At 44.2% G+C, this 72,089-nt stretch overlaps 1 protein-coding gene across 1 annotated transcript; it reads left to right on the forward strand.

Moving 5' to 3' along the window:
* Window positions 1-28,102: 28,102 nt before the first annotated feature.
* ISCA1 (iron-sulfur cluster assembly 1) lies at window positions 28,103-48,588 on the forward strand. Its single transcript, XM_040417005.1, has 4 exons — window positions 28,103-28,279; window positions 36,463-36,516; window positions 45,994-46,099; window positions 47,434-48,588. Exons 1-4 carry the CDS (start codon window positions 28,196-28,198, stop codon window positions 47,580-47,582), a joined length of 393 nt encoding a protein of 130 aa, XP_040272939.1. The 5' UTR covers window positions 28,103-28,195; the 3' UTR covers window positions 47,583-48,588.
* Window positions 48,589-72,089: the final 23,501 nt, after the last annotated feature.

Here is a 72,089-nt window from a genome sequence, read left to right on the forward strand (position 1 = left end):
TGAGTAAGAACCTGGCTGGTTTAAAACATGTTAACCGAGCGGTGGAGGGAGATCATGTCTGTTTAATTGGATTGTAACCGAAGTTTAATAAAGAAGTTGGCAACATTTTATCCTGATGCTGGAACTTTTTCTTCTGTGTATAGGACAATACAAGGACTTGTCTGGTCTGTTCCGTGCAGAGGGAATTTTATGGTGAGCTGTATTACATTTCTTTATTTGGCTGAATCTGTGCCTGTTTAGCAGGCTTGGCTGCTTTTGAGTATATGCCTGGCTGGCTGGTTACCTCTTTGGGTCCATGCCTAAAAAATTATGGCTGCCTGGGAGCCTGGGCCTTTCTGGTTCACTGCCTTGAGCCTGTGATAATAAAAAATTTAAAAAAGCAGTCTTTGTGGCAGGGTGACTATTTTCGTGGCCTTGTGTTCCTATGGAGCTGATTGCTTCTATATTATGCTTGCCTGGGATGACTGCTCCTCCAGCTTTGCATTGTAGCTGGCTGCTTCTGTTGCTGGGCGTATCTAGTGCAGCTGTGTTTGTTCAGCTGTTTACTTTGCATGGGCCGTGTCTGCATGGTTGGCGGATTTAAGGTATAATGTTGAAATTCCTAGATTAGCTTGTTTATTGTTCCCACTTTTGGGGGTCTTCATAACTTAAAGGGGTTCTGCACTTTGTTTTAACTGATGATCTATCTAGCTGTTTGAGAAGGCAGCGGCGCTCCAGGAGCGCCGCGGCCTTCTCACTGTTTACCGCTGGCCCAGTGACTTCACGACTAGTATCAACTAGCGTGGGCGAGGCTAAGCTCTGTTCACTTGAATGGAGCTTAGCCCCGCCCACGCTAGTTGATACTGGTCGTGACGTCAGTGGGCCGGCGGTAAACAGTGAGAAGGCCACGGCGCTACTGGAGCGCCGCTGCCTTCTCAAACAGCTGATCGGCGGGGGTCCCGGGTTTTGGACCTCTGCCGATCAGAAGCTGATGATCTATACAGAGGATAGATCATCAGTTAAAACAAAGTGCAGAACCCCTTAAGATTACTTTTCAAGCACGTCCCTCCCGAGGGGTGTTTTTTTATCTCTGGTATTTGATCTCTCTATGGTGCTGTCATGGGTGAAGGGAATAATGATAATTACACTTACCGGTAATTGGATTTTCCAGAACCCATGACAGCACCCCTCTAATTCCCTCCCTGGTGCTTATGGTTGATGAGAACTGTTCTGTCTTTCAAGTAAAAAGAAAAAGGAAGAATGAGGTTATAGGAATTCTATTTTGTACGCCTCCTACTGATCTACTCTGGAATCAACACTGAGGAAGGAAGTGGGTGTTCCCTTTTTGATTGCTCTGGGGCTTCCTGTCCAATTGTGGGGGCGGAGGGAGTAAGGCAGGCTCTAATAGTCTACTTATAAAGTACATGGCAGATTTCCTTTGCATCCTGGTTCCTGTAGAACAGGACTAGCTCTGAGAGAATCTCCTATGGTTTCTTTTGCCTCATCAGGGGACTTGTCTGCATCGATTCGGTCTCTGAGCAGAACACCAGGCTGTCTTCCATCATACAGTAGTATCTGGGTGGTCAGAGACAAATGTCCACTGGGGGTCGCCTCCTCCGGGCTTTCTGTGAGCTGGCGTCCCATGATTGGTTCCCCCCTTTAGTGAATCCTTTGTGGAACCCCTCTGGTTGTACTTCCACTGTGGTACGCCAGTTTGCTGACTCTCCAGTGTGTATTGGTGCCCTCGCCAGGCCATTAGCACGCCGGCGCGCCTGTGTGGTGTACCAGGTACGTACGCCTTCCCCCTCTGGGGGTGGATTTCCTACCGATTCTAGATGTATCAGTGTGGCCTGGCATCAGGCTGCTCCTTGCAGACCTTTCTGGTTGCTAGTTTTCCATTTTCAGCCAGGGTGACTGCACTATCACAGGGGCTCTATTCGCAGTTCCTGTCGCCACTACACCATCCCAGGTCTAGTGTGTACCACATAGCTGTTTCTCTCCCTCATCAAGTGAGTTTTTCCTACCTTCTCCAGCCCTGTGCCCTGTTTTACAAACTGTGGTCGATCAACCCTTGCACGGCTCTTTCTGGGCTTTCTGTGGGCTGGTGTCGGGCTGCTCCTTCTTCTAGGTACCATCACCCATCCTTCCTGGTCCCAGCATGCTCCTGGAAACCTATTTCTATCCCACTCCAGTGGTGTACTTGTACCATCTATGGGTATTGTTGTTCAATCTCTTTTTATTAAGGACAAGAATAGGTTGTGAATGCAAAGGTATACAACCACAAGACATAGCAATATACCAATTCTGGAATTTACAGTACAAGGATACTGAAAATGGTTGTGTGTATAGCAAATATAGGCGGTCCAACAGTAAAGTGACACAATTCGCAAATAGATATACACCTACTCTAGAAGAGAGCAAGAACACCGGGGAACATATACACAAACAGACAGAAACAAAGGGGAAGAGAAGGGGAAGTGCCTAAACCCATCAGAATAAGTAGTATTATGCATTGCTAGAAATGCTGCCCAACCACGTATGATAAGACTGGGAAACCTTTTAAAGCGCAACCAAGGAGACCAAATCTTAAGATATTTAGCCTCCTGACCCCCATCCTCAGCAATGAGCTCCTCCATTCTATGTATCTTTTCAAATGTGTTAAGCCACTCCTCAAAGCGCAGTGTCTCTGTAGATTTCCAGTGTCTAGGGATAACCAGGCGAGCTGCCTGTACGAAAAATGTCAGGAGACCCACCTTCAGGGATGAGATGGAGCCAGGGAACATGGACAATAATGCGCCCTCCGGTGTCCACCTTGCGGTGTTACCGCTGACTAGACAGCTCATTAATTTTCCCCCAAAATGGGGATATGCCACCAAACGTTTTCCATAGTACCTTTCTCTCTCTCTCACAACGCCAACAGATATCTGGGCATGTGGGGTAGAAAGAATGCAACAGAACAGGGGTTCTGTACCATCTGGAGAGAATCTTAAAGTTCTTTTCTTGCAAGCTACAACTGACAGACGATTTGTGAGACAGTGTGAGCGCCCTCTCCCATTGGTCGGAAGAGAAGGATTTACCTAACTCTCTCTCCCATGCCCCCACATATGGCAGGGACGAGAGAGGTCCCCCCCTCTCCTGGAGTAGCCCGTAAACCAGAGACACTAAATGTGTGGGTGGTGTATTCTGGATGCAAAGAGACTCGAAGGCGGTAAGATCCCTAGATAAGTTTTCTAAGGGGCCTAGTGTTTGTAGGAACTTCTTTATGCTGTGATATTGTAACCACGCCCCCTCCGTAGGCTGGGTCAACAAGTGAATCTAAAGGTCTAATGGCCCCACCAGCTATTAACTGTCTAACCTGTGGGTTATCCTCTTTTCGGAGCCCTAGCACCCTCTGGGTGCCCTCCCCCAAGGGGAATCCTGGATTGTTAAATATGGGAATCGGCGGCCCCGGAAAAGTGGTAAGCCCTAGAGCCACCGCGTGCTTATCCCAGACTTTCAGAACGCCTGCCGTTATGAAGGTGAGCTTCGAAGGCCTAAGGGTTCTGGCCAGCCAGATCAAATTTTGGGTTGGAAATCCCATTTCCATCCGTTCGAGCTGAACCCACCTCTTAGAAGAGCCACTATTGAACCAGTCTAAGATGTACGAGAAAATTGCAGCTTTGTGGTAGTTGGAGAGATCAGGGACCCCCATTCCCCCTTTAAGCTTATGACGAACCAGAAAGCGCATACCTAATCTAGGGGAGGAACCCGCCCAAATAAATTTAGGAACAGTGATCTGAAGGTCTTAAAGAAACCACAAGGTAAGGGCATCGGTATGGTGCGAAATAGATATAGAATCCGAGGGAGGATGTTCATTTTGATCGCATGAATTCTCCCAAACCACGACAACGGTAGTTGCCTCCAAGCCTTCAGATCCCTTCGGACCTCCTCTAACAAGGGAGTGAAATTAAGTGGAAAAACATCTGTCAAGCGTGAGGGGATAGACGTACCTAGGTATGTGAGGTGACTGGAGGACCATCTAAATGGAAATGAGGACTGTAGGTCGCGTACCAGGGACTCAGGAAGGTTGATGTTTAGCATCGCAGACTTATGTAGGTTGACCTTAAAACTGAGGTCTCCAAAGAGTGCAAACTCTTTCAAAACGTTAGGAAGACTGACCCTCGGGTCTAAGCAGAAGATTAGAAGGTCGTCCGCATATACGGCGATCTTGGATATCCATCTATGGGTATTGTATCTGTCAACCATCCCAGTTACGGTATCCTGGGCATGGTTTTTTTCTCGGTGGCATGCTGCATTATTTAACAAGACCTCTTGGCCTTGATATGCTCCAGGCAACCACATTTCCTCCACCTTGGGCTATTGTCAGCTATTATACTAGGTGTGTTCTTTGACATCCCTAGGGTGTACCCCATTTGTTGTTGGGGTATTCGCACTGTTGTTGCTATCTTTCGGTCGCGTCCCCCAATCCTGGGGGAGTATCTGGATTATCTTCGGATGCTCTACACGACAGGGGTTCGCCGGGATGCGAGCACCAGTTGCTGCTGCAGTTCTCAGGTCATCAATGGACGTCCTCTCTGACAGGGTAGTGGAATGACTAGGTGCGGTGAGCTTTCCACTGATGACTCCCGTATCGTGTTTAGGCCCTTTGTTTTTTCCATATTCAGGCATCCTCTGTACTCCCTTATGTTTTCAGAGTAGTTGACATTCCTTTTACTTGGCTTTGCATTTCTTGTAATTCCCGGCCAAATCCCTTTTCCCCTCCGGGGGGGTTTTCGCTGAGTTCGGCCGTTAGCTGGTTTCTACATGTCAGTGTAGCCCCTTCCGGCTTCCGCTGGCAAATCGAACATCCTTTTCTGCTTATGGGTGTCCGCAATTCTTGACGACAGCCAGGATATGGTACAGTCTCCACACTTAGCATAGTTAGTTAACCATGGCTGACATTCTTTTTCTATAGTTCCTTCCTGTCATATATCTTCTATATGAAAAAGAATCTTCATATAAAAGAGAGGATAAAAAAATATAAAAATATATTATCCTTCAGGCGGACATAAAAAAACGCCTCTAAGTTCTTTTATCAAGTATCTTAATTTGATTTGTGCAAGCAGTGAAACAAAGGAACAATTGTATGTGCAAAAATATATTGTGCAAGCAGTGAAACAAAGGAACAATTGTATGTGCAAAAATATATTTGTTTATTATAAAAACAAAGAATATAAAACAATACAACTGCAAAACAAATGATGAAGTTACAACGTAACATCCGAAATGTACCACACGGTGGTGTTAACACACCCCTATCTGATCAGCACAGTATGATTTATTGATACATGACAACCAGTGTCATACTTTTAACAAACGGACTCATGGTCCAAGAATCCAGACAGATCCTGATGCACCCCCTGTCTTTGTCAAACAATACCGACTTCCGCTGGCGGCTTACGAGTCCCTATCGGAAATCGTCAAAAACCTGGAGAAGAGGGGCATCATCCGTCCTATACATAGCTCGTTCAACCATCCTATACTTGGAGTCCTCAAACCCAACGGTCAATTTCATCTTTGCTCGGACCTAAGACAATTAAACAAACGTGTTTACATGTCCGGATGGCCCGTGCCATACATTGACCAGTGTTTGGCGCAAATTCAAGGATCCAAAATTTTCACCGCCCTTGACTGTGCACAAGGATATTGGACGATTAAAGTGGACGAAAGGGATCAGTACAAACTGGCCTTTACATTTGGAAAGACACAATATGCATGGACCCGACTGCCCTTCGGGTACATAAATGCGGGCCATGAATTTGCTGTGTTCATGCATAAGGCAATGCCTGATGCCACTGAATGAGGTACCTTATCCTATGTGGATGACATCCTAATCAAAAGCACAACTTTTGAGGAACACATTGTAGAACTGAAGCATGTACTAACCCAACTTAGAAAAGCTGGTGTGAAACTTTCTTTGCAGAAGGCTCAATGGTGTCGTGCCAAGGTAAATTTCTTAGGTCATGAAATCACTGCTGATGGAATCAACCCACAGAAGAAGGTGGAAGCAGTGATCAACACCAAATCACCTACCAATCTCAAGGAGTTGAGATCCTTCTTGGGCATGATGAACTATTCCCGTAAGTTTATAGATAATTATGCCGAAATTACGAAACCTCTTTTGCAGTTGCTGAAGAAAGGAGTGAAATGGGAATGGAGTGAGCGTCATGAGCAAGCTGTGAATGAACTCAAGGCCAAGCTTGTCCAGGCCCCATGCCTTGCATATCCAGAGGGTGGAAAACCTTTCTTCGTGGAAACAGGTTTTACTGACAAAAGCATGAGTGCAGTCCTTTTCCAGAAAAAGGAAAACCTGAACAAGATCATCGCCTATGCCAGCAAATCCTTATCACCGGTTGAGGTAAAATTCAACAGTTGTGAGAAAGCATTACTGTCAACTGTGTGGGCTTTACAATATTTCAGGAGCTTCATTCAAGGTGAAAAGATCATTGTGGAAACTGCACATCAACCACTGCAATATTTGCAAAGTGACAGGATCAAGGATGGAAATCTGTCAAACAGCAGGATAACCGCCTGGACGATGTCCTTAATGGGATGGCCATTGGAGATCAGGTATAAACAAAATAATAAGAACCCAGTTGCTCAAGGATTAGCTGAACTACATGAATTGTTCCAATGCAGAACAGGGAGGTAAGTCACCAGAAAATGATTTCTTGGAGGAACAATCATCGTCCCCATATAAATCTTATGAAGAGGAGTACTGCAAATCATTACCATATGTATATGTAGACGGCTGTTCTTTCCATACGGATGTAGGAAATGAGCGTACATTGGTTGCAGGTGTCTGAATTGCATGGAATAATATATTCCCGGACATATCCGTCGGATACAAAATTGGCCCCAAAAGTAGCAAAGTCGCAGAACTCACTGCTGTGTATAAAGCCGTACAAATGGCTATCGAATATGATATTAAAGAGTTTTCCATAATCACAGATTCTGATTATATTCGTAATAGCTTTGTGGAGTATTTCCCCGGATGGAAAAGATCCAACATGATGAGAAGTAATAACAAGCCAGTCAAGCATGGTAAGATGTTTTGTAAAATCGATGAGATGGTTATTACCCACAGTCTTACAATTTACTGGAAGAAGGTAAAGGGTCATTCAAAATATCCAGGTATGGACAAGGAAGGAAATGACCTAGCAGACTCCCTCGCTAAACAAGCAGCCATCAATGGAGAAGTTTTGGATGTGGATGATCTCATGGGAACTATTCAAGTGGATGCAACAACAAGAAGTCAGGCCCAAAAAGGAACTTAAGCCAATGTTTTGCAATGGAGTCAAGAGTCCCCTAGTGAGGATCTCATCATGAGCCAAAAGGGGGATCCAATTATTGGTGTTTTTTATAAACACATTGAAGATCCACAGAATTGTCCCATAAATACGGAAGATTGCGATGGCAAAGAGGAGCTGCGGATTTTGATGAAGGGTAAGTGCCAATTCTCGTTGCAGGATGGATTGTTAATTAGGACCTCGAAGAATGGTATCGCGCAATGGGTAGTGCCCGCAACATACCGAGGTTTGATGCTACAACACGCCTATGATGCCCCGACAGCTGGTCACCGAGGTGAGAAGTTGACATACGAATTGTTACGGGACTACGCTTATTGGCCACATATGTTGCAAGATGTTCGCACGTATTGTCAAGGATGTCTAATCTGTCCTCAATTCCAGCCACAGACACCCACTCATCGAGCGCCGCTGATGAAAAGGGGGATGTCCATGCCATGGTCAGACATCCAAATTGATTTCATTGGACCAGTAACAACCTCGTCAAGAGGCAACAGATACATGTTAACCGTGACTTGCTTGTTCACAAAATGGGTGGAATGTTTGCCTTGTAAAACATGCAGTTGAAGCGTATGTGCATCTCTTCTCATTAACCACGTATTTTCCAGGTTTGGTCTTCCCCAACGCATCGAGTCCGATCGTGGAAGTCATTTCACTAGTGAGGTGATGACAAAGATGTGGGAGATACTGGGGGTAAAAAGGAAGCTACATATAGCTTATCGGCCAGCCTCTAGTGGTGGAGTGGAACGCTACAACCAATCCATTGTAAACATTCTAAAAAAGTTTGTCAATGAATCCGGTAAGGACTGGGATGTCAAATTGCCTTTGGTTCTTATGGCCATCAGAGCCACCCCAAGCGCAGCAACCAAACTTTCTCCCTTCGAAATGATCACAGGCAGGAGGATGGTGTTACCCCAACATTTGCTATACCGGACGACAGACCACAATCTAATAAATGCTACAACATCTCATCAATATGTGGAAAATCTACGCAAGCACCTTCAGCATGCTTTTGCATTCGCCCAGAAGAATATAGAGAAAGCCGCAATAAGTGCTAAGACGTACTACGATCTGAAGACTACACAGAAGGAATATCAAATTTCCGATCAGGTTTATCTCTATAACTTTGCTCGGGATCAAGTGAAGGAGAGAAAGTTCTTACCTTCCTGGAAAGGACCTTATGTCATCACTGACAAGTTGTCACCCGTGGTCTACAAGATAAAAATCCCTAAGGGGGATGAATTTGGAGAAAAATGGGTGCACATTAACCAGTTACGTGTTTGTCATCCTAGCTCACGACTTCGCGAGATAGAAGGAGTTGGATGAAGAGAGGTGAAAAGATTTTACGGTTCCAGCTAAAGACGGAAACCAGGATTGGTATTGTATGAACAAACATGTATACTAACCATCCTCATGTGTGTTTCCTTCATAACAAAACATCTCTTAACTTCTCTCTAAAAAAAACCTGAGAACTTGTTCTGTTCAAGAAAAGAACCTATGCCAATCAAAGATACATGATAGCATTAACTCTTTTCTTGCAGGATAAAAAGTGAAAGATGTATGTATTCATATGTGTCGTACAATTTTATAGGTACAAGATGCCGACTAAGATGATCGCCATCGTTTATATCATCCTAATCTTGGGAAAGGAGTTCCACGCTGAGCCGATTGCTGTGCCAGGCCCTTCATCCGGGATCATGCTGCAGGATACCGCAGGATTCATATTGACGAACAAGAGGATCCTATCCCAAAAGATCTACATCAGTCTGGATCCACGCGTATTCGTTGAAAGACAATTCAACGTGTCCGAGATCATGTCGCCGGAAATCCAAGCCTGGTACCAGACGCACATCGGATATTCCCAAGAACGGATTACGCAAATCCTGGAGCAAGCAAGAAAGACCTTGACCAGAGAGCCGTTTTCTACAAACCAGAGACCAAAGCGATTCATTTCTGCAATCGTAGCCGCTATAATTTTTAGCGTAATAGGCGCTGTCATTGCCACAGGTGTAACAGTTGCCAATTCCATCTCTATCAAAACATTGGAACTTGAAATTGGTTCATTGAAAAGGAACCTAATAAACATTCATGCGGAGATGGAGAAGCAGAACAAACATTTATCAAACTTATATACTGTTTTGCAGGATCCTGGGACGGTTGAATTTATTGACCATCCAAGTGGTGCGTTGGATAAGATTCTTCAAAAAGATTTTGGCCAAGTTATGGTACAAAAAAGGTTCACGCACCCAACCTTTAGAAGAAGACATATGAAAAGCCCTTTTATGCATTCCAAACACATTCACACGTTATGGAACATTTTGGAATGAAGGGGGATTTGTTGTGCATTTTTATACCGATACAATATTATCTAATGACATTATAATCAAAATAAATGCTCATCTCATTGCCTTTAAGAATAAGATCAGCCTGAACCAAAGTTATACTATGTGGCTGAGGAAGCCAAGATAAGTTCATGGCAAGTTCAGTTTATATGAAAAAATAATAATTGTTGAACATAAATGGACATTGTATTTAAAAAGTTATTACTAAAGATATGAGACCATCTGGTAAGGAGTATGCCAACTCCCTACAACATGTCTGTCTGGAGGGAACATGGTTACTTGATAAGGACTCATGTCCTTGGAGCACACCTGCTGTATGAGGTTCAATTTATATATTTATAATTATATTATATATATCTTTGCATGGTATATTTAGTTTACCACATATGTTAATCAATAATTCATATAATGTGTTATCTATGTGTAACAATGTATCGAATTATATATATGTCATACTATGTATTTACCATTTAGAAGGTATTATAGAAGATACAAAAACAAGTAAGTTTAAGTTAATTGGATTCCAAAACAGTAGTTATTCATGGATGTAGATAAATGAAATGTACAAGTTCCGATGCCAAGCATCAACCTATATTTCAAAAAGATAGGAGAAGACAGTCAACTCCAACAAGTCCAGGATATAGGTAATTAAAAGTGTAAGGAAAAGACCTTCCTCAGTGATTTATATGGAAAGGTCAAAGAGGTCCTGAGAACGTATTATTAGATATTTAATTTTAATGCTTAAAAGTTGTGATGTTCACCTACAGTACCGCAGTGCCATCTGGAGGCAGATGGGCAACATTATATTATTTCATTATTTGCTCTATACCATTTTAGGAGTTGAGATAACGTCATGAGGTTATTAGCATGCGAATACACCCACCCTACCTGATTGGGAATCCATAATCTAAAGGGGATGATTCTTAGATAAGGGGGGGAATAATTACTCGTGTGCGGAGTAGCATGAGGGGTTAGCAAGAGAAAAAAAAAAGAGCTAGAGAAAAAGATCCATATATCCATTGATCCATCCATTCATTCAATAAAAAAGAAAAACTTTACCAGAAGAAACTTGGATTATTCTTTTTGGATTACTAGGAAAGTTCCTCAGAACTGGTCCCATCTGAACTCTGTCTACCTTTGACCCGGTAACGTATATTTTGCCTACTACTCGTGATATTAATAGGATATTTCTCTCGGTATATAGCCAAGAGTTCCCATACTGTGGGAATATATAGTGTTAGGTGCCTCCATAATGCTGATTATTCTCTTAGCAAAGATGCATATTGTTAATGGAAGATCTGACATTATTTGAAAAAGAGGACTAAAACCTTGGAAAGTTATTTTCCTTAGTCTGGTTGCCGAGTTGAATATTATATCATATTAATATCATATATTTTTGATTGGTCATAGGAAAACAGAGTCAAGGGATAACAGTTAATTTTCCTGTAAATCCGTGTTTTATTGTTATAGCCTGTTTTGATAACAGAAGATCCTAAGTTTCTCTTGGTACATGAGTCCGTTTGTTAAAAGTATGACACTGGTTGTCATGTATCAATAAATCATACTGTGCTGATCAGATAGGGGTGTGTTAACACCACCGTGTGGTACATTTCGGATGTTACGTTGTAACTTCATCATTTGTTTTGCAGTTGTATTGTTTTATATTCTTTGTTTTTATAATAAACAAATATATTTTTGCACATACAATTGTTCCTTTGTTTCACTGCTTGCACAAATCAAATTAAGATACTTGATAAAAGAACTTAGAGGCGTTTTTTTATGTCCGCCTGAAGGATAATATATTTTTATATTTTTTTATCCTCTTTTATATGAAGATTCTTTTTCATATAGAAGATATATGACATTCCGCGGGCCCCTTTCGGGGTTTGCTCCTGCTTGGGGTCCCTGCTACGATTGTCGCTGGTCCATCTAGCTTCATGTCATTTTGACAGCCAGCTATTGTTCTGTGGGCCCTCCCGTGGGCCACTCTTGGGTTTCTTCTGAGTTATTTTACTTGGGATCCCTGCTCCTATGATCGCAGGTCCGTCTGCTGGCCGATTCCCTCTGGGGAAGCTACTCTTGGCATCTCTATATGCTCTGTATAGGAGCCGTTTCTTTGGACCCAGTTTAATTCTTTTTCTCTCCTGTGTCCCTATAGGCTTCTTTCCTTCTTGGGTTTCTAGCCTCTCCTTCTATCCTCAGTTTCAGGTCCCAGTTCTTCTCCTCTACTCCAATAGCCTTCTGGCGAGTATGCCTCTACTCGTATTTCCAGCGCTTGTGACTAGTCGCGTTTTTCCTGGCCCTTCTTGTGGTCAGGGTTCCCTCTGGCCTTATATTCCTGTTTTCCTGGGGATTGATTCTCCTCTCATTTTTTTTCTGAAAGCATGCCTTCATGTGCCCTAGTCTTAGCCATTGTCATGTTTTTTCCTCCTTCCCAAGGGGGTGGCTGCATTCTGGGTGGGATAGGGTCCCACCTTCCCCTTCTCATCGGGTGTTTCTCTCCTCTCACCTGTTTCAGGTGTAAGCAGGCTTGTTCTCTTCCTATGGTGACTGTTGCGATTTCCTTCTTCGGAGCATTCAGCCACTTGTGCTTCCATCCTGGCATCTGCTTCTGAGCCTTCCCTCTGCATTTGCCATGGCAGGGCATGTCCTTGGTCTGTGACCATTCGGAGCGGTTTTCCTTGCCAAGCCCTTTTTTCTGGCTGAGTTCCTTTGGTTTCTCGGCCTTCCGGAATTGACTTCCCTTTCTACTGGGTGTTCATCAGGGCCTTCCTTTTGCTTGCCCTCAAGGAGGTTGTTTTCCTTGGGTGAGGACTTCTGTCTTTTCCCAGTTATTTTCTCCTCAGACAGGTTCCCTGGCTTGCCCTTGCGGACCATCATATCTTCTTGCTGGATCTGTTTTCTTCTAGATCCTCCTCCTGGAGCTGTGGTGGCTGGCCTCCAGCGTTCCGGCTGTGGTGGGGCTGTGGCTCCTGGGGTCAGGGCCGTCTTTACCAAGGGGCAAAAGGGGCAGCTGCCCCGGGCCCAGTTGCTCCTGGGGGGCCCAAGGCAGCTGCCTCTTGAGCCCTGCTAGCCACTGCCCCGGGTGTCAGGCTGTCAGCTCTACCAGGATTCCAGGCATCATGATCGTACTGTGATTTAGGACCTTAATGACATCATCACCATGTGACCAGTAACCTAGCAATTACTGGTCACATGGCTATGAGGTCATCACAGGTCCTGTGGAGTGTTGCAGAAGTTAACTGTGGAGCTTTTTTGTGTGAACATTACATCAGAAAAAGGTGACCGGGGCTGTTATGTTAATCTACTGTATAGTGGGGTGCTGTATACTGTGTGGTGGGCTGTATACTGTGTGGTGGGCTGTATACTGTGTGGTGGGCTGTATACTGTGTGGGGGGCCTGTATACTGTGTGGGGGGCCTGTATACTGTGTGGGGGGCCTGTATACTGTGTGGGGGGCCTGTATACTGTGTGGGGGCCTGTATACTGTGTGGTGGCCTGTATACTGTGTGGTGGCCTGTATACTGTGGGGGGGGCTGTATACTGTGTGGGGGGGGGCTGTATACTGTGGGGGGGGGTGTATACTGGGGGGGGGGTGTATACTGTGGGGGGGGGGGTGTATACTGTGGGGGGGGGGGGTGTATACTGTGGGGGGGGGCTGTATACTGTGGGGGGGGGGGCTGTATACTGGGTGGGGGGCTGTATACTGTGGGGGGTGGGGGCCTGTATACTGTGGGGGGCTGTATAGTGTGGGGGGGCCTGTATAGTGTGGGGGGGGGGCTATACTGCTGTGCTGTATACTGTGGGGGTCTGTATAATGTATACTGAGGGTGCGGTATAGTGTGGAGTGCTATACTGCTGTACTGTATAGTGTGGGGGGCTGTATCGTGTATTGTTTGGGGTGCTGTATACTGTGAGGTGTTGTATACTGTGGGGTGCTGTATACTGTGGGCTGCTATACTGCTCTACTATATACTAGTGTGGGGGGCTGTATCGTGTATTGTTTGGGGTGCTGTATACTGTGAGGTGTTGTATACTGTGGGGTGCTGTATACTGTGGGCTGCTATACTGCTCTACTATATACTGAGGGTGCGGTATAGTGTGGAGTGCTATACTGCTGTACTGTATAGTGTGGGGGGCTGTATACTATAGGGTGCTATACTGCATACTGTGGGTTGCTGTATACTATAGGGTGCTATACTGCATACTGTGGGGTGCTGGGGTGCACTGGAACACTAGGGTGAGCCGAGCCCTGGTCTCCTTCCTGCAGAGCGGTGCCTACTTCCAGCTGCCCAGAGCACTGACTCTGAGCCGCTGGAGTCTTCAGAACTGGAAGTATTTACAGTCATTCACTGGACTCTATCAGGTGTGTGGATTTTTTGTGTGTGTGTTGTGGTGGAGGGCGTGATTGCCTGCTAAGGTGTGGGAAAGCGGGATCCAGGGGGCCCAAGTAAATTTTTGCCCAGGGTCCAATCAATATTAAAGACGGCCCTGCCTGGGGTGCACACTTGCTTGGCTGTCTCTGAACTCACAGGAAATGGGTGGGGCATGCTGGGGGTCGCGGTTTTGCCGCAGCTGGTGTGTCGGGGGTTGGTCATCACCGTCCTTGGGCATATTTCTATATCTAGTCTGGCTAGGTCCCTGCCAACGATTGCTTTCCGGTGGTGATGTGCTCCTGTTTACCAATAGGAACAGGGTATCTTCTAGTTCCTCCCTCTGGCTCTCCAGTGGGCAGTTGTTCACCTCTGTTTCGCCGCAGGACATCTGCCCTGCTTCCTCTCCTTCAGGTTTTTCTTTTTCCCTAGCCTGGGTGTTTTCCCCTTGCCTTTTCTTTCATTTGGGATTTTCTCCCAGTCATTTTGTCCTGGGATTCTGGCAGGCTTCCACTGCGTATTCCTTGGGTTTTTTCCTGGTCCTGGAGCCTTTTGGCCCATTCCTTGTTTTCCTATCTCCTGTTGGGTCACATGGTTCTCTTGCACCTGTACACCCAACCGGTTGCATGGCTGTTCTTTTCCCACCCTCGGAAACTGCTTTAGGACATCCCATGGTGCTGTGTCCCCAAATGCCATTAACGAGAAAATTGGATTTTTGTACTTACTGTAAAATCCGTTTCTCGTTCAATGCATTGGGGACACAGATCCCACCCTCTGTTTTTACTTTCTCTCTCTGTCACCAGGCTATTCTCTTGTTCTTCCCCAGTTCAGGGCTTGTTGATTCTTTTGTTTCTATTTCTCTCTCCTACTGCTTTTGGTACAAACTGATTAGCCTAGTGGCTGTGGAGAGGGTATAGCCCACCTGCGTGGAGCCAACACTTTTCTTTTGCTAGTGTCAGCTGGGCATATACCCATGGTGCTGTGCAGGGCCGGTACAAGGCAGGGGCCGAAGGAGCGGGTGCCCTGGGCGCTACCATTTGCGGACAGGAGGGGGGCGCAGGTGAAGTGCCAGCAGCAGTGGCGTCGCCAGGGGGGGGCCAGAGGGGGCCACGGCGGCGGCCCCCCCTACATCATGCTGTGCCCCCCCAACTAAAATGACCCCCCCCCCAAGTGAGCAGCCGCCGCCGGGCACAGGGAGATGAGCGCTTCCATTGCGCTCATCTCCATTGTAAACTGTCTGTGCCAGTGGAGGTGCAGGGGAGGGAGAGGCGTGTCCCTTCCCTTTCCTCTGATAGGCTGCAGGCAGGCACCGAAGTGGAGGAGAGGCCCCGCCCCCTAATTACTCCTGTTTACCTTTCTAAAGCTAAAGGACCTTTGATGATGTCATCACAGGTCCTGTAAGGGAACTGCACAGTGTAAAGTGTAGTTCCCAGGTTAGAACAGTGCATCTGCCAGGACCTGTGATGACATCATCTTCAACATCACAGGTCCTGCAGAATCTAGCAAAGGAACTGCACCAAAAATGGTGTAGTTCCTAGGTTTCAAAGGTACATCTGCCAGGACCTGTGATGACATCATCACAGGTCCTTCAACCCCTAACAGCAAGTATTAAAAGTTCACAAGCAGCTCTGTATTGATCCATACAGACTGGAATGGAGAGGTAAGAGGAGGTCCTCCACTTTTCATCATTTACCCCCCCCCCCCCTCCATGCCCTGTTTTTACTCATTGCTCACTCATGTATACTACTTCAGACAGTTACCACTACCTCATGTACCTCACAGTGACTATAATGCATAACTGACCACATATTTCTATAAACACTGCATCTACAGTATTATACCTTCTATGTGTCACATCAATACACTGCTCTGTATATATATATATATATATATATATATATACACACACATACATGCACACACACTGCATATATTACACAGTATTATACATGCAATATGTACAGATATATAGTATATACCGCAGTGCACTGATATGTGAGGTATGAGGTATAATAGATGCTGTGTGTACAGATATCAGTACACTTCTGTATATACTATATATGTGAGGTACGAGGTATAATAGATGCAGTGTGTACAGATATATAGTATATACAGCAGTGTACTGATATGTGAGGTACGAGGTGTCAATACACTGCTGTATTTACTATATACCTGTACACACTGCATCTATTATACCTCGTACCTCACATATTACACTACTGTATATACTGTATACACTGCATATATTATACCCCGTACCTCACATATCAGTACACTGCTGTATATACTATATACCTGTACACACTGCATCTATTATACCCTGTACCTCACATATCAGAACACTAGGGAATATACTATATACCTGTACACACTGCATCTATTATACCGCGTACCTCACATAACTGTACACTGCTGTATATAATATACATCTGCATCTATTATACCTCTTTTGTGTGCCAGGGCTGTTTTGTAATCCCATTCCGGCCCTGATGGCATAAATTATAAAACGCAGCAGCAAGAATAGTTCATGGAACAAAGGGAGGGGCTATAAAAGGGGAATGGGGGCCCAATTTAGATTCCTGCTATGGGGCCCAGTGATTTTTATGTACGCCCCTGGCTGCAGGCACTAGGCCGGCAGCCTATCAGAGGCCGGCGCAATGACGTCATCGTGCCGCCTGAGCCTTACATTACAGCGTGGGACACAGGAAGAGGCTGCATCGCATCGCTGACACTTAGGTAAGTATAAGTGTTTTTTTTTTGGTTTTTTTTACAATAGTGTTACTGGCACATTGGGGGGGCTTATTACAAAACTGGCACATGATGATGGGGGGGACTTTATACTGGCACATGATGATGGGGGGGAACTTTATAGTGTCTGTGACTTTCAAAGTCCCACAGTCCTTTGTTCTATTGCTTTAAGTATATTCTTGTTTTGAAACAACATTGATTCTTTCTTAAAAACGGGGGGGGGGGGGGGGGGGGGGGGGGGGGGGGGGGGGGGGGGCGCAGTTTGCCATCTTCGCCCTGGGCACCAAATGGCCTTGTCCCAGCCCTGGTGCTGTGTCTCCCAATGCATTGAACAAGAAATGGATTTTACGGTAAGTACAAAAATCTATAAAAAAAAAAAATCTTCAGTTTTACCCCCAATTTTATTTTATTTTTTTACTGTTTTCCAATACAAGACATGGTAAAATAAATGGTGCCATTAAAAAATGCATATTGTATGGCTATGTAAATGAAAAATTAAAAATGTTATGGTTATTGGAATGTGGGAGGAGAAAATAGGCCCAATCTTAAAACCAGAATACCTCTAAGGCCTTATTCACACGTCCGTTGTTTCTTTCCTGATCTGTTCTGTTTTTTGCGGAACAGATCTGGACCCATTCATTTTCAATGGGTCCTGAAAAAAATCAGACAGCTCAATGTCTGATTTTTTTTTTCAGGACCCATTGAAAATGAATGGGTCCAGATCTGTTCCGCAAAAAACGGAACAGATCAGGAAAGAAACAACGGACGTGTGAATGGACCCTAAGGGTCCATTCACACGTCCGTAATTTGGGTCCGCATTCGTTCCGCAATTTGCGGACCCATTCACTTTCAATGGGGCTGGAACGGATGCAAATCCACATTTCCTGGATCCGCATCCGTTTTTTCGGGATCCGCATCAGTTTTTTCGGGATCAGTTTTTTCGGGATCCGCAATTTCATTCCTGGAAAAAATAGAACATGTCCTATTCTTGTCCACAATTGCGGACCAGAAAAGGCATTTTCTATTAGTGTCTGTGATGTGCGGATCCGCAAATTGCGGATCGCACATTGCAGGTGTCCGTGTTTTGCGGATCCGCAAAACACTTACGGACGTGTGAATGGACCCTAAGTCTGTATTCAGACATCACAGCCTTGGTGTGGCTTTTTGCGCTAGTTTTCTGTAATCGTAGAAATTCCACACCATTTTTGCTATGGTTTCAGAAAAACATGGCCAAACTGTATGAAGGAGACTTAAAAGGAAAAGCCCAGCAGCTCGCTTCTAAATTAGTGTAGGCCCTAAAGGGGGTCCAAACATATTAAAGATGACATGCTCAGACATGCATGTAATGTATGTTTCTAAACTTTTGAGAATGTATCTCTAGTAAAATGGAAAAAAACTACCCAACTGACCAGTTTACAGGCATCCCTACTGCCAGTATGGCCCCCAGAATTTCCAAAATGGTCTCAGGTGCTGCTATGAACAGAGTCTTTTCTAAGCTCCAGAAATGTAGTTTTTTTGTTTTTTGTTTTTTAATCAAGCAAACTGAAAATTGCATATTTCCTTTTGTCAGTTCTGTAAGGCCTCTTTCACACTTGCGTTGTCCGGATCCGGCGTGTACTCCACTTGCCGGAATTACACTCCGGATCCGGAAAAACGCAAGTGTACTGAAAGCATTTGAAGACGGAACCGTCTTCCAAATGCTTTCAGTGTTACTATGGCACCCAGGACGCTATTAAAGTCCTGGCTGCCATAGTAGGAGCGGGGAGCGGGGGAGCGGTATACTTACAGTCCGTGCGGCTCCCGGGGCGCTCCAGAATGACGTCAGAGCGCCCCATGCGCATGGATGACGTGATTACATGGATCACATGATCCATGCGCTTGGGGCGCCCTGACGTCACTCTGGAGCGCCCGGGGAGCCGCACGGACGGTAAGTACACTGCTCCCCCGCTCCCCGCTACACTTACCATGGCTGTCAGGACTTTAGCGTCCCGGCAGCCATGGTAACCACTCTGAAAAAGCTAAATGTCGGCTCCGGCAATGCGCCGAAACGACGTTTAGCTTAAGGCCGGATCCGGATCAATGCCTTCCAATGGGCATTAATTCCGGATCCGGCCTTGCGGCAAGTGTTCCGGATTTTTGGCCGGAGCAAAAAGCGCAGCATGCTGCGGTATTTTCTCCGGCCAACAAACGTTCCGTACCGGAACTGAAGACATCCTGATGCATCCTGAACGGATTACTCTCCATTCAGAATGCATTAGGATAATCCTGATCAGGATTCTTCCGGCATAGAGCCCCGACGACGGAACTCTATGCCGGAAGACAATAACGCAGGTGTGAAAGAGCCCTTAGAGCATCAATAAATGTGTGTGTGTGCGCCCAAAATAGAGAACAAAATGATTTTTCCAGCACTCCTAAAAATCTATGAAGTTTTTTCAGCACAATGTTAAAAGCATCTCCAAAAATTCACATGTAGCAGTAAAAAGACTTCTACGCATTTCGAACAAAAGGATAATCCTTCTTAGGTTTCTATGGTATACAGCTATTCAAAAGCAAACCACTACCACATCTGTTACAGATAATTAACGCTACCTATGCCAAAGAAGCTGGTATGGATCTAATTGACATTGATTCACGTGGTATAACAACATATAAGATGCTATTTGGAAAAAATTCACATAAATATATTAAATAACAAAAATATTGACAAAATATATCATCCATACATAATAGATACAAGTACAACAAAAGGGTAATCAGAGAAATTACATAAAAATTCTCAGAAGATCCGTCCTCGACCGCATGCCACAAGGAGACCTTGATTCTAACCTACTGTGTCCTTCTCCCATACCATGTAGATTGTAAGCCCTCAGGGGCAGCGCCCTCTCTCCTTCTGTACCAGTTTGTAACTCGTCTTGTTTATGATTAGTGCAATTGTCTGTATTATGTATGTATTCATCTTCTCATATGTACAGCGCTATGGGATGAATGGCGCTTTAATAATAAATAATAATAATTCCAAAAGGCCTAATTTACATTCCCAATTGGAGCCACATTTCAATAGAGCGATTCCTCCCACTACAGAACAAACTAGGCAATAAATCCTCTACCAGCATGCTGTGCGGCCTGTTAGGATATATGGCAAGCAGGCCTAGGCCTTGATTAGGCTTCAGACTGCTGTGCACAGGCATCGGCACCCAGGGATTTCATTTGCTGGGTGCTGATAGGAGGCAGAGTCTGGTTCTGCTGTATACCACTTAGATGCCATGGTCACTATTGGACATGGCATTTAAGGGGTTATATGGCCCAGATCGGCGCTTTTGTCAGTATAGGCTGCTAGAACAGTAGAGTGGCTCTAATGTGAGACTCGTGCAGCACTTAGATTGGGCTGCTGTTAAAAAGCAGAGGACCAGCCTAAGGTCTCTTGGTGATCCCACTGGGGGACCCCGCCGATCATGAAAATGGGGGCCCTGTGTCCCACCATTTGCATGGAGCTGCTGTCATGCTTGCATGAAGCCACTCCATTCAACTCTACAGTGTTTGTATGCAGCTATCTCCAGCAGTCCCAAGAGTTGAATGGAGTGGCAGCACTCTAATGTCTACCACTCCTTTTAAACACAGGACTCCTGTTCTTGTGATCGGCGGAGGCCCCTGCGAATGGACCTCTACCGATCAGGCAATTTTGACCTATTTTGTGGACAGGTGATATTGCATTAACCCTACACTGTATCTGTTAAGCTGCTGCTTGCAGCCTTACCTTTCAGTCCAACTTAGTGTCTCTAGGGACTTTACATGTGTTGTGGTGGAGGTATATTTCGTTCCAGGCTGACCTTAATTTTTCCTGTGGTTTCTTCAATATTCAAGGTATTGATGAAAAGCAAGACCAGGCCGCAGTCATGGCCATTATACCATTCCCTTAAAAATTTTCTGGACAACTGAACAAAAAAAATCATACAGCCCAAAAGTTTTATGGACATACACCCCACCCCTTTTAGAGACCATGCCCCCATTCCACACCCTTAACAGGTTGCCGACCTAGGATGCGAATGCTCGTCCTAACTGGCCGGTACTTAACGCCTTAGGATAAGCATTCTCGTCCTAGGGTTAACCGGCTGCCCCACACGCGCTGCCGCAATCAGCATCAGGGGCCCGGCTGTATCTGTTTTTACCGATGTCTGCGTATTAACCCCCTGTATGCCACGGTCACGCTGACCGCAGCATACAGGAGGTTTGCGGCAGCTTATGCATCCCCATCGGGGACCCGATGGTTGCTATGGCAGCCCTGTTGCCTTGCACAGGCATCGGGACTGCCAGCTACGGAAGCCCAAGAGATCCAGCCCCAGGGCTGGGTCTGCCAGGCAACTGTCAGCGTCTTACAGTGGAAGGCACTTGACCGTTCAATACAGCACAATACAGATGTATTGTGCTTTATTGAAACAGGGATCAGACCCTGAAATGTTGAGGTCCCATAGTGGGACAAAAATAAATAATAATAAAAGTGTTTTTAACAGTAAAAAAAAAATTCAGTTTCAATAAAAAAAAAGCCCCTTCCCCATAAAAAGTGGAATACCAAGCGATCAAAAAGTCATATGTACCCAAAAATAATACTAATCAAACCGTCATCTCATCCCGCAAAAAATCCCTACATAAGACTATCAGCCAAAAAATAAAAAAGATATAGCTTTCAGAAAAAGGAGTCATAAAAACATAATAAAAATAAATGCTTTTATTGTTTAAAACCAAAATAAATGTAAAAAAACTAACATATTAGGTTTCGCCACATCCGTAACAACCTGCTGTATGAAAATATCACATGAGCTAACCCGTCTGAACACCGTAAAAAAAAAGTGCCCAAAAGTTTGTCACCATACATCACAAAAAGTGTAATACCAAACGATCAAAAAGTACATACCCCAAAATAGTACCAAACGGTCATCTCACAAAAAATGAGACCCTAACTAAGACAATCGCCCAAAAAGTAAAAAAGATTTGGCTTTCTGAAAATGGTGATTGTTTTTCTTTCAAAAATTGTGCGCTCTGCCGTGTTCCAGTACAGCAGTTTACGACCAGATATGGGGTGTTTCTGTAAACTGCAGAATGAGGGTAATAAATATTGAGTTTTATTTGGCTGTTAACCCTTAATGTGTTACAGGAAAAAATGAAATAAAATGGAGAATCTGCCAAAAAAGAGAAATTTTAAAATGTCATCTCCTTTTTCCTTTCTTGTGGAACACCTAAAGGGTTAAAAAAAAGTTTGTAAAATCAGTTTTGAATAACTTGAGGGGTGTAGTTTCTACAATGGGGTCATTTATGGGTGTTTTCCACTATGTAAGCCCCTAAAAAAAAGTGGGTTTCCGAAATTTTCTTAAAAATGTGCTTCTAAAATTTCTAAGCCTTATAAGATCCTAAAAAATAAAATTACATTTACAAAATGATGCAAACATGAAAGTGGACATATGGGGAATGTAAGGTAATAACTCTCTTATGATGTATCCCTATCTGCCTTAAAAGCAGAGAAATTCTCATTTGGAAAATTGCAAATTTTTCAAAATTTTCTGTAAACTTTGGATTTTTTAAATAAATTAAGGTGAATTATATCTACAAAAATGTTTCATTATCATGAAGTACAATGTGTCGCGAGAAAACAGTGTTAGGGTACTTTCACACTTGCGTTTTTCTTTTCCGGCATAGAGTTCCGTCATAGGGGCTCTATACCGGAAGAGAACTGATCAGGCATATCCCCATGCATTCTGAATGGAGAGTAATCTGTTCAGGATGCATCAGGATGTCTTCAGTTCAGTCGTTTTGACTGATCAGGCAAAAGAGAAAACCGCAGCATGCTACGGTTTTATCTCCGGCGAAAAGAACCGAAGACTTGCGATCCGGCATTTTTTCCCATAGGAATGTATTAGTGCCGGATCCGGCATTCGGAATGCGGCATTTACTTTTTTCACCTTTTTTTTTCAGTTTGCGCATGAGCAGACTGAAAAAAGTAAATGCCGGATCCGTTTTTGCCGGATGACACCGGAAAGACGGATCCGGCATTTCAATGCATTTTTTCGACTGATCAGGCATTTTTAAGACTTATCAGGATCCTGATCAGTCTTACTAATGCCATCAGTTGGCATACGTTTTGCCTGATCCGGCATGCAGTTCCGGCGACGGAACTGCTTGCCGGATCTCTCTGCCGCAAGTGTGAAACTACCCTTAGAATGGCTTGCGTAAGTAAAAGCATTCCGAAGTTATCACCACATAAAGTGATGCATGTCAAGTTTCCAAAAAACTGCCTGGTCCTTAAGGTGTTAAAAATGTTCTAAACATAAAACCCTTGAATCACAAACACCTGACAAGTGGTTATCCAGTAGTGAAACATTGTAAGATAATTATCAGGCTGTGTAGAGCGGCGCCCCTGGGATCTCACTGCACTTACTATTATCCCTGGGTGCCGCTCTGTTCTCCCGCTATGTCCCCCGGTATATTCGCTAAATTGGTTCTACTAGGCGGAGTCTGCCCTGTTTCTCCCTGGGCGTTCCTTCTCGCTGGCTGTAGCGCTGTCCAATCGCAGTGCAGAGCTCACAGCCTGGGGGGGCACAGGCAGGAGCAGCAATATGCGCGCCTGCCCATACTCCCTGCGCTGCGTCCCCATTGAGAAAATGTGTTCGCCGTACACCGCTAACTAGTCATTGGTGTACAGAGAAGTAGATTTTAAGCTCACAGTGAAATGTGCGCTATGGGGGGGAGGTAAAGTGTATTAAAAATACAGAAAACATTAATAAACTATATTACAAAAACTGTTATTAGGGACAGGTTAACAAAAGAGAGAGGAGAGACTGTCTCTGTTTGCACTGTGCACTTCTGTCCAAGGCTTTTAAATTGAACATTGAGTAGTTGGATCCTACATTGCCCTGAATTTTGTAGGCCTAGACCCAGGAGAGGAAAGTCTGATGGTGCAGGTTCCCATCTGTAGAAGCCACCTTGCCATTGGTAGATGGGCCTGACACCATTTTTATTGGAAATGTGTGCAAAGACCTTCTAATTTTCATGTATAGGTAGTATAGCAGTGATGCACTTCATATAGGGTGGTGGCCACTGGTTTTCACCTAATAATCTGGACATTGTAGGCCACGTTCACTCCCCCTAGGCCATGCCCTCCAGAACTGTTAGTCCACGCCCCACATTGCTGGCAAAAGAGGAGGAAAAAAGGAACTGGAAGACCGTCATGTGAGCTGCGGGCAGGCAGCAAGGGAGTGCTTCTTTTACCCGCCGTCAGTCACTGAGTGACATGTCCCCCAGCTGTATTGGGGATGAAAGAAGGTTCAGTCAGTTTGTGGCTGCAGCTCATGTACAGACAGTGTCTCCATGCTCAGCAGCATTGCACTAAAAAGCAGGATATGCCAGCGTCCGTCCAGGCCCTGCCCCGGACGGAGGACAGGGAACCAGAAAACTGGACGTCTGGCCACCCTAACTTCAGATTAGGGCCTCATGCACACGACCGTTGTTTTGGTCCGCATCCGAGCCGCAGTGTTTGCGGCTTGGATGTGGACCCATTAACTTCAATGGGGCCACAAAAGATGCGGACAGCACTCTGTGTGCTTTCCACATCCATTGCTCTGTTCCGTGGTATATGAATAAAAATTTTACCTTTCCTATTCTTGTCCGTTTTGCAGACAAGAATAGGCAGTTATATTAATGGCTGTCCGCACCGTTCCGCAAATTGCGGAACGCACACGGACACCATCCGCAAAACACGACAGTCGTGTGCATGAGGCCTAACCCATGTTTCCAGTGTGTGTATATGTGCCTTTGTGCATGGAGCAGAGCTCCGAGACGTTTGTTTGCTTTTAACCCCTTAGTGACCAAGCCTGTTTGGGCCTTTATGACCAAGCATTTTTCTTCCTTTTTTTTATGGTCTCGTTCCAAGAGCTATAACTTTTTTATTTTTTCGTCTATATAGCTTTATGAGGGCTTGTTTTTTACGGGACAAGTTGTAGTTTTTAATGGCACCATTTTGGGGTACACATAACTTTCTGATTAACTTTTATTAACTCTTTCTGGGAGGGAGATGGGGAAAAATAGCAATACTGCCACTGCGTTCTTACATTATACATTTTTTGGCGTTCATTTTTCGGTGCAAATAACATAATATCTTTATTCTCTGGGTCAGTACGATTACAGTGATACTAAATACTTATAATTTTGTTTACGTTTTACTACTTTTTTTTGCAATAAAACACCTTTTATTAACCCAAAAAATTATTTTGCATTGCCACTTCACAAGACCCATAACTTTTTTTAATTTTTTTATATGGAATTGTGTGAGGGCTTGATTTTTGAAAGACGACTTGTATTTTTCATGGGTATGATTTTGGAGTAAATGCCGCTTTTTGATCGCTTGTTATTACGTTTTTTTTCGGTGGAAACTAAGAATAAATTAGAAATTCTGTCTTTTTTTATTTTTTATGGCGTTCACCATAGGGGATAATTTATGTAATATTTATGTAGTCCCGGTCGTTACGGACGCGGCAATACCAAACATATGGGGGATATTTTCTTTTTGCAATTTTTTCATTGAAAAGCGTATTTTCAATGGAAAAAAAGGCATATTTTTTTATTTTATGGAATTTTTTTTATTTAATAAATGTGTATTTTTTTTCTATTTTTTTTACTACTTAATAGTCCCACAAGGGGACTATAATATACAGTATTTTGATTGCTTTTAAAATGTAATGCATTATCTCTATAATGCATTGCATTTCAATAGCAATGCTATTCGAACATTGACCAGCAGGCTGCGCCAGAGAGGCACAGCCTGCTGGAAGTAACTGAAGACAGGCTCGGGACCTCATCGGAAGCAAGGTAAGCTTCCCAGCACATCAGCACCCCGCGATCGCATTTTCGGGGTGCTGATGGGAGACAGAGGGAGTCCGCTCCCTCTGTCACCACTTTACATGCAGCGGGCGCCATTGCGCCCGGCATGTAAAGGGTTAAACAGCTCGGATCGGCACTCCTGCCGTTCCGGGCTGTTAGAGCAGGGACCCGGCTCTCATGTGAGAGCCAAGTCCGCGCTCCCCGCTGCACGGGGGAGCCGCGCGGCGCTTAAACTGTGCCGCCGTAAAAACGCGGCGGCCCAGCCTAAGGCCCCTTAGTGACCGCCGTAAAAACACGTATGGGTGGTCACTAAGGGGTTAAAAGAACAGTTCCAGAAAGCCCAGTTTTGCTGAATGTGTATGGACAGTTTTTACAACTATAATGGCCAATATTATTATTTATTATTAAAGCGCCATTCATTCCATAGCGCTGTACATATGAGAAGAGGTATACATACATAATACAGACAATTGCATAAACAAGACGAGTTACAAACTGGTACAGAAGGAGACAGGGCCCTGCCCCTGAGGGCCTACAATCTACATGCTATGGGAGAAGGACACAGTAGGTGAGGGTGAAGTTGGTCGTGGCAGTATAGAGGCAGCAGGGTCAATGGTTGTAGGCTCGTCTGAAGAGGTGGGTTTTTAGGTTTCTTTTGAAGGATTCCACTGTAGGTGAGAGTCTGATATGTTGGGGTAGCGAGTTCCAGAGTGTGGGGGATGCAAAGGAGAAATCTTGGAGGCGATTGTGGGAAGAGGTGATAAGAGGAGAGGAGAGAAGGAGGTCTTGTAAGGATCGGAGATTGTGTGTGTGTGGGGATGTATCGGGAAAGTAGCTCAGAGATGTAGGGAGGGGACAGGTTGTGGACGGCCTTGTATGTATTTGTTATTATTTTTAACTGAATTCGCTGGGCAATGGGGAGCCAGTGAAGGGATTGGCAGAGAGGAGAGACAGAGGGGTAACAGGGTGAGAGGTGGATTAGTCGGGCAGCAGAGTTGAGGATAGATTGGAGAGGTGCGAGAGTGCTAGATAGAAGGCTACAGAGGAGAATGTTGCAGTAGTCTAGGCGGGAGATGATGAGGGCATGTACAAGCATTTTCGCAGATTCAAAGTTAAGGAAAGCGCGGATGCGGGAGATGTTTTTGAGTTGGAGGCGGCAGGTGGTGGAAAGGGCTTGGATGTGCGGTCGGAAGGAGAGGGCAGAATCCAAGGCAGCAGACTTGGTTGACCGGGGAGAGTGAGCAGCCATTGATCGTGATAGATAGGTCTGTTGGGGGGGTTGAGCATTTTTTATCCATGTTAAGTTTTAGAAAGCGAGAGGACTATTTATCCCCAGGACTGTGACTGTGACGAGGGGACATCCTCTGCGTCTGGAGGAAAGAAGGTTTGTACACAAACATAGAAGAGGATTCTTTACGGTAAGAGCAGTGAGACTATGGAACTCTCTGCCTGAGGAGGTGGTGATGGTGAGTACAATAAAGGAATTCAAGAGGGGCCTGGATGTATTTCTGGAGTGTAATAATATTACAGGCTATAGCTACTAGAGAGGGGTCGTTGATCCAGGGAGTTATTCTGATTGCCTGATTGGAGTCGGGAAGGAATTTTTTATTCCCCTAAAGTGGAGAAAATTGGCTTCTACCTCACAGGTTTTTTTTGCCTTCCTCTGGATCAACTTGCAGGATAACAGGACGAACTGGATAGACAAATGTCTTTTTTCGGCCTTATGTACTATGTTAGAAGGAGGAGGATATAGAAGATAGGCATTGTGGGATTCTGGATAGTAAGGTGGTGATGTCTGGACCAGAGAGGTAGATTTGTGTGTCATCAGCATAAGAGTGATACTGAAAGCCATGGGACTCTATGGCCAATATGGACTAAAACGTACATGGCCGTGTCTGTGAGACTCACCAGAAGATCGTATGAACTGATGTTCTACCGTCAACCAACTTCTGTGACGTGTGTGTGGTCAACTTAAGACTTTGAGGGGGGGTTGTCCAGGTTGTGAAAAACGGAAAAATAAATACCTTGTTTGCCCCAGGGATTGACCGCTGCAGCTAATCACTGTGGCCAGTGGTCGCAATGGTCAAGTGGCATATTACTGGCATTATGGTTCCCATTCCTGAGAGGTGATGCCAGTAATACAGCATGTGACAACTGCTGCCAATGGTTGCTTGCAGCAGACACATGCTGGGCGCTTGTATACCATGACTAGTAGGACCACCAGAATGTCTGAGGAAATAGGTGTGTAGTGGTTTTTGTAACATTCCCCCCTCATGTGTACAGCCAGGCTTTGGCTATGAGCCCCGCTGCTGTTTTTGCTGGCACTCGGCAGCCTCCTTCTCCCCAGTACGTTGTGTAACAAGGACACTTCGCTCCGTCTGACGATGGCCGCGCAGTCTCAGTGGCTGCTTGCTGCCGGATACACAACCTTTATCCAATCAGCGCAGGGCTCAGGGGCGGAGTCGCTGCCTGCTGGTGTCACGGTTGCTGTTAGGGAGCTGACCTCTCCGGCCCATGGGGGAGACTGTGAGAACGCCAACAACATGTCCGCCTCGCTTGTGAGGGCGACCATTAAGGCGGTCAGTAAAAGGAGGCTGCTGCAGGCCACCCGGGCGGCTCTTACCCTGGTGAGTGTACGGAGAGAGGCGGCGGCCATGTTAGGGCTGAGCCCCTACGGTGTGACCTTATCCCTGTAAACATGTCTGTCACCGCGCGCACGTTCTAATATTATGTAAGGGGGTCCGAAACATCCAGCATTTCACCAAGTGTGGATGCTGGGAGTTGTAGTTTCACGACCGTTGGCGTGCCAGAGGTTGCTGTAATGTTCAGACGTGTTGTCCTGACCAGAATCTACTACTTCTATAGTTATATGTGGGCACCTCCTGGCATGGCTACCTGCCACTGTCAAGGAAATAGTCTGCCCTGTCATGGCTGTAAGTGACGGATGGCTAGCTGTGACCGCTGGGCCCCATTAGAACAGGGATTCAGAGTTTGATGAAGTGCTTACATTGTTCCCGGTGCTGCTGCCCATGCCCATCCGTAGAGCCGTATTGTGCGCCATGTATCATAGCATTATCACCAAAGCAGCGCATGCAGTGGGACGTGCTGCTGGTACAAGGAGGGGATGACTTGACCGATTGCAGTGCATTGAGCTGGGAGTGGCCATTAAAGGGGTGTTCCAGTTATATCACATTATCTCCTATCCACAGGATTGGTGGGGGTCTTACCACTGGGACCCCCGCCGATCACGAGTACAGGGGCCCGTGGGAAAAGCACACCGCCAGTCATTTCTTTGGGAGCGCCTGAGATAGCCGAGCACTGGCGGTCCCAGCGGTATGACCCCCACATATCTGATAATGATCCTCTATCCTGTGGATAGGGGATAACTTGTTATAAGTGGAATACCTCTTTAATGTAAAAGTATCCATCAGAAATGGAAGACCGCAGCAGAACATTACATGTCTTCACTAAAGGTGTATTCCCATCTCATAAAGTGACAGCATATTGCTAGGTCCTAGAATATATCATCACTTTATGATCATGGGGGACCCCTCACAGGTCTTGCAAAGTTGGTGCCCCTCTCTACCTGTGCAGGGTACTGCGACTTTCCCATTCACTTGAATGAAGCTTTGCTGCTGTGCGGAGCGGCTGAGAAGGGGCTAAAGCTCGGAGGCTCCTCCATTGTCAGGATTGTGGAGGTCCTATTGATCAGACCCCCACTGATCATGGCATATGCCTGCTGTAAGATGGGAATACCCAGTCTGCACCAGTTTTGTGCTGCCCTATATGCCAAGTCCACTGTGTGCTGTCCACATCTTTTGTGGCCCTATTGAAGTGAAAGGGTCCACATCCGATCCACAAAAAAATGTGGATCTGATGCCAACAAAAAAACAGTCGTTTGCATGAGCCCTATGGCAGATAGTGACTTTCAGTACACACATACTACGGTATATACAATATCGGTAGGTAGGACTTCTTTCTGTCTCATTCTGCTCACTCCTTACTGGCATCACTTAAAGGGATTCTCCAGGCTTTTAATATTGATGTGTGCGCTACCTTCTCTTCATACAGCTGATCGGCAGGAGTGCCAGATGTCGGACCCCCGCCCATCTGATATTGAAGACCTATCCTGAGGATGGGTCCTCAATATTAAAAGCCCAGAGAACCCCTTTAAAGCCTCGCAGTGGTCCTGTGCTGGTGGTTCAGCAGAGGTCCTGATGACCTCCATTTTTGTATCTCCAAAACGTAGAGTATTACATGCGATTGCCATGAATGGTTCAGTCCGGGTGCTACCCGTTGCCAAAACTGTACGTAGCCGGACCGAAACATCCCTCGTGTGAAATAAGCCTAAACTGACACGCAGTGCGGATTTTCCCATCTGCAGCATGTACTGATTTGTGTGCAGGTGACCTTATAGAGCAGGAGTAGGCACAGTAATTGTCCACGCTTCGGGCTGCTCAGAGCGCCCCGTCTCCTAGGCTCACATGTCCAGTAATGTCACATTACCTGCTACGACTCTGTCTCACCTAGCGAATATGGGAGCCTAGGACAGGGTGCTGCGTACTAATGCAGTTGTGGGCAGCCCGCAGCATGGACCACCGCTAGTCCATGATGCTATTTAGAAGCAGAATCTGCCATACAAGTTATGTAGATAAATAGTTATTGAGCACACTACTACTTTTTAATAATTTTTGTATGTAAATGGAGGTACACTTTTTAAGGGGATGTGTGGGGTATTTATATTGATTGCCTGTTCTCAGGATAGGTCACTAAAGTCTGATCATTGGGGTTCTGACTCCTGGCACCCCTGCCGATCAGCTATTTGAAGAGACCACAGGGTGCTGCGGCCTCCTCGCAGCATACCAAGCACAGCACCATACGTTGTATAGCGGCTGTGCTTGATTGGTACTGAGTTGCGCCTAGGCCTTGTGACCGATGAACGTGATGTCACTGGCCTAGGGCACTGCACGCCGTTCAAACAGCTGGCCAGGACTTTAAACATGACACCTACTAGTGGGTGCCATAGACGCCGGGTGCCTGCTGTTTTGTACAGCAGACACCCATGGTTAGGTCGGTGACCAGCGGTAATGCCAGTCGTGGACTTAGCCCTTCAGATGCCCTGGTCAAACATGACCACGGCATCTGAATGCTCTAAAACCCGGAAGCACACGCTTCTAGGTTTGCTCCAGCTCCTCCTGGCAAGGATCGGGGTAGCCGTATGCATTGTGTGGCAGCTACAGTCCTCCGGAATGTACTGAAGCTGCGACAAATTAGTTGCTATGGAGCCCCTGCCTGTGGTATGGCTCCTTAGGAATACCTTGTGATTGTCATGAACTCCAATGCTAATGCCCTGGAGTGTATGAGAGAAGCAATCTAATAAATGCTTGTTGCATAGTGTAAAATAGTGTAAAAAAAAAAGTTTTAAAAATTGAAAATATAAAAATTTAAAACACCCCTTTCACAAAAATGTAAATAATAAAAAAAAAATACACATCATGGGTATCGCCGCTTTGCGAAAACTCCCTTACTATTAAAATATAAAAATATTTTTCCCATACGGTGAAACTGAAAAAAAAAAAGGCAGATTCAGTTTTTTGGTTGCTTCACAAGACATACACACTCTCGAATGGCATAAATGAAAAAACTATAAAAAAAAGCAAGAAAAACTATACTTACAGTGCCTTGCAAAAGTATTCACCCCCTTGACTTTTTTCGTATTTTGGTGCCTCATACCTGGTATTAACATGGATTGTTTGAGGATTTGCATCATGTAATTTACAGAACATGCCCACAACTTTGATGTTTTTTTTTATTGCGAAGCAAACAAAAAATAGGACAGAATATCAGAAAAAGTCAATGGGCCAGATTTATCATTACTCTGACAGCTCACTCCACTTTCACATATGGCTAAAGTCAGTTTTAGCCAAGTCAGATTTATGATCGGCCCTTTAAGACTGTAATAAATGTGGTTTGACGGTAGCAGTTTATCCGTCAGTAAGCGGCTTTACAAAAGTCGCACATCTTTACGAAAAAGTCGCTCGTCTTTACCAAAAAGTCGCATGTTCTATTAAAAAGTCTCAAAAGATAAGCATGGTCCTCACTGGAGTGAAATTGCGACTTTTTTGCGACTTTTTAAATAGTCCCAATAGTAAATCTGTCTAGGGATTCATTTACATAAGAAAACACGCCCACTTTCAGAAAACTGGCGAGCATAGTGCAGAGCAGAAGAAAGTCGCAAATTTGTGCGCAGTTTTAGCGTTTGCGCAGTTTTTTGCTACTTTTTCACTCCATTATTCTGACTTGAGCTAATGATAAATCTGGCCCATTGATGTGTATAAGGCCTCTTTCACACGAGCGAGTTTTCCGCGCTGGTGCAATGCATGACGTGAACCAATAGCACCCGCACTGAATCCTGACATTAGAGATGTGATCTTAGAAGAATGGTCAGACCCTGAGAGGAGGCTAGGGGTGTCCAGAGAATACAAGAACCGCCTGTTGTTTGATCCGGCAGAGTCTAAACTATTTGACAATAAAAAAAAAACCTTGTTGCCCTTCAAGGACGCATCACAATTGAGAGACCCCATGGAGAGGAAAGCTGATAGCTTATTACGCAAATCTTGGGAGGCGTCTATGTTTGATCTCGAATCTAACATCGCTGCAACCTCAGTAGCGAGATCTATGTACCTTTTGGCTGAACAAGTTAGAATCCCATTTGAGGAATAAGACCCCCAGGGAGGAAATCATAAACTCTATCCCTCTCCTTTAAATCAGCAACGGCCTTTTTAGCGAATGCTGCCGCGGAGTCCATCAGATTTTCTGCCAAGGATGCAGGTCTTTCTAACGTGGCACGTCATGCCCACGAGATGAATTCCTGGTCTGGGGACAAAACTTCGAAAATGAAGTTATGTTCTATCCCTTTTTCAGGTGAATATGTCTTCTGGCCAGTCTTGGACAAGGCTTCAGATAAAAAGTAGGGATTTCCAGAGGATAGAACTTTTATAGGAGGAAAATTCCCTTTAGTTTCTTTCAGGGCCAAGAGAGATCCTACAGAGGGAAAGGATTTCACCTTAGAGTTACCCCAAAGGAGGGAAAGGGTTTCACCTTAACCCCAGAGTAAATCCAGCGATAAGCAATGATGCCAGAGTGGGAGGGGAGGGGGGGGGGGGGGATGAAGAATTTTTTTTTTCCCTGGGATAACATTAAACTCCTGGGCCCAGGAGGTAGAGAGGGCTACAAGATAGAATTCTCTTCAGTTCCCCCAAAAATATTTTTTATATCAAATCTGGGGTCAAGGAAAGCTCAGAGCGGCATTTGGCAAAGTATCAAGGATCTCATAGGGCTAGGTGTCGTAATTCAGGTCCCAGTCACCTTACATCACAAAAAGTACAACTGTAAGGCTACTTTCACACTAGCGTTGTTTTAATCCGGCGTTCAATTCCGACACTGGAACTGCCCGCCGGATCCGGAAAAACGTGTGAAAACGGATTACATTTTAATCCTGATCAGGATTTTGATCACAATGAAAAAATGCATTGGAAAAAACGGATCCGCCATTTATGGACTTTAACTTTTTTTTCACATTTTTCGGGTTTAACATGCAAAAGCCTGATCCGTTTTGACTGAACACACAGTGCCAGATCCGGCGTTAATGCAAGTCAATGGGAAAAAGGCCTGATCCGGCGTTCAGTCAAAGTGTTCAGGCTTTTTGGCCGGAGGTAAAAATACTGCATGCTACGTTTTTCTGAAAAGCCTGATCAGTCAAAAAGACTGAACTGAAGACATCCTGATGCATCCTGAAGGACTGACTCTCCATTCAGAATGCATGGGGATAAAACTGATCAGTTCTTTTCCGGATTTGAGCCCCTAGGACGGAACTCAACGCCGGAAAAGAAAAACGCTAGTGTGAAAGTACCCTTAGCGATCAAAAAGGCGTATGCCCACCAAGATAGTACCAATCTAACCGTCACCTCATCCCGCAAAAAATTAGCCCCTTAGACAATCGCCCAAAAAATAAAAAAAAACTATGGCTCAGAATATGGAGACACTAAAACATCATTTTTTTGTTTTAAAAAAGCTGTTGTGTAAAACTTAAGTAAATTTAAAAAAAGTATACATATTAGGTATCGCCGCGTCCGTATCGACCGACTCTATAGGAATATCACATGACCTAACCCCTCAGATGAACACTGTAAAAAAAAATATATAAAAACGGTGTAAAAAATGCCATTTTTTGTCATCTTACATCACAAAAAGTGTAATAGCAATCGATCAAAAAGTCATACGAACCCTAAAATAGTGCCAATCAAACCGTCATCTTATCCTGCAAAAAATGAGACCCTACCTAAGATGATCGCCCAAAAACTGAAAAAACTTTGGCTCTCAGTCTATGGGGACACTAAAACATGATATTTTTTTGGTTTCAAAAATATTATTGTGTAAGACTTACATAAATAAAATAAAAAGTATACGGTATCGCCGCGTCCGTAATAACCTGCTCTATAAAAATATCACATGACTTAACCCCTCAGGTGAACACCGTAAAAAAAAAAAAAGGTATAAAAAAGCGATCAAAAAGTCATACGCACCCCAAAATAGTGCCAATCAAACGGTCATCTCATCCCGCAAAAATCATACCCTACCCAAGATAATCGCCCAAAAACTGAAAAAACTATGGCTCTCAGACTATGGAGACACTAAAACATTTTTTTTGTTTAAAAAAATGAAATCATTGTGTAAAACTTACATAAATTAAAAAATTGTATACGTATTAGGTATCACCACGTCCGTGACAACCTGGTCTATAAAAATACCACATGATCTAACCTGTCAGATGAATGTTGTAAATAACAAAAAAAAAAACTGTGCCAAAACAGCTGTTTCTTGTTACCTTGCCTCACAAAAAGTGTGATATAGAGCAACCAAAAATCATATGTACCCTAAACTAGTACCAACAAAACTTCCACCCTATCCCGTAGTTTCTAAAATGGGGTCACTTTTTTGGAGTTTCTACTCTAGGGGTGCATTAGGGGGCTTCAAATGGGACATGGTGTCAAAAAAACCAGTCCAGCAAAATCTGCCTTCCAAAAACCGTATGGCATTCCTTTCCTTCTGCGCCCTGCCATGTGCCCGTACAGCAGTTTACGACCACATATATGGGGTGTTTCTGTAAACTACAGAATCAGGGCCATAAATATTGAGTTTTGTTTGGCTGTTAACCCTTGCTTTGTAACTGGAAAAAAAATATTAAAATGGAAAATCTGCCAAAAAAGTGAAATTTTGAAATTGTATCTCTATTTTCCATAAATTCTTGTGGAACACCTAAAGGGTTAACAACGTTTGTAAAATCAGTTTGGAATACTTTGAGGGGTGTAGTTTCTAGAATGGGGTCATTTTTGGATGGTTTCTATTATGTAAGCCTCACAAAGTGACTTCAGACCTGAACTGGTCCTTAAAAAGTTGGTTTTTGAAAATTTCTGAGAAATTTCAGGATTTACTTCTAAACTTCTAAGCCTTGTAACGTCCCCCAAAAATAAAATGTCATTCCCAAAATGATCCTAACATGAAGTAGACATATGGGGAATGTAAAGTAATAACTATTTTTGTAGGTATTACTATGTATTATAGAAGTAGAGAAATTGAAACTTGGCAATTTGCAAATTTTTTCAAAATTTGGTATTTTTTTTATAAATAAAAATGTTAGTTTTTTTTTACTCCATTTTACCAGTGTCATGAAGTACAATATGTGATGAAAAAACAGTCTCAGAATGGCCTGGATAAGTCAAAGTGTTTTAAAGTTATTACCACATAAAGTGACACTGGTCAGAGTCCTTAAGGTGAAATAAGGCTGTGTCCTTAAAGGGACTCTGTCACCACTTTCTAACCCCCCCTTTTAAAAGTATTGTTATCTCCATGGCGCCCCTGTGATTACAAAGGTGTTGTTAGAAGATAAATTCGCCGTCTCCTTTTGATAAAAAGAGCTTTTATCTAACCTGTCAATCTTCTTGATAAGGTGCCCAGGGCGTTTCTGTTGGTCTCAAGCTGCCGCCCGCCGCCGCCGCTGTTGGTGCCCAGCTCCTCCCCTGATGCTTTCAGCGCCGCCTGAATGTAATGAAATACGCCTCCGGCTCTCGCTCAGTGCCCCCTCCTCCTTTTCAAAGATCCCGCGCGTGCGCACAGGCCTGTGCCTGATGCGCCCGTGCGGACATTTACAATCAGCCTCATTGAGCGAAGTGCGCATGCGCGCACTTCGCTCAACCTCCTCATCAGACGAGCACTGCAGCCGGCCGGCTGCAGTGCTCGTCTGATGAGGAGGTTGAGCGAAGTGCGCGCATGCGCACTTCGCTCAATGAGGCTGATTGTAAATGTCCGCACGGGCGCATCAGGCACAGGCCTGTGCGCACGCGCGGGATCTTTGAAAAGGAGGAGGGGGCACTGAGCGAGAGCCGGAGGCGTATTTCATTACATTCAGGCGGCGCTGAAAGCATCAGGGGAGGAGCTGGGCACCAACAGCGGCGGCGGCGGGCGGCAGCTTGAGACCAACAGAAACGCCCTGGGCACCTTATCAAGAAGATTGACAGGTTAGATAAAAGCTCTTTTTATCAAAAGGAGACGGCGAATTTATCTTCTAACAACACCTTTGTAATCACAGGGGCGCCATGGAGATAACAATACTTTTAAAAGGGGGGGTTAGAAAGTGGTGACAGAGTCCCTTTAAGGAGTTAAGCTGTGTTGAGAACATGCTTGTTGTGACTTATGTAATACCTTTTCATCCTATTGTTACAAAACTAAAATATATTGTATATTTCTACAGACACCATCTGCTGTGAATAAAGTAAAGCAGCTGCTAAAAGACAAGCCTGACCATGTAAGTAGGACAGTGATTTCCAATATCCGATTGCTTATTAAAGGGATCCACAGGTTATGAAAAACCATTTTCTTAGAATCCCTTTAACAGGATATGTCCGCTAGGTTTAGCCTATAGAGCTGAGGACATGCGCTGCTAGATTGCCACTAGCACGTCCACAATGTACATTTCCCATAGCTCTGAGTGCTTTTATTCAGTCAAATTTTATATATATATATATATATATATGCAAATGAGGTTAGTAAGGAGCCCAAGGAGCTGTTACTAATGTTTCAGGAGTCCAGCCAAATGCCCACTGTGAAGGAGCCCAGCACCACCCTGCATCCTCCGATTCTCCTCCTTACTCCTCGGACGTCACACAGTTAGAGCGCTGTAATCTTGTGCATGCCAGCTAGCGCATGCGCAGTTTGTTCCCTGAGGCTGATGCCAGCACAGGGAAGAAACGCTATTCCGGCACTAATATGCGGCGTACTCGCGCATGCTTGAGATTACGGCGCCTTAACTGTGTGACGTCGGGGGAGCAAAGAGGGTGAGGGGAGAGTGCGGGGAGGTGCTGGGCTCCTGAAGCATTGGTAACAGCCCCTTGGGCTCCTTTCTAGCCTCATTTACATATCTAAAATTGTTTTTATTTTGACTGAATAAAAGCACTCAGAGCTATGGAAAATGTATATTGTGGACGTGCTGGTGGCAATCTAGCAGCGCATGTCCTCAGCTCTATAGGCTAAACCTAGCTGACCAAATCCTTTTAAAGAATTTGGAATTAAAGGGACCCTGTAATGTTGAACATGGTGTCTGAACTGAAGGCAGCATGCTATAGAGCAGGAGGAGCTGAGCAGATTGATATACAGTTTATGGGAAAAGATTCAGTAAAACTTGAATTTTATACATTTAAATGCCTGATCATTCTGGGCTTTGAAGTCCAGGAGGCGGTCCTATCAGTGACTGACAGCCTTCTCTCTATGACTGTGTATACAGAAATAGCTGTCAATCACTGATAGGACCGCCTCCTTGACTTCAAAGCCCAAAATGAGTAGGAATATAAATGTATAAAATACAAGATTTCCTGAATCTTTACCCATAAAACTATATATCAGTTTGCTCAGCTCCTCCTGCTCTATAACATGCTGCCTGCAGATTATTTTGCTTTTTCATGGTGACAGGTTCCCTTTAATAGAGGGAGCTTCACAGCCTTCATCCTTTAGCAGACGAGCAGACTGTCTATGAGGAGCGTGTCTCTCTGCAGTGCGAAGCCTAAGACAAGGCCGGCAAAGTGGTGGCTGGTGGTGCTGGGTCCGGCCACCACCAAGCCTTCCTATTGGCCCATCAGAAATAGCTGAGCGGCGTGCTCGGCTATTTTTGGAATCCCCATAGAAATTAATGGGAGTGCACCGCGTTATTTTCGGCGGCCCCATAGAAATGAATGGAGGGCAGCCTTGATTGCGCAATGCGCCCTCTGGGACTTTGCCGGCTCCATTTACGAGATAGGTGCAGATCCCACCTCTGGCACCCACACCTATCAGACAATGGGAGCACATCCTAGTGATGTGCCCCACTGCCTGAGATGACACAACCCCTTTAAAGAGAATCTCACCATCAACTTCCCTATCAAACTGTTTGCATAGACACATAACTAAGATTCACCTGATTAAAACGTTGTTTTTGTTTTGCTGATTCAAGGCTCCTGTTAGTATGCAAATTAGGCATAGGTGCAGTGTGGGAGTCACCATTGCTCTTGTTGCACCCAAGCTGTGGTCTTTTCTGTGATCAGCTCCTTCCTCACTGCTCTGCCACCATTGGACCCTGTCAATTAACGCAGTGAGCGAAGGGCTGGGCACAGAACGGAGTAGATTTCGGGTGTAACAAGCAACAGTGACTCTCTGGTTGCACCAAAGGCTTAATTTGCATATTATGAAAAAGTATTAAACAAATCAGGAATGGAGCCTTGGATCAACAAAAGAAAACAGCATTTTAATCAGGTCAACCACAGCTATGTGTCTATGCAAACAGTTTGATATTGAGGTGGCTAGTGAAAGTCCCTTTAAAGGGCTTCTGTCACCCCACTAAAGTGATTTTTTTTTTTTGGGCTAGTTAAATTAGTTATATTGCGATATATGAAAATATAATGGTGTTACTTACTTTGATCCAGCAGTTTCTTCCAAAAATGAAGTTTTATAATATGTAAATTAGGTCTCTACCAGCAAGTAGGGCGGCTACTTGCTGGTAGCTGCTGCAGAAAACCGCCCCCTCGTCGTGTTGATTGACAGGGCCAGCCGGGATCTCCTCCTCCGGCCAGCCCTGTCGGCATTTCAAAAATCGCGCGCCTGTGTTCATTCGGCGCAGGCGCTCTGAGATGAGGAGGCTCGCCTCCTCAGAACTCCCTCAGTGCGCCTGCGCCGATGACCTCACCGAAATAGAAGACGTCATCGGCGCAGGCGCACTGAGGGAGTTCTGAGGAGACGAGCCTCCTCATCTCAGAGCGCCTGCGCCGAATGAACACAGGCGCGGGATTTTTGAAATGCCGACAGGGCTGGCCGGAGGAGGAGATCCCGGCTGGCCCTGTCAATCAACACGACGAGGGGGCGGTTTTCTGCAGCAGCTACCAGCAAGTAGCCGCCCGACTTGCTGGTAGAGACCTAATTTACATATTATAAAACTTCGTTTTTGGAAGAAACTGCTGGATCAAAGTAAGTAACACCATTATATTTTCATATATCGCAATATAACTAATTTAACTAGCCCAAAGAAAAAAAAATCACTTTAGTGGGGTGACAGAAGCCCTTTAAGCTAAATTATGATCACACTAATAGGACTTAGCTGTCAGGAAAGTATAGATAAGGGGCCAGATTTATCATTACTCTGACAGCTCACTCCACTTTCACATATGGCTAAAGTCAGTTTTAGCCAAGTCAGATTTATGATCGGCCCTTTAAGACTGTAATAAATGTGGTTTGACGGTAGCAGTTTATCCGTCAGTAAGCGGCTTTACAAAAGTCGCACGTCTTTACGAAAAAAGTCGCATGTTCTATTAAAAAGTCTCATAAGATAAGCATGGTCCTCACTTTTTTGCGACTTTTTAAATAGTCGCAATAGTAAATCTGTCTAGAGATTCATTTACATAAGAAAACACACCCACTTTCAGAAAACTGCCAAGCATAGTGCAGAGCAGAAAAAAGTCGCAAATTTTTGTGCAGTTTTAGTGATTGCGCAAAAATTTGCAACTTTTTCACTCCATTATTCTGACTTGAGCTAATGATAAATCTGGCCCTCGGACTACAGATGGAGAAAGAACAGTCTGCAGTCAGTGAACGCTGAAGGACAGAAGGATTAAAATGTGTAAGGGTACTTTCACACGAGCCTTATTCTTTTCCGGTATTGAAATCCGGTAAAGGGTCTCAATACCGGGAAAAAAAAAAAAGCATCAGTTTTGTCCTAATGCATTCTGAATGGAAAGCAATCCGTTCAGTATGCATCAGGATGTCTTGCGTTCTGTCCCATGTACGGTATTTGACCGGACAAAAGTATTTTTTCTGGCCAAAATCCCGGAACATTACCGCACTTGTCGGCATTAATTCCCATAGAGATGTATTAATGCCGGATCCGGTACCAAGTGTTCCGGAAATTGCCGCTTTGCCGGATCTGGTTTTCCGGCCTGTGCCGGGACATAGGATGAGCTATTTTTGCTTTTGATCTTTGAAAAAAATAAAAAACTGGATCCATGATACCGGATGAGACGGATCCGGTATATCACATATATATTGCATACGGTTTGCCGGATCCAGCAGGCAGTTCCGTTGCCGGAACTGCCTGCTGGATCCGAACAACGCTAGTGTGAAAGTACCCTAATAAAGACCCACTGGAAAAACCTTTCTAGCCCACAAGAAGTCCAGAAATTAAAAATGCCTCCAAATTTGTCCATAGCCTTTAACCCCTTTTGGGCATCTAATATATGCCTGTACTTAAAGTAGTATTTTCCTATATAGAAGTTAATGGCTCCAGGATCCTACTGAATGGCCATCCTGATGTTCTTTGCCAGAAAAATGTAAGCCTCAACTGTATGGCTAAAGCTTTATAGGTTAACTGTCATGTTTTCATCAAAAAATCTATTTTAGCATAAGTTACTGCTGCAGCAGCATTATGTATAAAGCAATCTTTAGTTTCTTCACATACCACTGTTTTCCTTGAGTTTTCCCCTTAGTTATGGCTCTTTAAACATTTACAATATGAGGACTTTCTCAAGATGGCTCCTCTGCCAGTTCTCTGAGGCCAAAACTGCGTTCCCTCACTTCCGATACACACTTCCTGTAGCCCTCAGCTCCCTGCCAGCCAATCAGATTGGATTACTGAGACACGCCTCCTCACTCTGAAGCCTAATGCAGGCATGAAGTGTGTAGGACCGCCCCTCCGTCTTCCTGTCTTCTTAGCCAGGGACAGACAAGCCATAGCAACTTTTAAGGGAGAAGTGGAAAGGGACAGGAGACATTAATGAGCTGTTATTATAAGGTAATTACAGATCTTTTGACAATCATTGACAGACTAACTCAGGTATACATGTCTAGCTCTAATAAGTCTACTTTCACACGAGCGTTTCTGAGCGGATCCGTCTGATGTTTCATCAGACGGATCCGCTCCGATAATGCAGACGTTTGCATCCGTTCAGAACGGATCCGTCTGCATTATTACTTAGAAAATTTTCTAAGTCTGAAAGTAGCCTGAGCGGATCCGTTCAGACTTTACATTGAAAGTCAATGGGGAACGGATCCGCTTGAAGATTGAGCCATATGGTGTCATCTTCAAGCGGATCCGTCCCCATTGACTTCCATTATAAGTCTGGACGGATCCGCACGGCCAGGCGGACACCCGAACGCTGCAAGCAGCGTTCAGGTGTCCGCTCACTGAGCGGAGCGGAGGCTGAGCGCTGGCAGGCGGATGCATTCTCAGTGGATCCGCCTCCACTGAGAATGCATTAGGGCCAGACGGATGCGTTCGGGGCCGCTCGTGAGCCCCTTCAAACGGAGCGCACGAGCGGACACCCGAACGCTTGTGTGAAAGTAGCCTAAACAGAAAATAAAAAAAATATATAACGGTTACCCTTTAACATCTGGCGCTTCAGTCCTAACCTCAGTATCAGTCCTAACCTCAGTATCTGAGGAAAGGGATTTAGGGGTCATTATTTCAGAAGACTTAAAGGTAGGCAGACAATGTCACAGAGCAGCAGGAAATGCTAGCAGAATGCTTGGGTGTATAGGGAGAGGAATTACCAGTAGAAAGAGGGAGGTGCTCATGCCGCTCTACAGAGCACTAGTGAGACCTCATTTGGAGTATTGTGCGCAGTACTGGAGACCATATCTCCAGAAGGATATTGATACTTTGGAGAGAGTTCAGAGAAGAGCTACTAAACTAGTACATGGATTGCAGGATAAAACTTACCAGGAAAGATTAAAGGACCTTAACATGTATAGCTTGGAAGAAAGACGAGACAGAGGGGATATGATAGAAACTTTTAAATACATAAAGGGAATCAACAAGGTAAAAGAGGAGAGAATATTTAAAAGAAGAAAAACTACCACAAGAGGACATAGTTTTAAATTAGAGGGGCAAAGGTTTAAAAGTAATATCAGGAAGTATTACTTTACTGAGAGAGTAGTGGATGCATGGAATAGCCTTCCTGCAGAAGTGGTAGCTGCAAATACAGTGAAGGAGTTCAAGCATGCATGGGATAGGCATAAGGCCATCCTTCATATAAGATAGGGCCAGGGGCTTTCCATAGTATTCAGTATATTGGGCAGACTAGATGGGCCAAATGGTTCTTATCTGCCGACACATTCTATGTTTCTATTTGTCACAAGAAGAATAGCACAGCTTGCAGCACTGGGAATGGGCTGCTCCACAGACACTGTTATAGTCAGTGCGGTTGTGCGACAGGTACAGCTCTACATTGAGTTTTTTTTTAACGGGAACCACAAGACATGTGAACACCTAAAAACTTTTGTGAAGCTAGCCTTTTTGATATAAAGCTGCATGTACATACCTATTGTCAGTATCTAGAGTCCCTCAAAAAAAAAACAGCACACGCATGAAGGCTAACAGCATTTGTCTTAAAGGGGTTGGCTGAATGGGCACACACTCCATGATGTGCCACAGTAATCCGATGTGTGCCTTTCAGCTCACCTGAACTGCTTGTCACAGGCCCCCCCGGCTGTCGGTCCCCCAGTTATGTAAACATCCCTCAGCCACAAAATGGTGGCGATCACAGGTTTTCTTACCTGTCCACATCCTCTTCTGCACAGGCATTGGACAGTAGTTTGACCAATCCAGAATGGATGTGCGTGCCCATTCAGCCTGGATCCTTTTAAAGAGGACCTGTGTCCTCTCCTGACATATATTCTAGTAACTACTTGTAACCCCCCTTGTAATTACAAATCTGGAGCCACTATTCTTATGACTCTATGATGAGCCATTACTTTATTCCTGCTAGTAGTTATGAAAGAATTGCTAGTTTGATTGCTAGTTAATTGCTAGTTAATTGAAGTTTGCAATGAAGATCCAGATGGGTGTAACCAGTTGGGGGGGGGGGGTCCCTGCACAGTGTGACACTGTCAGCACCGATTGGACACTGTCAGACTGTACAAGAAGTTCAAAGATAGATGAGGCGCTTGGTCCAGAGTCCACTGTTGGGAACACTTCAATCACATAAGAATAGCAATATAGAAAACTCCCAGCAGCGTTTCAATATTCTTCAATGGTATTTATTGCATTCTTTAAAATTATAAATTACATGCAGACAGGACGCGTTTTGGCCTGTCCTGGCCTTTTTTTAACTGATGAAATACGATATTACTCTCACATCATATATATAGATAACTAGGGATAAGCGAACGTCTGTTTTAAAGTTCGGCGTAGAAGGTTCGGGTTATCTAAGAATTCCGTTATGGATTCCGCTACCATGGACCATAAGTTAATTTTGAAGAATGCAATAATTACTATTGAAGAATGTTGAAAAGCTGCTGGGAGTTTTCTGTATTCCGAGACTGTACAGTAGGGGTGGGAAGCCTTTTTGCACCCGAGGGCCATTTGGATATTTGTAACATCATTCGCAGGCCATACAAAATTCTCTGCTTAAAAATTTGACTGCTGTGTTTGGTCAAACATATATGTGACTTAGGGGTAAGTTACAGAAATTGCGCTTCAATTAAAAAAAATCTAAAATGGTGCCTGCACTATATATATATATATTGCATATAGTACAGGCGTCGTTTTGACCAAACATAGCAGTCTGATTTTTAAGTTCAGAATGTTACATATTTAGTTCTTTATTTGGCATTAATGGCAGCCAAGCTCATCCCAGGCGGGTCCAGAGAGGGGTTCACCCAGCTTTCACTCTCCCTGCCACTGTCCCTGCCTCTTTCTTCGCAACTGCCCCTGCCTTTGCCCTTTCTCAGCCTCAGATCTTCCACCCCCACCTCAATCCGCTTCAAATCAGCCTCCTATCAGCCCCCAGCCTACATCAGACTTCCATTAGACCTCCCAGCCTCAGATTAGGTTCCAATCAGACCCTCCCTAGCCTCAGATCAGACCCAGATCAGACCTCCCAGCCTCAGATCAGACCCCCCAGCCTCACATCAGACCCCCCAGCCTCAGATCAGGACCTCCCAGCCTCAGATCAGGACCTCCCAGCCTCAGATCAGGACCTCCCAGCCTCAGATCAGGACCTCCCAGCCTCAGATCAGGACCTCCCAGCCTCAGATCAGGACCTCCCAGCCTCAGATCAGGACCTCCCAGCCTCAGATCAGGACCTCCCAGCCTCAGATCAGGACCTCCCAGCCTCAGATCAGGACCTCCCAGCCTCAGATCAGGACCTCCCAGCCTCAGATCAGGACCTCCCAGCCTCAGATCAGGACCTCCCAGCCTCAGATCAGGACCTCCCAGCCTCAGATCAGGACCTCCCAGCCTCAGATCAGGACCTCCCAGCCTCAGATCAGGACCTCCCAGCCTCAGATCGGACCCCCTAGCCACAAATCAGATCCTTTCCATTAGCCTCAGGTCAGCCCCAAACAGACCTCAGATCAGACATTAAAAATAAATAAATAAAATTACCTCTCTAGTATCGGACGGCGCTGCCTCTTGCCAGATTCACTTACCCTCTGCACTGTACTGTGACTTCTTTGTGCACTACATTCTGACGCTGTATCTGTCGGGACACAGTGCGGGGCTGGAAGAAGGCCAGGGAAGGTGAGTACAGGCAGTGCAGTTCTCACCTTCTTAAGCCTCCCACATGCTAATGACCGCTTCTATAATAAAAGCAGTCAGTAGCATTTTCATAATGTGTTCTGGCAGGAGGCTGGGGGCCACATAAAATGATCCCGCGGGCCATATGTTGGAGGTTCCCCACCCCTGCTGTACAGGAACACACCCACAACTGGTAACATCCTTCTGGACCTTCATTGCAAACAGGTCGTAATTAATTCATAACGGCTATCAGGAATAATAAAGGAATGGCACACCATAGCCATAACAACAGATGCCCCAGAATTGTTAGTACATGGGGACTGCAAGTAGTTACTAAGGCAGACATCTCTGGAGGGGTGACAGGTCCTCTTTAGTCACAGTAGTTAGGGTACTTTCACACTAGCGTTTTTCTTTTCCAGCGCTGAGTTCCGTCCTAGGGGCTCAAATCCGGAAAAGAACTGATCAGTTTTATCCCTATGCATTCTGAATGGAGAGTAATCCGTTCAGGATGCATCAGGATGTCTTCAGTTCAGTCTTTTTGACTGATCAGGCTTTTCAGAAAAACGTAGCATGTTGTATTTTTACCTTTGGCCAAAAATCCTGAACACTTTGACTGAACTCCGGATCCGGTCTTTTTCCCATTGACTTGCATTAACGCCGGATCCGGCGCCGTGTGTTCAGTCAAACCGGATCCGGCTTTTGCATGTTAAACCCGAAAAATGTGAAAAAAAAGTTAAAGTCCATAAATGGCGGATCCGTTTTTTCCAATGCATTTTTTCATTGTGATCAAAATCCTGATCAGGATTCAAATGTTATCCGTTTGCACACGTTTTTCCGGATCCGGCGGGCAGTTCCGGTGTCGGTATTGAACGCCGGATTAAAACAACGCTAGTGTGAAAGTAGCCTTATTTAGGTGTTCTCTGTTTCTTCTTCTGTCCTTGGTGACTCTGGATTATCATTTTCCTTATAAATTTGTGAGGTTCTCCATGAATGGCTTATTCCACAGCCCTGTCTGCATGATTGATGCACCTTCATAGCTAAGACCTGTGGTCACTGGAAGAACAGGTATAGATTTACTGTATCATGGTGTAAAAAGTTCCCAGGTCCTCAGATGCATCTAAAACAACTCACTCTCCAGTGGAACCTCGGTCTCACAGGAGGGAGCGATTTCTCTGCTGTTTGGATCTGACTGCCCGGGATAGATGACAGCTGTGAAGTGAAGGAAGCTGATAACACATTTTTCTTTGACAGGTTGGTCTTAAAGTGGCTGTTCGTACAAGAGGCTGCAATGGCTTGTCCTATTACCTAGAATATGCAAAGTCAAAGGGGGTGTCAGACGAGGAAGTCGTTCAAGATGGTAAGTTATTACCCAGTCGCAGCTTTTTGTGTATTGTGCTTTCCTGCATTAATCTGATGGCCCTCGTACACAATAGAGCATTGCAAGCCCAACATCATTTGCTGGGGGAGCAAAGAATTGGCCACTTTGAATTGTAACATCCAAATCTTTGGTTCTCCAGAGATAAACCACCGCCAGGGGGGTCTGGCAATGACCTTCTCCTCTCTCTCTCCATTCAAAACGTATTCAGGCTTGGCCAAAGCAAGCACTTGTGTGTATAGGGGAGTCAGCTGCTAGCCCAATGAGCGTTTAGCCGATAGCTATTCAAGGTGTATGGGCTGATGGGAATTCTTCTCCATTTTCCTATTATCAGTAGGCTAAAGGCTATACCCTCGGCGTCTATAGCTTTTTAACTATATTTAAATATAGAAGATTTTAGAGAAACTCCTGGGACTGTCACAGTATTGGGATGTATGAGAAATGTGGGGGGGGGGGGGGAGTTCAGAAATGAAGACAATTGTATGGAAAATGCAGGCGGAGACGTTGGGGGACATTTCATCAAAACTGGTGTAAAGGAAAACTGGCTTATTTGCCCATAGCAACCAATCAGATTCCACCTTTCATCTTCCAAAGGAGCTTTAAAAAATGAAAGGTGGAATCTGATTGGTTGCTGTTGCCAGTTTTAATAAATCTCCCGCATTGAGTTTAGGCCCCCGTACACAGTAGTCTATTGTCAGCCAGACCCGGCAGAAATCTAATGTTTGTGGGGAGCAGATGCATCAGTGCCTTGGATTTCAGCGCCCGGCCCGTATGGATGAAGTGAGCCCCACCCCCACCGGCCAGTCAGGCTGCCGAGGGTATGTGAGGAGGGTGGGAGATGGGCTCCCCTCATAAATAGGAGTCTGCTTTTATTTTTTTGCGCTTCCATTAGCTCCTAGGAGCCTGGACCTCCAGCTGTGATATGCTGCCCTTCTGTAGCTTACACATCTGCATTAAGGCTGGGTTCACACTTGAGCGTTTTACAGCTCGTTCAAACGCGCTGTAAAACGCTCAACACATGAAAACCAATGCTTCCCTATGGCCCTGGTTCTCACTTGAGCGTTTTACAGCGCGTTTGAACGCGCTGAAAAACGCCTTACGCTCAAACAAGTACTTGAGCTTCTTTGGGGCGTTTTGACGCGCGTTTGTGGCCATAGGACACTGAAGTCAATCACACAAACGCGCGTTTACTATTGCAAAAAACGCGGCGTTAAACGCGCATATAAAATGCGCTCAATTTTGATGAAAATGTGTTTCTTATCTTTGTGAGTTTGAATTGCTGCATTTATTCTGCCCTTATGTTTTTCTTATGACAGGAGTGAGAGTGTTCATAGAGAAGAAGGCTCAGCTAACTCTTTTAGGAACAGAAATGGACTATGTAGAAGACAAACTTTCCAGTGAGTTTGTATTTAATAACCCAAACATTAAAGGAACGTGTGGTTGCGGAGAAAGCTTCAACATCTAATGCAAAGGCACTCAAGTCAAGGTCTCAGAAAATGCTTTGCATCATCGAGCATTGTACAGCACTTTGTTTTAGCTCAGTCTTTCATTTGACCCAATAAATTTTTGAATTGTTTTGTGAACTAAAACCCATTTATATGACAGATCATTTGTTACTCGCTGCCTTTTATTTTTCCGTCCTTTTGTGCTGGCTGTATTTTTGAAGCAATTATCTCTGGTTAAATGATTTAGTGCCTCTTTACAAAAAAAAAAAAGATAAAACTATACTGAATAAACATACACATGTTCTAGGTCACTTTTCTTAGCAACGGTGTATTCTCGTGCTGCATCACTAGGTGGCGCCAACACACATTTTGCTTTTGTTTCAGCTGACCATGGACCTAAACATAAAGACTGACAGCCCACCAAACTGTCTTATGTGGGCCCTCCTGCCTATCCCCTGACAGATGTTGATCCTTTTATTCTCTGGGTGTCTGGCAGCAACTTATTCCTATCTCTCCCCATTGACAAGACGTGTATTCTTGGCCGAGCCAAGTGTGCATGTGTATGGAGAAGTCAGGAGGAATATGGGTGCTGTAATGTACTGCTGAAGATTATCTAACGTATAGAATGTACATGAGATCTTAGGTCTTTGGTGACTGCTGATATGTGGTGTCCCATAGTACATCCTGGGATATAAGCTTTTTCCTGCCATATTGTATCTTTTACAGGCAAATGCGTTGTGCAAAATCTACATATAAACTTATATGGTGCCGTTTGTATGCAGCTAACTATTTCATACCCTGTATATCTAGCATACTTCAGTATTGCCTTTAACTTTCTTTCCATTATATTCTAGTCTAGGGGCTTAACAAGAGCTCCCTTTTCCTTCACCATGCCACTTTCTAAAGCACTCTCCATGTCACTAGGTTCCTCGAGCAGAAATGTCATGATTTTTTTTTTTTTTACACAAATGTCCATAGAGTGACTGCATAGATCATGCACGTCATGCTTGTGGCTCTCCAGCTGTTCAAAACTACAACTTCCATCATGTTCGGACGTCCTACAGCTATCAGGGCATGCTGGGAGTAGTAGTTTTGCAACAGCTGGGGGGCCATGAGTTTGGCATCCCTGGTCCAGATGTGTATAGATTTCCATGCACCCTATGTGTCCGTACCGTCACTGTATGGAAGATCTCTGCTCAGGGACAGATTGCATCACTAAGCATATGCACTCTTCATGGTGATGTTACTTACTCCCCTGTGAAATGTGCTGCTGCAGTTTGGCTTTGTACTGAATTCGCTATCAAGACACATCATCTTTGATACAAGTAGTGCACAGTCTTAATCTACCTGCTCTTCTGTATTTGTCCGATTATTTATCAAGGAGGTATGTTAAAATGTGCTTAGTGTGTGTATTATATAATGGCACTGATGTTCAAGGACTCCTGAAACGCACAAGTAGATTCTGTAACTTGAACAGTGATTTCTGATGTGGAACACTTTACGGCCTGGAAAAGTCAGTGTCTTGTTTTATGTATGTTTTGGTTTGAAAAATAAATGATTTGATGATCAATGTTTTGTGCTTTGTTTCTTAGGACATTGCACCCCTTGCAGACAATTTTGATACGTCCCTTCCAATGCCTATATACAAAACTGAGTGGGAGTTCACATCACCATTATTTTTATGTTCTTGTGATCCGTCAGAAAAAAAACATCCTGTATAAAAACAGATCCTGTGCATCAGTTAGGCCTCATGCACACGGCCGTGTAAATTTTTGCGGTCCGCAAATCAAGGATACCGGAAGTGTGCATTTTGCGGAATGGAAGGTCTGACCCTCAATAGAGCAGTCCTTTCCTTGTCCGTGAGGCCTCATTGAAATGAAAGGGTGCGCGTCCGAACTGCAAAAAATGTGAGTCATTCGGTCTGAGATCCGTTTTTTAGATGGGAAAAAAAAATCCTGCATGCAGTGCTTTTTTTGTCCGTTTAATAAAACGCATCTCGGGCGGATGCCAAATGCGCATAAAGGCTCATGCACACGAATGTGTGTGCCCCGTGCCCGTATTGCGGCCTGCATACAGTGGGTCCACAATATACAGGCACCAGCCCTGTGCACTCCGTATCATGGATGCGGACCCATTGACTTGAATGGGTCTGTAATCCTCAACATACGTAGCGGAGGCATGGATCAGATTAGGGATCGACCGATATTGATTTTTTAGGGCCGATACCGATAATTTGTCAACTTTCAGGCCGATAGCCGATAATTTATACCGATATTCTGGGTATTTTTATTTTTGAGGGAAAAAAAAAATTTCCTACACAAATCTGCTGAAAATTTATGTTTATTGTTAACAAGTGTTATTATTTTATTTTTTTTGTAAATCTTTTTCATTTATACTTAATATTTTTGTGTGGTTTTTTTTTTTTTTTTTTTTTTTTTTACTAACTTTTAGCCCCCTTAGGGACTAGAACCCTTGTCCCATTCACCCTGATAGATCTCTATCAGAGTGAATAGGATCTCGCACTCTCCCTGCTGCTCTGTGCTCTGTGCACACAGCAGCATGGAGCTGACTATGGCAGCCAGGGCTTCAATAGCGTCCTGACTGACATGGTAACCGATCGGAGCCCCAGGCTTACACTGCTGGGGCTCCGATCTGAGGAGCAGGGGAGAGGGGATCCTGTGGCCACTGCCACCAATGATTAGAACTTGGGGGGGGGGGGGGGGGCGCCACCAATGTTTTTACTATTGGGATGGGGGTGGGGGGCGCACTGCGCCACCAATGACTAATACTAGGGGGCTTGAGGGGGGGGGCGCACTGCGCCACCAATGTTTTTACTATTGGGGGGGGGGGGGGGCGCACTGCGCCACCAATGAAGATACCTCTCTTTCACATACAGGAGGCGGGAGCTGGCTGCAGAATCACATAGCCGGCTCCCGACCTCTATGAGCAGTAGCTGCAATCCGCGGCACCTAAGAGGTTAACTACCGCGGACTGCAGCTGCCGTTCATAGAGGTCGGGAGCCGGCTATGTGATTCTGCAGCCAGCTCCCGCCTCCTGTATTTGAATTAATGAAAGACTCATCTTCATTGGTGGCGCAGCGGCCACAGCCCCTCCCCTCCTCTTGTCTTCCGTCCTGTCATTGGAGGCAGCGGCAGCAGCATCACAGGGGGAGGGGACACTGCTTCCTTCTCCCCTGTGCTGCGGAGGGCAGCGCGTTCTGTGTTCCCAATACGTTATCTGTATATCGGCAAAATAGATGCCGATACCGATAACGTTCAAAATCCTCAATATCGGCCAAACCGATAATCGGTCGATCCCTAGATCAGATGGCACCTAGATTTTTTGGGGTTTTGTTTTTACGCCACTCGCTATGTGCTAAAATGGCCGGACAACTTTATTCTGCGGGTCAGTGTGATTATGGCACTACCAAATTTATATAGTTTTTAATATACATAATTATATCATACATAATGCTTTCAGTGTTATACAATACATTCCAGAACTCTAAGGGCTCTTTCACACGAGCAGATCCCGTTCGTGGAATCCACTGCGTGAAAGAGTGCCAAGCCCCGTTCCAGACGGCAGAGACACAGAGCATTAATATGCTTGATAATGCTCTGTGCCTCTCTGTGACCTTTTTACTATAAAATCAGTGACAACTTTATCTCACTCTGATTTTGTAGTAAAAAAATCAGAGAGGCATGGAGCATTATTAATCATGTTAATGCTCCGTGTCTCTGCTGTCCGGACTGGGGCTTGGCTCTCGTTCACGCAGCAGATTACCCGCACGGCATCCGCTCTTGTGAAAGAGCCCTAAGGCCCCTTTCACACGGGCGAGTATTCCGCGCGGATGCGATGCGTGAGGTGAACGCATTGCACCCGCACTGAATACCGACCCATTCATTTCTATGGGGCTGTTCAGATGAGCGGTGATTTTTACGCATCACTTATGCATGGCGTGAAAATTGCAGCATGCTCTATATTCTGCGTTTTTCACACAACGCAGGCCCCATAGAAGTGAATGGGGTTGCGTGAAAATCGCAAGCATCCGCAAGCAAGTGCAGTTACAGGACCTTTGATGACGTCACTCCGGTCATCACATGGTACGTCACATGATCTTTTACCATGGTGATGGATCATGTGATGACCGGAGTGACGTCATCAAAGGTCCTGTAACTGTATTTAATGCTCACCACAGGTCCTATTCAACAAAGGAGACAGAAGTAGATGCCGGGCCGCGATCAAGTGGACTAAGGTGAGTTAAATTATATATTTATTTTTTTTAACCCCTCCAGCGCTGTTTTACTTTGCATTCTGTATTCAGAATGCTATTATTTTCCCTTATAACCATGTTATAAGGGAAAATAATACAATCTGCAGAACACCGATCCCAAGCCGAAACTTCTGTGAAGAAGTTCGGGTTTGGGTACCAAACATGCGCGATTTTTCTCATGCGAGTGCAAAACGCATTACAATGTTTTGCACTCGCGTGGAAAAATCGCGGGTGTTCCCACAACGCACCCGCACATTTTCTCGCAACGCCCGTGTGAAACCAGCCTAAGGGTTACATAGCATCATAAAGCAATATAATGCTATGCAACCCCGTAAGTGCTGGGAGGTCAGGACAGGAGCTGCATACTCAAGCTGCGAGTCTGGAGTGTGGAACTCACTGGTCTGAAAAGAGCCTAAGGGGACTAAAAGTTACTGTGTAAAAAAAAAAAAATAGTTATAAAAATGTTAAAAGTTCAATTCTCCCCCCTTTTCCAATTTCACATATAAAAATATATAAACAATTAAAAATAAACATACCGTAATTAAACATCCTTAAAATGTAAAAAAAATTAAATCCTGCACGATAAACGTCATAATAGGGGGAAAAAACACGCATATTGCCATTTTTTTTTTAGTTACCTTATGCCCCTCAAAAAGTTGTACCAATAAAAAGTACAGGTCGTACCAATAAATAGAATGAGGCGATGAGTTAGAACTAATAAACATTTAGATGAAAGCCCTGTTAAACACAGCGGTAGGCTTAACTATTCTGAATCCCACAGTGGATTACATTTCTAAATCAATAAATATAGTTTAAAATAGTATGTTAACCCTTATCCTATTATCACCTGCCAATAGTAATTTGAAATTTAGGTCTTGTGAAGTAATAAAAAGACAATCAAAAAGATAATGTGCCATCTAGGGATCCTCAGCTTGACTAATAGACTTTTCTTATATTTATTTTGGGCCAATTGGAGGTTTTGATTTGATTGTATTTTTATTGTATTGTAGAAATGGAATATTACAATAAGCATATAAAAAAAAAAAAAGTAATTTAAAAAGATTAATGCATACCTGAGTTTTAAATAAAGTTTGCATAATGGCTGTGCTTCTTTGTACAATCATAACTGTGAAGGAGCAGTTATGTTCGGGCTTCCCTAATGTTTTTTCAGCCATAATATTTCCTGTTTCAGCTGCACAGCTAGAACCATTTCACTCAGAAGCAGCACTTCTGCCAACACTGTCCTGCAGTGACTTCTTTCCCTTATTTGCCACTATGTTTTCAGCTCCTGAGCTCACAAAAAAATTAGGATGGATAAGTCACACTTACACAGGAAGCTCCTCTTATCTTCAGAAGCAGTGTTAAAGCAGTTGTTTTATCAGGCTCAGGAGCTCAGCTAGCTCTGACATGCCTCCACTTCCTCTCAGTTATCTTCTGAGATTCTATTACCAGGGACGGATCTTGCCTGACAATAGCCAGGGGTCTGCAACTTAGGTGGAAATGAGACAACTTTTTTTCAGGTGGATGCAGGCATATTTTTTTAAGTAAGTGATTTAGAAATTTGCTAGTTACATTATTCTCTATTAAATTGTGTGAAAGTACAGTGACTACGTATGTTTGGCACCAATGTATAACAGGGTACCTTCTCTATTACTCCAGAGTAGGGCTATAACTATTCTTGCACTGATTTCTTGTATTTCTAATAATTTGGATGTGATCTTCATATATGACATATATTACACCTGGTTCACTAGCAGATTGAGTATGCCTGGCCATGTTCTGCATAGGAATGGAACTTAATATTCCAATCCCCCTTTAGTAGAAGTGGGCTAGGCCTACTTCCTGGCAGTGGTGGGGGCTGAGAGTCAAGGTCAGGTGAGAGGAGTATGGGGCAGTGAGAGGATGTAGACCACCCACTCACTATATTCAGCCTTTGCGGACATCATATTTAAATAGAGGGAAAACGTGCCAAGGACACCCTCATCATCAAGCCATTGGTAGGCCAGTGTCAGCTAAGAACATAAAGAAGCATCAAGTCAGCCTGCCATCATACCTTCCTCCTCTGGTGCCAGGAAGAGAATTTGCACTAAAATTTGCTGTAACCGTTTGCACCTTCAAGTTTAAGTTGTCCAAAAAATTATACCGTTTCCAAGTCTGGCCTCATTCATCTTCATCAACCCTTTCACTGCATCGGACCCCAGGAGTGATGGCCTGAGGTATGAGCACCGTGACATAACTACTACATCAGAGCCACTACCACTCCCATCCTCTACACCGGCTCCCACAGGGGCTCACTGCACTTCATATGGGGCAGAAAAGTCTGGCAGAAAATATGCATTCTGGTCCCCTGATGATCTGACATTGGTCAGTGAAACGCGTAGGGACGTTTTTTTTTGTCAGTTTTGTTTATATGTACTTCTTTTGTCTGCCTGCCCTATGGAGTGACTGGTCCTTTTTGCTTCTGACGAAGCTGGGCAGTCATTAGGATAAGTCTAAGGGCCATCTAGGGGCAGTCAGAGAGGGTTTGTTCTACAGCTAGGATATAGGGATCTATTGAGGGGTTGAGTCCCAGCATCTGTCTCCCTCTCATATTTCTATCCCTATATTTCCTAACTCACCCTCTGAGTGAACCAGAGTACACACCGCCTGGCTCATTTATTATTTTTCCCTACCAGTTCACTTCTGGTTGGCAGATGGTACCTCTTTGTGAGGTGTTATATTTATGTATACCTTATCGTTGGGCCTACTATTTTAATAATATTTAATAAATATATATGTTTTAAGGCACTCCAGTACTTAATATATCATATTCCAGAAAATATGCAGCAAAATGTTATCTTATGGGGTTGAAAAGTGTCAATCCCTGCCCTGTGTTCTCCTGCGGAATAACATTCTGCAGAGTAAACTATGATGTGTTGCTGCTTTTGCGAAGCAGAATGTCGCCATTCATTTAAATGGAGGTGTAATCGTCACAGAAATTGGCATCAAAACTCGCACACAAAACTGCATCCTATTCCATGCGTAAAAATTCACACCTGCATATTTTCTGCAGATTTTTTTACCATGTGTGAAGGCACCCTTAGCTGGGCAGACCTCGAGGAAATTTCAGTGTTGGAAGGTATGCATAAAGATGCTTTTACATAGGACGTAAAGCCACATTAAACACTGCAGTAAAACCCTATTCCGCAGTTTTGTGATGTGGTTTTCGATGTGGGTTTGGCAGTGCAATTAAAAATAAGTCGTTTAAATGCACCCTAAACCACTTTTTACGCGACATATTAGGGCACATGGACATCATAGAGGGGACTGCTGCTTGGGACCCTGCAAAGGGCAGCTCCTGCTCTAAAGGCCTTGCCATGGCTATGTATTACATGGTCTTCCATCCACTTGTATGGGCTCCATGTACTACACTTCAGGGGAAAAGGAATTAGCACCATTTATTGAAGAAAAGATAATATTTAATCTCTGGTAATATTTATTCATAGGTGTTTTCACAGTTTTTCTTTTAGTTAAAAAAATACTGTGGCCAAATATAAAACACAGGAATCTCTAAGTATGGTGTTTTTTTTTTTCTAGAGACTTTACCTTCCCTTAGCTTCTCTATGTGACTTTAAACACACCAGAAACAAGGTAACCAAAACACTTGAAATGGATATGGTGCACACACTCTTTTTGGCACTGGTCAGCTCCTATTCTTGTCTGTTTTTGTGGATGAGAATAGCTCCTTCGTTTGATTTGATGGATAAAAAAAACGCAATGTACATGGAAACTGTCTGTTTTTCAAGGACCCATTGTGTCTGTCTGGCTGCACAGACAAAGTTGAGTGACCAGCTTATTGTTTCTGCTGACACTGGTTTCCGTTACCCTGTTCACAGTATGGTATAAATATTTTTATATTGTAATAGTGCTGGTATTTTGGGAAGTGGCAATGTATATGAAGTTTATTTTTATTGTTAATTTTTAGTTCTATTATAGGGAAAAGGAGGTATTTAAATTTTTTAGAAACATAGGACATCTGACCCTGACTCCAGATCAGTAATTTGTATGTTATTACTAATCCCATTTCTCTGCTGTGTGCCCAAAAACCAGTCATGGCATGCATAGGAAGGACTTCTCCTAGTGTCCGCTCCATTATGTGCGCATGCACAGGAGTCCTCGCAATGCATTCCATGGCTTACTTGCTTGGGTATATCGGGGGAATAGGGGTGCATATCAGTATACAGATTACTGATCCGGAGTCAGCGGCAGTTGTTCTATACAGGGAGTGCAGAATTATTAGGCAAGTTGTATTTTTGAGGATTAATTTTATTATTGAACAACAACCATGTTCTCAATGAACCCAAAAAACTCATTAATATCAAAGCTGAATATTTTTGGAAGTAGTTTTTAGTTTTAGCTATTTTAGGGGGATATCTGTGTGTGCAGGTGACTATTACTGTGCATAATTATTAGGCAACTTAACAAAAAACAAATATATACCCATTTCAATTATTTATTTTTACCAGTGAAACCAATATAACATCTCAACATTCACAAATATACATTTCTGACATTCAAAAACAAAACAAAAACAAATCAGTGACCAATGTAGCCACCTTTCTTTGCAAGGACACTCAAAAGCCTGCCATCCATGGATTCTGTCAGTGTTTTGATCTGTTCACCATCAACATTGCGTGCAGCAGCAACCACAGCCTCCCAGACACTGTTCAGAGAGGTGTACTGTTTTCCCTCCTTGTAAATCTCACATTTCATGATGGACCACAGGTTCTCAATGGGGTTCAGATCAGGTGAACAAGGAGGCCATGTCATTAGATTTTCTTCTTTTATACCCTTTCTTGCCAGCCACGCTGTGGAGTACTTGGACGCGTGTGATGGAGCATTGTCCTGCATGAAAATCATGTTTTTCTTGAAGGATGCAGACTTCTTCCTGTACCACTGCTTGAAGAAGGTGTCTTCCAGAAACTGGCAGTAGGACTGGGAGTTGAGCTTGACTCCATCCTCAACCCGAAAAGGCCCCACAAGCTCATCTTTGATGATACCAGCCCAAACCAGTACTCCACCTCCACCTTGCTGGCGTCTGAGTCGGACTGGAGCTCTCTGCCCTTTACTAATCCAGCCACAAGCCCATCCATCTGGCCCATCAAGACTCACTCTCATTTCATCAGTCCATAAAACCTTAGAAAAATCAGTCTTGAGATATTTCTTGGCCCAGTCTTGACGTTTCAGCTTGTGTGTCTTGTTCAGTGGTGGTCGTCTTTCAGCCTTTCTTACCTTGGCCATGTCTCTGAGTATTGCACACCTTGTGCTTTTGGGCACTCCAGTGATGTTGCAGCTCTGAAATATGGCCAAACTGGTGGCAAGTGGCATCTTGGCAGCTGCACGCTTGACTTTTCTCAGTTCATGGGCAGTTATTTTGCGCCTTGTTTTTTCCACACGCTTCTTGCGACCCTGTTGACTATTTTGAATGAAACGCTTGATTGTTCGATGATCACGCTTCAGAAGCTTTGCAATTTTAAGAGTGCTGCATGCCTCTGCAAGATATCTCACTATTTTTGACTTTTCTGAGCCTGTCAAGTCCTTCTTTTGACCCATTTTGCCAAAGGAAAGGAAGTTGCCTAATAATTATGCACACCTAATATAGGGTGTTGATGTCATTAGACCACACCCCTTCTCATTACAGAGATGCACATCACCTAATATGCTTAATTGGTAGTAGGCTTTCGAGCCTATACAGCTTGGAGTAAGACAACATGCATAAAGAGGATGATGTGGTCAAAATACTCATTTGCCTAATAATTCTGCACTCCCTGTACATGTGTTACTGTACTTATTAGGGCTTCTCAGAGGTGACAGATTCCCTGCTGCATTTGACAATTGGCTATGACAGAAAAGAGACTTATGACCGCAGTATTTGACAACTGTGTACAAAAATACGCTTATAACCGCTGCTTCTTTCTCTCCTCTTATGGAGTCTAAAGAGAATTATAACTGCTCTATCCGACATTTGACTATGATTAAACAGAGACTGTTTAATACTTGGCAAATATAAAAACTGGAGCTATGATTTACAACACTTAGTGTATAAAATATATAAATATGTTAAGAACAAAGCGATCGGGTCTGTTGCAACACTTGTCGCCGAGCAGACTGTTGGCTTCCTCAGGCTTGACCCAGACTAACTGCAAATGCCTAAATTTAAACATGGTGGTACGGAAGTGAAATCATCATTGATTTGCATAATTCTTTCAACAATTAAAACTATAAAAAAATAGCATGTAGCAACCTATAAAGACATATATGTAAGTATATGTAAATGGATATATATGATAAAGCTGTGAGTAAAATGTTACATATGTGTTGTTTAGTTATTTATTTAGTATTTTCAATAGTCTCATTCAGACCATCTGGTGTCATTGTTTGCAATCGAAATATCCAATAAGATTCTCAATTGAAGGGGTATTCCCATCACAGACAATGGGGTCATATCACACCTACACAGAGAACGGAGTGGGGAAAGGTGGCACAGGGCGCATTGCGCATGCGCAGCCGCCCTCCATTCATTTCTATGGCTTTCCTTCTGGAAAGGAGCACGCGCGATAACCGTCAGTTTCTGCTGTTTTACGCAGCAGTAATGGGAGCTGGCATGGTGATGAAAATATATATATTTTTTCTAAAATTATTTTTTTAAGTATTTAAACACAAGAAAAATTATATAAATGTGGTAATGAAATCGTACTGACCCCTTGAATGGAAGGTAACAGGTCAGTTTTACAGCAAAGTGGACCCCCTAAAGAACGAAACCCATAAAACTGTGGTGGAATTGCATTTTTATCCAATTCTATCCTATTTGAAATTTTCTAGTGAATTTTCTAGCTTCCCACTACATCGTAAAACAGAAAAAATTGAAAGAATGGAGACATATTTCCCCACTGGCGAATTCTAAACCAAGCAAAAAAATTAATAAAAACAGACATGGTGACAGGTGGATAGATCTGATGAAGAGGTGGGAGGAGAATGTCAGGATCAAGCTGAGGTATTAGATGATGATAAGGCAGAACTATCGCTGAGAGACATTTTCGGACAAAGCTTTAAATATTTTTCAGCAATGGAAGATGTCTTAAAGCAACTTGAAGGCATAAAGGCTGATATCACACATATAAGAGATGATTAAAATCAGGAAAAGGCTGGGTAAGGTGGGGGAGAGAATACATACAATCAGGGCCGGTTTTAGACATATTGTGGCCCTGGGCGAAATTAAAAGCTGGGCCCCAAATTCTGAAGTACTGTATAAACAGTCACATTTATTCACTTGACGCAAGGGGAGACGTCACCGCCATGGCCCACGATTGGTTGCAGGCAGCATCAAAATGGATGATGACATCCAGGGAACTGAGAAGAGGTCGGAGAGCACTGGAGCCGAGAGCCAGTGTCAGGAGGCAAGTAAGGCCCAGTTCACACTTCAGTTATTTGGTCAGTTATTTCCATCAGTTATTGTGAGCCCAAACCAGTAGTGAAGGCTACTCAGAGATAAGGTATAAGGGAAAGATTTCCTCCTGTTCTGTGTTTTTGACCTGCATCTGTTTTTGGCTCACAATAATTGATGGAAATAACTGAAGTGTGAACTCAGCCTAAGGGCTCATGCAGACGGCCGTTGATCGTCTGCAATATATGGGCACCGACTGTGTGCTCACCATATCACGGATGCGGACCCATTCATTTGAATGGGTCCGCATACCAGAAGGAGCAGTGTGGACATGGAGATAATGTGTTCCCTTACGTCCTAACCAGCAGCACAAGTGGGTATTTGCCCCTGTGAAGCTGGTCAGGACAGGCGGAATTTTTAATGAACAAAAAATTTCTGCCTAAGTATCTTAATTAACAATTAGCCAATTAAGCCCTTACCCCATATAACCCGGCCCCAACTGGACGGGATTGCTTTTTTATTGTCCTGTGGACTCCAGGACAGGCTAGACTCCTTACTGGAGTCTCCCAGTATTGACCATAAAGTTATAAAATGGTTATTATGTTCTTTAATTCTGCCTTTTCTTTTCCTAGGTATCCTGACCTGTCTCCGCCTACCTTGGGTGCCTCCGGTGAATCTCCATCTGCTGGTGATTACTCCTGGATGTCCTGCTGCTGCAGCGATCCGAAGGCTCTGCCTGTTACAGGGGGGAGATGGCGCCGGGTTTGGCTCCCTGCCTCCCTCCACGTGTGCCGCTGAAGCAGTCGCTTCGCTCCGCCGGCATCGCGCGTGTACCGGAAGTGCGTCACACTCGTCACTTCCGGTCCGCGGCTCCGGCTTCAGCGCTGTGTTCAGCGCTTTCAGTTTTAAACATTATGCTTAAAGTTCGTGCCCCGGTTGCTGGGGCACCAATAAGTGATAAGATGGGGAGAATAATGTATAATTATTAAAGACTTATACCTTCTAACCGGGATTCCACCCCCTGGGTGGGGGAGTGACGGTAAGCTCCTCCCCCTTGTGCTATTTAAGGCACCTGTGTGAGGCAGGTCAATGTTGCTCTCAGTTTTCTGAGCTCAACTGACTTCTGCTGTTGATTACTCCTGCGCCAGGAAGTTTTCCTTGAAGTCACCTTGCTTGCTTCTAAGATGGCATCGCCACCTCACGGTAAGGTACTGCTTCCCCTTTTTTGTACCAATTTGGGTCCAAATTCTTATTCTGTGCTCTGTGTCTTAGGCAAAACTACCCAGAAGCAGAAACATCTCGCCTGCTCCACCTGCAGCACCCCATTGCCGGATTCATACGAATTCCATCGATGTCCAGGCTGCCGTCCCAGAGCGGACCCAGAACCAACGATGGTGGATATGTTTTCATGGATGAAACAATTCATGGATACGTCTATCGCCGAAATTAAGGGAGCAGTCTCCAACAAGAGGCCCAGACAGGCTTCTCCTGGTCCTGTTCCCATGTCTGAAGACATCGTCTCCATTGAGAACAATTCTTCCTCTGAGGAGGAGAGTTCGGCCTTCCTCTTTCCGGCCGAAAAGACTCAGAGACTATTGCGCTCCATCAGGTCGAGGGACCATGATGTTGAGCAAGGGGAAGCTCCACAGTCCACCTCTAGGGGGCCAAGGGCCTTTAAAGTGGACGAGTCTTTAATGAAGTTAATGGCAACCGAGTGGAAACACCCGGAGAAGGGGCCAGTGTTAACAAAAAGATTCAAACTAATGTTCCCTCTACAGGATGCGGACTCCTTAGTTTGGGTTCCACCTCCAAAGGTGGATATGGCCATATCAAAGCTCTCCAAGAGAACCCTAGTGCCTTCAGACGACGGCAGCAACCTAAAGGACCCCTTAGATAGACGAGCAGAGTGCACGCTTAGACGCAACTACTCGGCTGCCTCCGCTTCTGCCTCGGTTGCTATAGCATGCTCTGAGGTATCGGAGTTCATCCGTGCTCGCACTCTCAGAATCCAATCAGACTTGGATTCTGGGGTTGCCCGGGACGACGTCTTGGACCAGTTCAAGACCCTCCTACTGGGGATCGATTTCTTAACAGACTCCTCCCAACAACAGTTAAAATTAGCGGCCAAGTCGATGGCGCTCTCTTCAGCCAGTAGACGCCCACTCTGGTTAAAACCATGGGCGGCGGACAACACGTCCAAATTTAACCTTTGCTCCCTTCCCTACGAACCTGGTAGATTGTTCGGTTCCGAGTTAGATGCTCTCATGGAGAACCTAGCGGACAAGAAGGGTAAATCCCTCCCCCAGCAGTCCTTTCGGGGTCGAGAAAGGGGTAGAGGAGGAGGAAGGTTTCAGGGGGGAGGCAGAACCCAGAGGCGTTCTGAAAATAATAAAAGAGGTAGGGGTCGCGGTCGTGGAAACCGCAAGCCTGATCTATGACTCTCCACAGGCCGTCTACCCCCCTCCCCTCCCCCCTGTTGTCCCCGAGGAAGGAACAGTTTTCAGTCCCCCAGTCGGTGGACGTTTGAGTCTATTCAAAGATTTTTGGGTGCAAAAAATTCCAGACCCTTGGGTGCTACAGGTGATAGCGTCAGGGTACACAATAGATTTTATTTCCCTTCCTCGGGACAAATTCGTCCTAACAAGGACCCTACCACCCGACAAACAGTTAATCCTGGAAGACTCGGTCCTCCAGTATATACAGAAAGGAGCATTAGAGGAGGTTCCTCCTCGCGAACGGCGGCAGGGGGTTTATTCCCCCATCTTTTTGGTGCCAAAACCGTCAGGAGACTGGCGGATGATCATCGATTTACGTTATTTAAATCGCTTCATCAGGAAGAAGCGTTTCCGGATGGAAACCATTCGCTCTGTCTTAAACATCCTGAACCCAGGAGATATGATGGTAACCATAGACCTGAAGGATGCTTACCTTCATGTTCCCATCTGCCCAGCACACAGGAAATATCTCAGAGTTGCTGTGGCCTTGCAAGGGGTAGTGAAGCACTACCAGTTTGCTGTATTGCCCTTCGGCATATCCTCAGCTCCGCACACCTTCACAAAGGTTGTGGCTCCTGTGGTCGCCCATTTAAGGCTCCTTGGGCTAGAAGTCGTACCGTACCTGGACGATTGGCTTTTAAAGGCCGCAAACGCAGACGTCCTGCAGAGTCAGCTTCAACAAGCTCTCCAGATTCTCCAGGGTCTGGGGTGGTTGATAAATTGGGACAAGTCGCACTTAGTCCCGTCAACCACGAGAACGTTCTTGGGCTTTGTGATCAATTCACAACTGATGACCCTATACCTGTCCCCTCAAAGGAGGGACAAAGTAATAAAAGCCGCACAGTCTCTTATGCCACCCAGACGAGTCTCCATAAGGGTTCTTATGAGGATGTTAGGCCACATGTCAGCATCTGCAGAGGCAGTTCCGTGGGCCTTATGGCACTTACGCCCTCTTCAGGAGGAGGTCTTAGCAGCTTGGACTCGCAAGCCCAAAGACCTAGACAGGATGCACTCCCTGTCGGTAGAAGTCCGTTCTTCGCTCAAGTGGTGGAAGAACCTAAAGGATGGGAGGTCTCTGATCCAACCTCGTTGGATCACCTTGACCACGGACGCTTCTCTGCTGGGCTGGGGGGCCCATCTGGAGGACTATCCAGTACAGGGTACTTGGAATCCCCAGGAGAAAATCCTCTCATCCAACTGGAGAGAGCTGAGAGCGGTCAAACTAGCCCTCCTTCATTTTGCTCCTCTCATCCGCGGTCAGGCGGTGAGAGTCCAAACAGACAACACTACTGTGGTCGCTTACCTAAACAGACAGGGAGGGACGAAGTCCCTAACCCTCCTGAGGGAGGCGGGTTCTATTCTTTCTTGGGCAGAGATCAATCTATCCCACCTGATGGCAGTCCATATCAGAGGGGATCTCAATGTACTGGCAGATCGCCTGAGTCGGGGTCTACCAGTTCCAGGGGAGTGGTCCCTGAACGAGAACATCTTCTCTATGATTGTCCAGCGGTGGGGCACGCCGGAAATCGACCTGATGGCTACCCGATTGAACGCCAAGGTGAGCAGGTTCTGTTCCCTTTACAGGGAGGACAACCCGGTAGCGATAGACGCTCTGTCCATAACATGGAGGTTCAGGCTGGCATACATCTTCCCTCCAATTTCCATGATACCGAGGGTATTGATGAAGATCAAACAAGACCAGACCTCGGTGGTTGCCATCATGCCATTCTGGCCAAAGAGGTCTTGGTTCACCCAGCTCATGAAGATGAGTCAGGGCAATTATTGGAGACTTCCCCTAATACAGGACCTTGTGTATCAGGACACAGGTCCCTGTCTAGATCTGAGGAGACTCAATCTGACGGCCTGGAGATTGACAGGTCCCTTCTAGAAGCTAGAGGGTTATCTGTGGAGGTCCTGAGAACAATCTCTCACTCCAGAGCGGAATCTACAAGCAAGAAGTATTCTAGAATCTACAGAATATTCCTGCAATGGTGCAATAACAGAGAGGTAGTTGCCTCAGACCCTCCTCTCTCCGCTATTCTACAATTCCTACAGGATGGTCTAGACAAGGGTCTAAGCCCATCTACTATCAGAGCTCACGTCTCTGCCTTATCGGCATGCCTTGGCAGACCGATGTCTCAGGACCCCCTAATCAAGAGGTTCCTGAAGGGAGCCGAAAGACTTAAACCCAGAGTCCTGAGACCAATCCCACAGTGGGACTTATCGGTGGTTCTAAAAGGGTTATGTGTCCCCCCTTTTGAGCCTTTGAATGAAGTGGACTTGAGGTTCCTATCCCTAAAGATCACATTCTTACTGGCTATCACATCAGCTAAGAGAGTTGGGGAACTTCAGGCTCTGGGGGCTTCTGAGCCCTATTTAAAAATCCTTCAGGACAAGGTCCTGTTAAGGTTTTTACCAACCTTTTTACCAAAGGTTCCTACCTTTTCTAATATTAATCAGACAATATGTCTGCCCACCTTTTCACCGGCTGCAACTTCTCCCGAGGAGGAAAGGCTCCGTACATTGGACATTTCAAGAGGTCTTAGAATATATTTGGACAGAACAAGCGATTTTAGAAGATCGGAAAACCTCCTTCTGACCTATACAGGGAAAAACAGGGGTCTGAAGGCCTCAAAACCCACGCTGAGTAGGTGGATTAAAGAGGCAATCCGTCTGGCTTTTCTGTCCCAAGATTTGACGCCTCCTTCTTTCGTCTCCGCCCATTCTACCAGGGCTGTATCCACCTCTTATGCGGAGAAGAAACTGATTCCCCTGGATCAGATTTGTGCAGCCGCTTCTTGGAGTTCTCTGAACACCTTCATTTCGCATTACCGTCTAGAGTCTAGACAGACGGAGGGAATGGCCTTTGGACAATCAGTTTTAAGTGCCGCCCTCTCCTGAGAGGGAAGTAGGGAGCCCTCCCAATTTGGGTGAGGTTCTTGCTACTTCCCCACTTGTGCTGCTGGTTAGGACGTAAGGGAAGCGTCAATTTTGACGTAAATTTGTTTTCCCTTAGTCCTAACAGCAGCACACAAATTTCCCTCCCCTTGTATGATTTTTTTTGTCATTTACTTGTTATAAAGCAATCCCGTCCAGTTGGGGCCGGGTTATATGGGGTAAGGGCTTAATTGGCTAATTGTTAATTAAGATACTTAGGCAGAAATTTTTTGTTCATTAAAAATTCCGCCTGTCCTGACCAGCTTCACAGGGGCAAATACCCACTTGTGCTGCTGTTAGGACTAAGGGAAAACAAATTTACGTCAAAATTGACGCTTCTCTGCATTCAAAGTAAAAAAGTTAATAACAAATAGAAAGAAATATGAAAAAATAATAATAATGCTAGTAAAAAAGAAAAAAAGTGGATTTCTTTATTCACCCAAACACTCAATGGCATCCACTTGTTTCACTGAAGTCAGAATGCTGCCTTTCTTCCATAAATTTAGATAGAGAGACAGACAAACAGATATATAGGGGATAGAGAGATAGATATGAGGTATCCAAAAAATAAATAAAACACAAGCGACACAGCAGGAGCAATGTGAATGACGCTGTGCCAGCGGCTGTGGAAGTGATCCAGCATCCAAGTAAGGCCTCTTGCACACGAACATCCGCAATACACATGGCAGGTCCACAATACACGGGCACCGGCCCGTGTGCACTCCGCATCAGGGATGCGGACCCATTCACTTGCATGGTGTTTTTGTTCGTGCCTCCGGACTTGTTCTATTTTTTTGCAGTGCGGACGGATCACAAACCCATTCAAGTTGAATGGGTCTCGATCCGTCCCGGCCGCCGCAAAGACGTTGCCCGTGCATTGGGGACCGCAAATTTCGGTCCCCAATGCATGGAACAGATGCACAACGTTCGTGTGTAAGAGGCCTAAATAGAACAGAAAATTCCATGCTGCTTCCAAAAGTTGTTCAATGCAACGTTTCAGTCGTCTTACCAGGACTTTTCTCACGCAGTATTTTTATAGTGCTTGAGAAAAGTCCTGGTAAGACAACTGAAACGTTGCATTGGACAACTTTTGGGAGCAGCATGGAATTTTTTTTCTAGATAGAAACATAGAATGTGTCGGCAGATAAGAACCATTTGGCCCATCTAGTCTGCCCAATATACTGAATACTATGGATAGCCCCTGGCCCTATCTTATATGAAGGATGGCCTTATGCCTATCCCATGCATGCTTAAACTCCTTCACTGTATTTGCAGCTACCACTTCTGCAGGAAGGCTATTCCATGCATCCACTACTCTCTCAGTAAAGTAATACTTCCTGATATTACTTTTAAACCTTTGCCTCTCTAATTTAAAACTGTCCTCTTGTAGCAGTTTTTCTTCTTTTAAATATTCTCTCCTCTTTTACCTTGTTGATTCCCTTTATGTATTTGAAAGTTTCTATCATATCCCCTCTGTCTCTTCTTTCTTCCAAGCTATACATGTTAAGGTCCTTTAATCTTTCCTGGTAAGTTTTATCCTGCAAACCATGTACCAGTTTAGTAGCTCTTCTCTGAACTCTCTCCAAAGTATCAATATCCTTCTGGAGATATGGTCTTCAGTACTGCGCACAATACTCCAAATGAGGTCTCACTAGTGCTCTGTAGAGCGGCATGAGCACCTCCCTCTTTCTACTGGTAATGCCTCTCCCTATACACCCAAGCATTCTGCTAGCATTTCCTGCTGCTCTGTGACATTGTCTGCCTACCTTTAAGTCTTCTGAAATAATGACCCCTAAATCCCTTTCCTCAGTTACTGAGGTTAGGACTGTATCACTGATTTTATATTCTGCTCTTGGGTTTTTACGTCCCAGGTGCATTATCTTGCACTTATCAATATAAAATTTTAGTTGCCAGATTTTTGACCATTCCTCTAGTTTTCCTAAATCCTTTTCCATTTGGTGTATCCCTCCAGGAACATCAACCCTGTTACAAAATCTTTGTGTCATCAGCAAAAAGACACACCTTACCATCAGGCCTTCTGCAATTTTGCTGAAAAAGATATTAAACAATATGGGTCCCAGAACAGATCCCTGAGGTACCCCACTGGGAACAAGACCATGGTCTGAATATACTCCATTGACTACAATCCTCTGTTGTCTGTCCCTCAGTCACTGCCTAATCCATTCAACAATATGGGAGTCCAAGCACAAAGACTGCAATTTATTGATAAGCCTTCTATGTGGGACAGTATCAAAAGCCTTACTAAAGTCTAGATAAGCAATGTCTACTGCACCTCCTCCATCTATTATTTTAGTCACCCAATCAAAAAAATTATATACTATAAGATTAGTTTGACTTGATCTCCCTGAAGTAAACCCATGCTGTTTTTCATCTTTCAATCCATGGGATTTTTGATGTTCCACAATCCTCTCCTTAAGTATGGTTTCCATTAATTTCCCCACTATTGATGTCAGGCTTACTGGCCTATAGTTGCCCGATTCCTCCCTACTACCTTTCTTGTGAATGGGCACAACATTTGCTAATTTCCAATCTTTTGGGACGACTCCTGTTGCCAGTGATTGGTTAAATAAATCTGTTAATGGTTTTGCTAGTTCACCGCTAAGCTCTTTTAATAGCTTTGGGTGTATCCCATCAGGCCTCTGTGACTTATTTGTATTAATTTTAGACAGCTGACTTAGAAGCTCTTCCTCTGTAAAGACACATGCATCAAAAGATTCATTAGTCTTCCTTCCTGAGGTCCTTTTCCTTCATTTTCCTTTGTAAAAACTGAACAGAAGTATTCATGGAGGCAGTCAGCTAGTTCTTTATCTTCTTCCATATACCTTCCTTCTTTTGTTTTTAATTTGGTAATTCCTTGTTTCAATTTCCTTTTTGTATTTATGAATCTGAAGAATGTCTTATCACCTTTTTTCACTGACTTAGCTAATTTCTCTTCTGCCTGTGCTTTAGAAGCTCTTATAACTTGCTTGGCCTCTCTCTGCCTAATCTTATAAATTTCCCTGTCATCCTTGTTTTTTTTTTTTTTTTATAATTACTAAATGCTATCTTAATGTTTTTTAGATAGATAGATCGATATGAGATAGATAGATATGAGAAATACAGATGATAAAGATATATGGGTAGATAGAGGATAAAGATATTTGTGAGATAGACAAGCATTAGATACATTATAAATATTACATTATATTTAGATAACTGTGTTCTAGGCAGCAAATAGTTTAAAGAAAAGGACAGGTCCTGCATATGCTCTGCAGGCTATCTCCCCTCCTGTTAGTCCGGGGTCTGGACTGTCCAGCTGTATGGTGATGTCAGCCAACAAGTGCAGGACAGCTGCAGGACAGCTGTGCTATCTGTGCTCTTCTCAGGGGAGGCCACCAGTTTTTTTCCACATGTGTATGGGCACATCAGCAGGGGGCCCCATTTAGGGATGGGGGCCCGTGACAATTGCCCTGTTTCCCCCCCCCCCCCCCCCCCTGCATACAATAGAGGATGTGTCCAATGCACTTCAGAAGGAAACTACACACAAAATGATTTCAGAAAAGTTAATTGATCTGGAAAATCGTTGAGGGAGGCATAATCTGAGAGTGATGGGTCTACCGGAAGTGGTTGAAGGAAAGGATGTGGTTATGTTTGTCACTCACTATGTTTGGGAAAGAGACGCTCACTAAAATGTTTCTAGTTGATAGGGCCAATAGAGCCTTCAATGGTAAAGGGGTTGTCTGGCCTTGGAGCAGACAACCCCTATACTATGGACCTGTGTCTCTGAACGTAAAAATGTAGGCTCACCTGTCTGCGGTTCCATTCTCGGTGGCACCAGGAAGCAGCTGTGTCCCATGAGCGCTGCCACTAATCACGGGCCTCAGTGGTCACAGAGGCTTGAATAGTACATCACTTCTGAAATGTAACATTCGAGGCTCTGTAACTGCTGCAGCCTGTGACTGGGCGCAGCAGTCACTGGACCCAGTGGCTTCCTTGTCTTGCATGGACCAGATATGACTGGGAACACACAGCAGCAGTTGAACCGCGGAAAGGTGAGTTCTGTTTTTTATGTTCAGAAGCACAGGTCCGTAGCATAGGCGTTGTCGGCTCTAATGCCGGGCAGCCTCTTTAAGTGAAGAACACCATATTCCCTACCAAGAGTATAGTTTATACATCTGCTTTCTCCAAGAGACGGGGAGAATATTTTACAAAAACAAGAGAACAAAATGCTTTGGTGTATAATAGTGTGAACGTAATGTTTTTTCCAGATTGCCTGCTGGACATACAAAAGAAAAGGCTCAGTTTTAATGAGCTAAAAAAAGAATAAGAGCAAAGCGTGTGAAATGCTCTTTGTCATACACACTTAAATTGCATGTAATTTATGAGAGGAAACCACTGAGATTGGATATCTAATTGGAAGTGATGTGGTTCTATAAGATGTATATTATGTATTTTTGCTATTTTCAGGGCAACAGTGTCCTATGGCTTATGCTAGATTTGTAGTCTTTGTACATTTATGCAGATAATCGTAAGGGAAAAGATTGAGGGGTCAGAGCAGCCAGCTGGGTCTTATTTTTCTCTCTCCATAGGTAACTAAAATACTTTCATGGAATGTCTGGAATTTAACCCTTTCACTACCGGAGTTTTTTGTTTTGTTTTTTTCGTTTTTGCGTTTTCATTTTTCTTCCCTATCTTCCTTGAGCCATAACTTTTTTATATTTCTGTTCACATAGCTGTATAAGGGCTTATTTTTTGCAGGATAAGTTGTACTTTCTAATGCCACCATTAATTATGGCATACAATGTAGTGGAAAGGGGTAACATTTTTTTCAAATGGGGTGGAATTTGAAAAAAAAAACGCAATTCCTCCACCGTTTAACAGGTTTTGTTCCCACGGCATTTTGTTTGCGGCAAAACTAAACCATGTCCTTCATTTTATGGGTCAATACGATTACAACAATACTCCATATGTATAGGTTTTGTATGTCTAAATAGTGTTAAAATAAATGTAAACTTTGAAAAAAAAATTTTTTTTACATCACCATATTCTGACTTTGATAACTTTTTTATACTTATGTCTACTGAGCTATATAGGGGCTCATTTTTTACGGGACAATCTGTAATTTTTATTGATACCATTTTGGAGTGTGTGTGACTTTTTGATCACATTGTATTACATTTTTCTGAGTAAGAGAAGAATGAAAAAATGTCAAACCAGCCATTTTGAGCCTTTTTTCTGTTACGCCATTCGCTGTATTGGAAAATTTTTATATTTTGGTAGTACAGGCATTTTCGGTAGCGGTGATACCCATCATGTTTATATTTATTGTTATTTAGATATTAATTTTTTTATTATAAGGAAAAGAGGGTGATTTAAACTTTTATATTTTTTATTTTTTTATATATTTTTTAACATTTTTTTTTAATTTTTTGTAGTGATTTTGAAGCTCCTATATGAGCCTATAAATTCTGTTTTTTAATTTTGTACAATCGGGGATTTTTAAAATGAATTTATGACTATCAATTGCTCATTTCTTATGTTGGTCTGCCATCTGGTGGCCAAAATAAGAATTTCAGCATGAATAATATAATTATAGTATTCAGAGCAACTAAACAAATAACGTATTAAGCTCCCTCTATTTGAAAATATACCTTTTATTAATTATGTATTAAAACTAAAAAAACTTAGGTATTCCTAAGATACACTAACCTTTTATACACCACCTATATAGGGTCTGGGTTATAGGTAAGTATATCACATATAGGGGCTAGATTATACAAACCGGATTCCAAAAAAGTTGGGACACTAAACAAATTGTGAATAAAAACTGAATGCAATGATGTGGAGATGGCAAATGTCAATATTTTATTTGTAATAGAACGTACAGTAGATGACAGATCAAACGTTTAATCCGAGTAAATGTATCATTTTAAAGGAAAAATACGTTGATTCCAATTTTCACGGTGTCAACAAATCCCAAAAAAGTTTGGACAAGTAGCAATAAGAGGCTGGAAAAAGTAGATTTGAGCATAACGAAGAGCTGGAAGACCAATTAACACTAATTAGGTCAATTGGCAACATGATTGGGTATAAAAAGAGCTTCTCAGAGTGGCAGTGTCTCTCAGAAGCCAAGATGGGTAGAGGATCACCAATTCCCACAATGTTGCGCAGAAAGATAGTGGAGCAATATCAGAAAGGTGTTACCCAGCGAAAAATTGCAAAGACTTTGCATCTATCATCATCAACTGTGCATAACATCATCCGAAGATTCAGAGAATCTGGAACAATCTCTGTGCGTAAGGGTCAAGGCCGTAAAACCATACTGGATGCCCGTGATCTCCGGGCCCTTAAACGACACTGCACCACAAACAGGAATGCTACTGTAAGGAAATCACAGAATGGGCTCAGGAATACTTCCAGAAACCATTGTCAGTGAACACAATCCACCTTGCCATCCGCCGTTGCCAGCTGAAACTCTACAGTGCAAATAAGAAGCCATTTCTAAGCAAGATCCACAAGCTCAGGCGTTTTCACTGGGCCAGGGATCATTTAAAATGGAGTGTGGCAAAATGGAAGACTGTTCTGTGGTCAGACGAGTCACGATTCGAAGTTCTTTTTGGAAATCTGGGACGCCATGTCATCTGGACCAAAGAGGACAAGGACAACCCAAGTTGTTATCAACGCTCAGTTCAGAAGCCTGCATCTCTGATGGTATGGGGTTGCATGAGTGCGTGTGGCATGGGCATCTTGCATGTCTGGAAAGGAACCATCAATGCAGAAAAATATATTCAGGTTCTAGAACAACATATGCTCCCATCCAGACGTCATCTCTTTCAGGGAAGACCCTGCATTTTTCAACAAGATAATGCCAGACCACATTCTGCATCAATCACAACATCATGGCTGCGTAGGAGAAGGATCCGGGTACTGAAATGGCCAGTCTGCAGACCAGATCTTTCACCTATAGAGAACATTTGGCGCATCATAAAGAGGAAGGAGCAACAAAGAAGGCCCAAGATGATTGAACAGTTAGAGGCCTGTATTAGACAAGAATGGGAGAGCATTCCTATTTCTAAACTTGAGAAACTGGTCTCCTCGGTCCCCAGACGTCTGTTGAGTGTTGTAAGAAGAAGGGGAGATGCCACACAGTGGTGAAAATGGCCTTGTCCCAACTTTTTTGGAATTTGTTGACACCTTGACACCATGAAATTCTGATTCAACATATTTTTTCCTTAAGTGGTACATTTTCTCAGTTTAAACTTTTGTTCCGCGATTTATGTTCTATTCTCAATAAAATATTAGAAGTTGGCACCTCCACATCATTGCATTCAGTTTTTATTCACGATTTGTATAGTGTCCCAACTTTTTTGGAATCCGGTTTGTAGATATACATATATAT

The sequence above is a fragment of the Bufo bufo genome, chromosome 2 (genome assembly GCF_905171765.1).
Source record: "Bufo bufo chromosome 2, aBufBuf1.1, whole genome shotgun sequence".
In the NCBI taxonomy this organism is placed as follows: domain Eukaryota; kingdom Metazoa; phylum Chordata; class Amphibia; order Anura; family Bufonidae; genus Bufo; species Bufo bufo.

Coding starts and splice junctions, on each gene's coding strand:
- ISCA1 (XM_040417005.1), top strand. CDS start 28,196: ATGTCCGCCTCGCTTGTGAGGGCGACCATTAAGGCGGTCAGTAAAAGG. Junction 28,280..36,462: donor CCCGGGCGGCTCTTACCCTG/GTGAGTGTACGG, acceptor ATATTTCTACAG/ACACCATCTGCTGTGAATAA. Junction 36,517..45,993: donor TAAAAGACAAGCCTGACCAT/GTAAGTAGGACA, acceptor TTTCTTTGACAG/GTTGGTCTTAAAGTGGCTGT.